Raw genomic sequence first — 72,089 nt, 5'->3', positions numbered from 1 at the left:
TACTCTCACTCGCGCCGAGCCGCGTCACCTTGAAGCATGCACATTTGCTCGACCTATAGCGAAATCAAAACACCTAAACCGCTGCGTTTCACAATTCGAATGAGGCTGTATCGTAACCGTCGGTGACTTTTTTATGCGGATGCGAGGAGACGATTGTGCACACTCTATGTCAACGACGTGTTCTGGAAGCCATACCCGGTAGCCTTGCTGCAAGACCACTATCACAAAAGATGGTCCTTGGACATTGGCCCACGGCTTTGTGCATGCGTAAGGCCACGAAAGCCCTATTGTGCAACTTGAAGCAGACCGGACTTTACGAGCGCCTTTGAACTACAAGCGCGAGTTCGTGTTGTGTGTGTTCGCACTTACTGCTCAGATGTGAAGCATCTTATAGCGGAGTTCAATCCGGTGGTGGTGGTGGTGGTGTGCGGCGTGACCACCCTTACTGCGCATGCGCAAGCCCTCTCCACACGCCTCATCTTTCTCTCCACTCCCCTCTCCACTTCCAATTTCCCCTCACCTTTTCCATTTCCCCTCTCCCCTTTCCCTCTCTCCCCTCTCCACTCCACCTCTGAAACGCGGGCTCTACATGCCGAAACGCTGCTTCCCATCGCCTCATGGTCCCCTTTAGCGGAGATGGTGTGATTTTGCTTACTCCTGTTCTTTGTTCTCTATGTATTATTCCTCCCTTTCCCCCACCCTACACGTGTAGGGTAGCCAACCGAGCCAAAGCTTGGTTAAGCTCCCTGCCGTCCCCCTTCGTTTCTTTCTCTCTCTCTTTCTCTCCCCATGAACTTGGGTGTTTAAGTTCAAGGGACGAATAAACTTCCTATTCTCATCCTGTGCTCTTAAACGTCCGAGGATGCCTGGTGAGATTTGTTTTGCCCACGCAATCCGTGTCTCTGGAAGCAAATGATCACCCGAGAAATGTGTGCGGGCTGCATAATATCGGCCATGGTTCGTGGGGCTCCATGCAGGAGTTGTCAGTAGCGTTCATGCATATTGATGCAAAATGGGAAGAATATAACTTGAGATAGGATGAACACCTGATCGCCGCCTGCCGCCAAGCCCCCCTTCCCCTCCACACACATCTATTTCCCATCATTCACTCGGGAGAAAAATTTAATACTACGTTTTTATCGCTACTTCAGTTTCAAACTTTTTGCATTCAGATAGAAACTCTTAAGAAACATTACGGAACATTATTTTGTTCCGGAAGAGTAACGGAAGAGAATAGTTTTTTTTCGGTGGAACTAAACTGAAACCGAGATGAAAAAAACTTTAGTTCGGACAATAACCTTCCAGCTCGCATTCTTCGAGGGAACAACAGCGTCGGCTGCAAGGAAACCCCTAATAGCTTTCTTAGAATATCCCGCTGTAAAATAGGCATATGTTCACGTCATCCGGTGTGCTGAACGTTGGTATGCGCAGTATATGAGACCAGGCTACGACAACTATAATCTAACATTGTCTGAAGGAACAGGAAAATGACACAAGTGGACGAACAGTCAAGCACAGAAAAGACATAGTTAATTCGTGATGTGGTAACTCTTCGTAGCTAATAATGAGTCTGCAGTTCCGCTCCTTATTCACGTGACGACGTGTTATTACTTTACGATGGGGACTGCGTATTTTGTCATCTCCTTCTTTCCACTTTAGGCTTGTTCTTCCCGCGGGAAGCAGCCATCACGAGGGGAATTAAGACCCAGGGAAAGGTGTACCCTTGGAGACGAAAGTATTCATTACCGATTTTTTTCGCAATAAATTTTCACTCTCACGCTCTCACTGTGCTTCTCATTGCTTCTCCCTCGCTTCGATCTTGTAATACAGGAATCGGCAACCTGCGAGCCACTGATGTCTTGGAATCGGGCACCTGCGACCCACTGATACGTCACTGATGTCTTGGGGGACCCCGGCATAAAACACTTTCGTGTTAAAACAGAAAGAAAAAGAGAAAGAAAGAGAGGGAGAAAGGAGGAGAAAAATAAAGAGAAAAAAGGCAGGGCCCCCAGCCGACCCAGCTGCGCACTTCCTTCAGCCTTGGCACCACTTGTGCGAAGCCGCCTGAAACATTTACTATAGTCGGATACAACTTCAGAAGTCCGGACCGCCCTGACGGCCGAAGCGTGGCAGTCGATCGCCTCCGCGACTAAAAAAATAGTCCCGCTCATGCACTCGGCGATCCTCTCCGAAGGCGGGGTCACCGGCACTCCGGCTCATGACGTCAGTCTGGCGTGCGCGCCCATTGGTGCAGGCTTGTGTGTATCCGTCTTTGAGGAGGAAATGCCGCGGACTTCTAAAGTTTTATCGGACTTTTCTTTTTCACACGACAGTGTTTTATGCCCGGATGCACTAAGACTTTCATGACGCATTTTCGTCACAGAAACACGTCAGTAAAATGAACACCATCAGACGGCAAAGAAAAAAAACGATAAGTTCCGTTGACAGGTGTCGAACCCATGACCTCCCAGTTTGCGACCATGGCTGGCGGGCGTTTAGCCCACTGAGCTACCGCCCAACAGATAATGGCGGCTACATGAACGCGCCTTCTATCTTTCGCTCTTTCCGGTGACAGTGCTCTTGGGTGGATGAATGGGCTCTATGAGCGTCCTTTATATAAAGGGGTGGTGACATGTGTGCCACCAGGCTCGAAAAAAAGAAACGCGCTGTTGCTACGACGCAGCCGTAGCAACGGCGCGTTTCTAGTGAAAGTGTCATTTCGTCAACGCTTTAGCACACCGCGAGGTGGTGACTTTAACCCAAGCCTCGCTCATAGCCTCCATCCATACCGAAAAATAACTTTCCGACGCTCGCCTGGCTGTCGCACCGCGTTTCCCGCTCGCCCTGTGAAAATTAACTGCCAGGCGACGCGCGTAGCGTTTCTCTACGCGTTTCACGACGCTTTGAAGGAGTGCATATCGGGTGTCAGTGTTTATTATGTGCTTGTTGATGCCATCTTTGCGCGGGATTCAGCATATGCAGTAGTGCTGGGCAGTATCGAAGATACATATATCTTAGATACTATCTTAGATACTCTTTGTGTATCTTGTATCTGTATCGCGATACGTCTCGCAAGACGTGTATCAGTATCTCTATCGCCGATACATTGACGAATGTATCGTGTATCTTAAGATACAAGATACTGCGATCGCAGCACCACCGTGCAAAACAATAAGCGCTCACTGAACTCCGCTTCTCAATCTTATACTGTTACCACTAAGCCACCAGAATTAAATTAAAGGCAGTGATATTATTTTATCTTTCCGCCAGAGTTAGCAAGCGAGAGCAGGCGAGGAAATCTGAGCGTCCCTATTGATGGAGCAGAGTCACGTGGTGTTTGCGTCATTTCGACAGACCAGCGCGTGAACGTCTACGCAAAGCCCACATATCGTTTTCTTGTTTGTTTTTGTGTCAGTGCCATGACACTTGGTTCTTAGCCACTGTCCTGTGCGTGCGGCGTCTTTTGCACAAATTCTGATGCCTCTGTAGTGCCGTTATCGAAGTTTCTCTTGCATTGTGCTTCGTTACGAAGTCTGAAGAATGCAGGAATGGGGTTGCTTTGCGTCTCGTGGATTTCACACATCGGCGACTAGAAGGATCTCGTGGATGTAATTTTGACTTACATGCAATGAGATTTAACATCCATAGAGCCACCGGTACCGATGCTGCATCTAACAGAACAAACATTCAGCCAACATAAGTCATCTTGGCGTGGCTCTCTTTTACAGCGAAAGCTGTTATGAGATCATTTCACCGGCCGTTTTTGGCGCCGTAGTTGTCCGCCGCCGCCGCCGCCGGTGTCCGTAACCAGTATCGCTCGAAATAAGAAAAAAAACGAAACAAGAAAAAAATGCCAGGAAGGAACGAGGTTCGAACCTGGGCCCTCTGCGTGGGAGCCCAGTATTCAACCTCCGAGCCATTCCGGTGCTTGGAACTGCTATGCAAAAAGGTCCTATACAGACTTCATGTCGGGAAGGAACCACATTATCATATGCAATATAGCGTGGTAGAGAGTAAAATAAGCACCAAGCGTCGCGCAACGCGTCGCACAACGCGAATTCTGTAACCAGGCGTCACACAATGCTAATTGCGCAGAGTAGGTTGTTGAATGCTTCCAACCCATTACAAAGGACTCTGCCATAATTCTTCATCGTCGTCAGGCACAGCATCAACAAAGTGCGCATAATGCCTTACATGCGTTTGGCAGGTACCACGGCTCTTCGTAGAATGACGAAAAATGGCCCAGTGCCTGTTGCCCTACTTTTCAAACATTGCAATGATTTATAGCGTAGTGGGTTCCTCGCAAGTGCACTTGTAGTGGTTGCCAAGGAAGCCCATGAGCGCATGATCCATATCCTCGGGGTCTCAGATAAATTACAGTGATTTAGAGCGTAGTGGGTTTCTCGCAAGTGCACTTGTATTGGTTGCCAAGGAAGCCCATTAGCGGATGTTCCATTTCCTCGGGGTCTCAGTAAAATTACAATGATTTAGAGCGCAGTGGGTTCCTCGCAAGTGCATTTGTATTGGTTGCCAAAGGATCCCATAAGCGCATGATGCATTTACTTGGGGTCTCAGTAAAGTACTTCACTCCACCCCGTCTCTCTCCCACGGCAACGTATGTTATACAGCATGACGGGAGAGGGAAATAGCAACCGGGCGCCACCCAATGCAAATTACTTAACTGGTGGGCCGTTTAAAGCTTCCAACCCATTACAAAGAGCTGAGCCATAATTCTTCATCATCATCAGTCGTCGCGTCAACAAAGTGCACATAATGCCTTACAGACGTGCGGCTGGTGCCTCGCTTCTCCGCAGAATGACGAATAATGGCTTAGTAGATGCTTCCCAACTTCACAAAAATTGTGATTTATGGCGTAGTGGGTTTCTTTCTAGTGTACTTGTATTGCAGCCCCAAGAGAGCTGACAACGGGCTCTAGAAACGCCGCTCTTCCGGCTTTCGCTGTGACTGTGCTGCGGTTTCAGCGCAGGCCTGGCGTTTTTTCTTTTATGAATGAGTTATTAGGATCACAATTTCATTGTTAACACAAGCTCTTTCTAAGCTGTCGTTTCTTTTCCATCTCATACATTACCTATGTGTCTCTATTGTTTTTTTTTCGTCTGTTTACTGCAATATGTCTTTAACGTGGTGCCAAGGTAAGCTGTCTGCTTTATTCTTACTTTTAACTGTCTGCGTCATTTCTGCTACTGTCTGCGCACATATATACCACTTCAGCATACTGTTATGTCAAGACGATGTTGAGGACAAATATATAATAATCTGCGCGTGCCTGGAGTAACACTAACGAAAATTCTGCTTATTACATAGTAAAATAGCGAAATTGAGTTTGCATTATGCTAATGTAAATTATTAGGAGCGATCTTACAGATGTTGGAAAGGGGACTGGAGAAACATTGTTCGACAGAATGATCCGTTTTTCTCATGAGCGTCCCAACGAATGGTTTTGCGCTATTTTCCATAGGCACTGAATTTGCTGTGGTCTTGCCTTAAATGCTTAATTGCCACAGCCATTAGGGGTTACCTTCCGCGGCAGTCTAGTGGTTATGGTGCTTAACTGCTGACCCGAAGGTCGCGGCGGCCGCATTTCGACGAGGGTAAAATGCTAGAGGCCCGTATGCTTATATTTAGGTTTTAGAACCCCAGGTTGTCGAAACTTTCGGAGCCCTCCACTACGACGTTACTCATAATCATATCGTGGTTTTTGGACGTAAATCGCAACAATCATTATTAGCTCTTGGGTGTGCCGTCTGTAATGGTTTCTGTAATTATTCACTGTGTTTGATACAGAATCGCGTCTGTATTTTACTTAGATATACTTGTTTTCCATTTTTTCGCTTCCTAAATGCTTTTCACCAGGTAATTGTAGTTACAAGTGGCAGCATAGCGGGAATAACGGCGGTGTCCTGTGGCGCTTTGTGCAACTATACAATACGTCTGACACATTTCTGGGCTGGCACATGTTCTCTCGCAGACGAAAAATTGTTAAAATTGCGCATTACTGAGTACGTGACGAACGCATTACGCCAGCAGATAAGAAGAATGGAGAAGTCATTGCAGGTTTACGTTCTCTACGTAAACAGGACGCGTAGCAGAGAATGTCGCTGCCAGCGTTCTTATCGCTGTACACCAGCCTGGTGATCCGGTATTGCGAAAACCGTAATACATTTACGGGCAAGGCAGAGCTAGTAGAACTGTCGAGCGCTATTTGCGCCATCGTGCGGAGGCTTGTTATTGAAGTTCTTGTGATTAGATGATAACTCGCTAGCTCGTCGGCAAGCAAAGCAGCGACTGCCATCAATTACAATTAGTGGCAAGCGAGAATCACAATCAGCCGAGTGTATAAAGAGCTGTCATGTTAAGCAGCTAAGGCCACGCCAATAAGTTGTTTCGGAATGAATGTAATATATCTTGAGCACGAAATACAAAGCTTTTGAGATACTAACAGTCATTTCATTCAAAATGAAACAAAATTGGTCGCAGGTAATAAATTTTCAAGCGAACATATTTGTGCATAGGTGTTTACTGCTACTGCTATTATATAGATATATAATAACAATTTTGCGAATGTATCGAAGTATCTTAAAATACATTTGGAGTGTATCGTATCGGATACAATCAGTTTTGTGGTATCGTGTATCTGTATCTCAAGTACTTCTTGGCTTTGTATCTTGTATCGTATAGCGATACAATTTTAGAGTATCTTTTCCCAGCCCTGATAAGCAGTGTCTACGTATATGTTAAGAACTTCAGCTACCGCAATGGTTAAATCATGATCATGAGCGTGAATCGTCGGTACGGAGATGTGCCACTAAGCGTGAACGTGAGTGCGTCCACATCAAGCGGTGCTATTTCTGCCAAACAATAGTAGACATTGTACAAGCTCTCATATACCAATGCACGCAACAGAGGAATGCGATGAAACTACTATTCAGATATTTAGAGAGCATCGGTCAGCTCGACAAACTTTAGTGGCACCTTGAAAGCACGTAATAAGTCACTATCAGCACACGTCCCCGCCCAAGAGACAAAATAAACTTAGTGTGTGTGTTTACCTCTTTTTTATTCTATTTTTATGTTTTTATATTTTTTTCTGTGTCTCTCTCTCTCTGTGTCTTTCAGTCTCTAATCCTCTTCCCCACGCAGAGTAGCAAGTCAGCGAATTTACACACGACGGTTCAATTATCTGCCTTTCAATAAAGAGCCCTCTCTCTCTCCAATGCACTACAAAAAATCGTCTACTTCTGTGACTTTTTCCCACAGCATCTCACAAGCTCTTGTACCTCCTTGTGGGTCATGCCTCCCCGGTGATTTAACCCGCCGAGAGGACGTTACGTTGCGGAGGCTTCGTGTTGGGGTTGCGCTTACCCATCCGTGACCACCCTTTTGGCGCAAAAGTACCGCGGCACGTATGGTGCATCGTGCCCATTGTGCGACGCCCCAATCCGCGATGTAACTTCCACACACATGTTCTGGACTTGCACGTGTCTACAATTAAGCCGTCGTCGTCACCTCCAAGCAACAGGACTGAAGCCTGGCCGACCACCCGACCTTGATCGCTGGATTCGTGGACCTCACCATCGCTTATTACTTTACTTCATAGAAGAAAGAAATTTGTGGGTATTTTTGAATCAATAATTATTATGCCTAAGGGCAGACGTTCGAAAAAAGAATTGGCTGCGTGTCTGCGTGCTTCGCTGCAAATGTCGTCGAAAAGCGATAGTGTCCTGCCGGCCGTACTATATGAGTCCTCCTCCTCTATCTCGTATCGCCGCATCTGGCTCAATGCGTGGCATTTTTAGCGCAGTCTAAGAAACACTAGGATCTTTATAATTACGCATTAATGTATTTTCTAGTAAAGTAACACACCACCTAACACTTACGTATTGATGTTGCGCCTCAGATATGCGTAGTATTTGCTTTTAGATCGACAATGTTCACAAGTATGAACGCCGCTACCAGTTCAAGATGGCTGGGCGTTTAGCAAGTACTTGAACTTTGGCCGGGTGGCTGTAGACCGAGAGACAGACAGAAATTGCTGCGTTGAAGTATCCCAAGAAAGACTATCGTCTTTAAAATTACACATTATCTCCCCCTACGGGCAGTCATGGTGGAACGCGAAAGCATCGCGGGGGTGCGCATCGAGTTTCCGTTTCTCTTATGTGACTTATGAGACGGTGGTTGTCCAGGCATTTGAATTGCCGCTTGCCGACGCTGACGTTTACGTTCGGCTTCCCGAGCCTTCCTCTGCTACGCGGCGGTGGCGCTACCGCTGCAATCAGCGCCGACGTTGACGTTGTTCATGGCGTTTCGCGCACCGTTGCCCAGAGAGGGAATGACGGAAGCACAGCAAACGCGCGCTTTCGCAGCTTCGAAATTCGCTTGCCGGCGTTGCCGTGTACGTTCAGCTTCGCGAGCATCCATAGCGCCGTTGCGAAGGAGAGTGCAACGCTTGCCGGCGTTGCCGTTTACGTTCAGCTTTGCGAGCGTCTATAGCGCCGTTGCGAACGAGAGTGCAACGGGAGCAAGCGCGCACCGCATTATATAGACCTTTTTTTCGTGGCAGAGGCTTGGAAATTTCTTCCGAGAAGTGCGCTCTCGTGGCGTTTACGCGCAAGCCTATGAATAACTACAGCGTAATAATCAATGGCCAAGCTATACCGTATATTCGATCGCACAAGTTTCTGGGTGTCATAATTGACAGAGACATATCATGGAGCCATCACGTATCGTACCTAAAAAAGCGGTTGATTGGCATTTGTCATCTGTTGAAGTTTTTCGCTGGGAAGACTTGGGGAATGTCCCCAAGTGCCATGCTACAGCTGTACAGGGTACTTTTTCTCGGCATCCTGCGGTACAGCTTGCCTGCATTAACGAACGCAAGCAAAACAAGCCTACGAACGTTACAAAGTGTTCAGGCCCAGGCACTCCGGATTTGCCTAGGCTTGCCTCGTAGTGCATCGACGGCGGCTTCTATAGCGATCGCCGGAGACCATCTCATCAAGACACACATTGACGTTGAAACACTCAGGACACATATAAGGCATCTGGCTCGGACTCCCCGCCACCACCTAGCCTCGTTACCAGCAGACAGACCACGCGCATCTTTTTGCCAAACGGTAACCGCGTATCGCGAGTCTTTACCAACATGCTTCATGCCCGCCGCGAGACCTTCGATTCCTCCGTGGTGCCTGACTCAGCCCAACATCAGCCTAACAATACCTGGCATCCGGAAAAAGCGGAAATGTCGTCACCTGCCCTTAAACAGCTCGCTTTACTCCTGCTATATGAGAAGTACCAAGGCTATGTACACGTATACTCTGACGGATCCGTTTTGCCAAACAGCTCAACTGCAGCAGTTGTGATACCGATTAAAGCCACAACAATCAAATTCAAGACCTCCCACCTTACGACATCGACGGCAGCAGAGCTCGCAGCACTTCGTGTCGCATTACATTTCATAAGTGATGAACGGGCACAAAAATGGACTATGTTCAGTGACTCCAAGGCGGCACTACAGTCTCTTCTGTCACCTTTACGACGCGGCCCGCACGAACAACTTGTATTTGAGATTGCAGAGGAGGCGCACTATTTAACTGAGAAAGGGCATGAAATAACTTTTCAGTGGCTTCCAAGTCACTGTGGGATTATCGGCAATGAACGGGCCGATCAAGCTGCCCGTTCCGCCCATACTGAAAACGATCAACTCTTAATACCGCTCACCAGAACTGACGCTGCACGGAAGCTCCGCGTGCTTGCTCGCCAACTCACCACGTCGCAGTGGAACGAGCCACACTTCCAGCACGCACAACTATATGCCCTAGACCCAACTCTCAGCCTTCGAATTCCCCCAGGACTTCGTCGAGGTGACGCTACCCTTCTGTGCAGGATATGGTTGGGTGTCGCATTTACCTGTGCGTACGCGTTCCGCATAGGAATGGCCGACACCGCAGCTTGTGACCACTGCGGAAGTGATGAAACAATTAAGCATGTTCTGTGCGACTGTCCACAGTACTCTCCGCAGAGACAGTCGCTTTGCAACGCGCTTGATAAACTGGACGACAGTACTCTTTCGGAAGAAACAATCCTGCGCCACCGAAAGGACTTAACGTCACAGAAGAAGGCTGTGCAGGCGCTAATGCGCTTTCTGCGTTCAACCGGGCTATCAGAACGGCTGTGATAGGACGTCCTGCATGTGTGTGCATGTGTGCATGTTTTGTTTTGTTTTTATTTTATCTCCCTCTCTCTCTGCCCTCTTTCCGACCCCTATATCCCCACCCCTGTGCAGGCTAGCAAAGCGGTCGCTCGCACCAGGTTAACCTCCCTGCCTCTTCCTTTTCATCTATTTCTCTCTCTCTCTCTCTCTCTCTTTTTCGTGGGCGCCGCCATATGGCCTAGCAGGCAATACCGTCTCTGGTCTGGCAACCCGCTGGTATGTGCGAAGCTCCGCGTTTGTACGGAAGGCATGCTTGCGGCTGCAGTAGCAGTCGGTGTTTTTTTCGTTCTGGCGCACTTAATTTCGTATCGAGGGATGCGGTCTACGTGGGAAATGAGTCTGTGAGACGTCCTGAAAAGGTTTAATTCGTTGAGAGTCAATTATGTTAATATATGGCGGCGGGAACGTGCGGAACGTGTTGCAAGTGGTGGATGTCATATATTTTCGGCACTGTCTGTTGGAAGACCACGCAAATATTTGGACTCGTTCTAGCCGGGCAAGCAAGTTCCACCACTCTTAGGGTTTACAGTAGGGGTGTGCGAATATTCGAAATTTCGAATATTTTTCGAATAGTGTTTGCTATTCGATTCGATTCGCACTGAAATTTTACTATTCGAACTATTCGAACTTCCCAAAGACAAATGCAGTCAACGTCCGGTTGAAAGTGACCCCTTCAGCTTTTTAATATGCTTCACCTCATTACATTCTAGTATTGCGGCAAAGCGGCCTTTCAAGCTCCGTTACGGTCGAACTGAGGCAAGAGAGAGTCAACGTCTGATTGAAAGTGGTCGCTAGATTTTCAATATGCTTCACCTCATCACACCCAGGTATTGCGGCAAAGCTGCCTTTCAAGCTCCGTTACGGTCGAACTTTACCAAGAGACAGTCAACGTCCGATTGGAAGTGGTCCCTAAATTTTTTAATATGCTTCACCTCATCACATCCCCGTACTGCGGCAAAGCTGCCTTTCATGCTCCGCTACGGTCGCAAATGTATTAATTCAAGAAAACGCTGGTTCCAACATGGAGATGAAAGATGTGGCAGAGGTGGGGGCTCAATTAATGCTGTTTTGGACCTGAAATTTGGGCAGGAAGTCCGAAAAATCAGACGCCGAAGCTTTTTAGCATCCAAAATTTCAGATGTTCTTATATATTTACGTCTACGAGGCAGATTTGGAACACCGGACTTGAAGGGAGCACACCCTTGTCTGCCACATCAGTTGGCCTTCCACAGCAGTTGAAAGAGAAGGAGAGGCTCAGGAAATGGCCTCTCTGCCTATCACGTGTAAAGTGTTGTCGGCAACACTTTGGTTGCACCAAATCATGTGCATAAATAGAATTCGGCCTCTACATTGCCTCATTCTTGATAAGAAAGGCAACTATGAAATATGACCCCACCAGCGCTTCCTCAACCTAGCGAAAAGAAACACTTTCATGTTGCTATCTCACAAGAACATACTTAGGAATTCTCTGCAACTTTTTCTGTAATTTCACTTCGAATTATTCGAAAAATGTTGAGAAATATTCGAAAATTATTCGAAATTATTCGATTCGATTCGCACTCAATTTTTATTATTCGAATTCGCTTCGCACCCAAAATTTTGCTATTCGCACAGCTCTAGTTACAGTGAATTTTTTTTCTTGGACTGTAATCTTTGTTTGTTTTTTTCATTCACAGTGTGTTTATACTGTCGCACCGACTACGGCTCGTACATGCGGTAGTGCGTGCACACGCAGTCTCCATTTCATGGCGCCGCATCTGTTTGTTGCTCACAAATAATTGCCTACCTTCTTTCTAAACTTTTAAGTGACCGTTTATTACTCGCTCGTTTATTGCCCGCCGGTGTGGACGAAGTTAGAGCTGTTTACAGGGAGGTGCTGGCATATTAAAACGATGTTGATGTTGACATGTCGGCGCGCTTTTTTCATTATTCTTTCAGAGTCGTGATATTTGATTGGATTTCGGCGGCAATAAGATGAAGATGGTTGGAGAGTTTCTTCTGCCGGTGAGGCACGAAGCGCGCCCGGGCTCGTGTCTTTGATCAACATCGGATGTCATTCGCGTTTTTTTTGTTTTTTTATAACTTCGTATACCAGATGTACTGTTCGTGCGAAATTCTTGCTGTCGTTCGCGAAGCTAAGCAGCAAAATTGGCAGTTCAATAAACACTAGACAAGCGTAACAACGTGGTTTTCGTATCGCGCTTAGAAGAGAATGAACTATGTTGTATTTTACTGCGCCACTTGTCGGACATGGTAATTGACCACGTAAAAATTTGTCTTCCTGAGGTAGTTGTTCTACACACGGAGCGACAGAATTCTTTTCTTTTTGTTGTTTCTGTGTTTTTACTATTCGGCTTTCAGATCGCTCATCGTATACGATACACCCCGTTGTCTTGCGGAAGCTGCGACCACATGACAAAGATTTCGCTACGTCCTTTTGATGTAGTGTTCATTGAACGTTCGGGTTTCACAAGGCTGGTACGGAGCAATAACTAAATGCATGATGCCGGTTACCCCGCTGCGAAGTGAAAGAATTCTTGTCTGTGCTAATACCGGTATGCATAACCTGCAGCGATTACCGTGTTGAGCCGATCTACGAAGCTAATTGTTAGACCAAACACATCATATTAAAATATAATATAAAACGAAGCGAAAACAACTCAGGTGGCTACTCGAGTGGTACATAGATGTTTTGAACTTTACCGGACAGGACCGTACTGGACCGCTTATGTTTGTTCGCAAATCTAGCCACATTCGATTGACGTTTGACTGCGTGAAACACTGGGAATTCGGGATATATTGCAGCACTTGCCGATTTAGAACCTGTAACGTAACACAAACGACGTACATTGAAGAGTGCGCACCGCGTTTGGTGATGCACGTCGCATACTTGTTCAGACAGCAGTTTTTATTGCGATAACAATTATATGGACAGTCTCGGCTGAATTTTGCCGTCGCCGTCGCCCGTCATGCACCGTATATGTATATGTATATCTCCACATCCCCTCTCCCATTTCCCCCTCTCCACTTCTCTCTCCACTTCCCTCTCCACTTCTCTCTCCCTTTTCCCTCTCCGCTCCCCCTCTCCACTTCTCCTGTCCACTCTTCCTCTGAAACACGGGCTAGACATACCGAAATTCTCTCCTGCGCAACGCCTCGATGAGCACCAGCGCATGCCCGTCCCCTCCCCCTCTCTCTACTCTCCTACGCTGCCCCCCTCTCGCATGCCTGCCGACTGCGTTCCCCGCTCGCCCTGTGAGAATTAACGGCCAGGCTAGAGGAAAGACAAGACGCGCGTAGCATTCCTCTTCGGTTTCCACGACGCCAGGTCGGTAGCATGCCCAAAGAACGCCAACGGAACGCGATCGTTCAAGTGCTCCGGCTTCGCATCGCCTCGTGCTCCCCTTTAGCGGCAAATGGTGTAATTTTCTTGCTATCGCATTCATTGCTTCGCCCTTGCGGCGAAACTGTGACTTTCTTTTTTTAACACGAAGGTGTTTTATGCCGGGGTCCACCACGGCTCCACTGACGTATTTCCGTCATGGATATGACGTTGTAAAATATAAAGACTAACAGTGGGCAAAGAAAAAAAACAGAAAAAACGTTCCGTCACCAGGAATTGAACTAACGACCCCTCGCCCAGCAGCGCGCAGCGCGGCACGATTCGGCCACAAACGGCACGTTCTTCGCAATGCTAACGGCGAGCTATTTATATACACCATTTGCCGGTGGCGATACTCAGAGATACCCCGTGGTGGAACTCAGTGTTTTTGTTATCACTAGCGAGATGGCGCGAAGGGCTCGAAGAGTGCGCTTTAAAGGTCGTCGCCGTTGCGACGAGCGCCCGCGTCTACAGGATGTGGTCGCTTGTGCGTGCGCTTATCTCGTGATCGCGGTGGTTCGTACGTCTTGTGTTGAGAGCACAAAGGTCACTTGGCTCACTGCAGCGGCCGCTTTTGCTAAAGGAGCGCGGTGCTCACGCAGAAATAAGTTACAAATCTGGCAGTTCGCTCTCATCCTGTGTATGTTCGTTCTGTGCGTCCTTTCTGCTTAAGCAGCGCGTTGCAAGTTTCGAGCTACTTGCCGTTCTTCGCGTGGTATTACAGTTTGTTGCTATAGCATTCATTCCTTCGCCCTTGGGGCGAAAGAATGTACAACAAACGCTCAACTACGTCTGTGAAGACACGTTTAACTTTCGTGCTATACGGATTCCTATGACAGAGGGATCAGCCAGGTTTTTTTCTAGTCGTTAGAACAACCAAAAACGTCACGGTCGTTTTCTGTTGACCTTTCGCTGGCTGACATCGCAATAAAAGAGAACAAAATCTGCAGGTCGACCTAAAACACGCAAAAATTGTTCGAAAACGCCACTCATCCAAGCACCAGCCCGCAAACTCCGCGCCGTCGCGCACAAGCCAGAAAGGAGGAAAGCGCTGGTTGCCAGTCCGGTCCTCCTCGCCCAATGCAACGGTCTATACGAGCGCACAGCTGTGGCGAAGAGAGAGAGAGAGAGATGGGAGAGGAGAAACGAAACGGAGGCAGCGCTCACGCCATCTCTTCCCGCCTCCTCGCGCTCACGCGAGGAGAGGGGGGAGTTGGCGCATGCCCAGTATGGGTGCGGACGCCGTGGAGCTGACACTGCCCTGAGCATAAGAAGCTTTCGCATCTAAAAACTACTTGGCCCCGCCACGGTGGTCTAGTGGTTATGGCGCTCGACTGCTGACCCGAAGGTCGCGGGATCGAATCCCGGCCGCGGCGGCTGCATTTTCGATGGAGGCGAAAATGTTTGAGGCCCGTGTACTTAGATTTAGGTGCACGTTAAAGAACTCCAGGTGGTCGAAATTTCCGGAGCCCTCCACTACGGCGTCTCTCATAATCATATCGTGGTTTTGGGACGTTAAACCCCAGATATTATTATTACTAAAAACTACTTGTGTGACGACACGTTTCACTTTCGTGTTATACCGAATACTAAGGCAGAGGTATCAGCCATATTTTTTGTAGCTGCTAGAAAACATTTTGCTGCTCCGATACGCTATTTTTCCTGCTCTATAAAGTGCTCCAATAAGCACCTGAGTGGTCGCACCTCTGACATTAGATGCAAAGTATGTACCTGCAGAAGCTGGAACTCCTCGTGGCTAATCGTCGTTAATTAAAGCAAAAACATTGCATGAAACTGTCGAAAATTCTGAGTGTAGAAACCGCAACCCCTATGGGGGTTTTACGACACCACCATTGCGCTATTTTCTATTTAACTTTTGACTCCGTTGGTAGTGAGGCCAGGCTCTCGTGGTTCTTCACAAACGCTTTTCTAAGCTTGTAGCTCTCCTGTACAGGAGTAGAAAATACTGTGAATAGTGTCTGTTTTTTAATTCGTAGGCATTTTTATGGCGGCGCAACGAGATAACCACAGAACACTCATACAACCATTTATAGAAGGGAAACTGTACCTTTGACAGTGCAACGGAAATAAGAGTATCGCAGACGTTGTGAGCTGAAGTATCCGACCAAGAGATGGAGCTGCGAAAACTATCATCGTCATTGCGCTGGGACAATATGGCTGCCGCATTGCTGGCGGGTGCGGGTGGTCCCGCTGGTTCTGGGCGTTTATTCACTGCTGTCCCGGGGTTGTATTCGCGCGCGCGGCAGCCTAACATTACTACAAATATTTTCGTTATGTTGCCAAGTCACCGAGAGGCTTCAACTGGCAAAAACACGCCAAGCAAGTAAGCTTACATCGTTTATTGGCAATTGTGAATGGAGCAGTGTACATGTAAACAGGCAGCACTGTCAGTTACAGAGTTGAACAATACATACAAGAAACAGAAATAGCCCTCTGCATAATAAAATTACCAGCTGAAATTGAGCGACTCTATGTCTCTTGGCTCGTTCAGCATAGCTCTTATAGTATGCAGAGCCAAATGTCAGACAGCGATGCTATTTACGATGTGTGACGCTTGCACAGTACTTGCGTACAGTGCTGCCCGTTGTCTTTCTCACTACACATGCGCGTTTGACGATTTGAGCGGTAATAAACAAACAGCATCAAAACTGCTTGCGAAAGATGCAGTACCAGTAAGGTTAGCCACAGCTCCAACGTGCTATTTCGACAACACATTGGCGAGAGGCACACGGCGGTGAAAAAAACAATGTGAAACCCCGCTGTTGTGCTAGATATTCCTGTACATTACGTATTCTCGTAATTGTGCTCAATATCCTTGTGTTCGAGCCTGAGCACCGATATTTTTACGATGAATTCCGACAATTTTGCTCAACTTTCAGTTCAGCTGCGCTGGTGTATTCTGGGAAAACGCCATTTACGGCATCACGTTGAAAAGGGAACTTGGTTTATGTTTCAAAAGAGGTTCCAGTGACAAGCACTTCAATTGAGTAACTGTTGGAGAATAAGGAAAGCCGTAGCCTGAATCTCACATTTCAGCAAGTGAACATTCCTGTGAAGGTTGTCACGGAAGACAAGTTTCGAGGGTTGAGCTACTCTTGTTCGCCCACTGTTTATCAGGTGACGCATGTGATAGCGGATGCCTGCGCTTGTTCCCGAAAGCACTCATTTGTAAAAAAATTGGCCGCGTATCTGCGTGCTTTGCTGCAAATGCCGCCGAAAGACGATAGACGAGCGCTGCGTGAGATATAGGCGCCATCTGGCATACGTCGAGAAACATGAGCTTGTGCAGAGGGTTTCCTTCCTCCGTGGCAGAGGGCGTTCGTCGCCGTCATAGCGTGGCATTTTCAGAGCAGCCGCATTTTCATCGTAGCTTAAGAAACTAGGGTCTTTAGAATTACGTATCTATGTATTTTCAAGTAAAGGAACACACCACCTAATACTTACGTAGAGATGTTGCGCCTCAGATATGCGTAATATTTGCTTTTTGATATTTGCTTTTTGCTACACACCAGTTCAAGATGGCTGGCCCTTGGGCAAGTGGCTCAACTTTGGCCGGGTGGCTAAATCGGGTGACAGACAGAAAGACAGATAGGCAGACAGACAGACAGACCAAAATTTCTGCGTTTAAGTTCCCCAAGAAAGACTATCGCCTTTAAAATAATGATGTACCTGTGGACAGCACCGACAATACACTGCACCTGATGTCTGCGCGCACAATACATACATTTGGAACAGAAGTATACAAGACAGCTAGGAAGTGCTGGAAGTCACAGTACCAATGTTGGAAAAATAGGCATTGAGTAAACATTTCTCTCAAATCTGTAAACTTAGCTTCTTGTTTAATTGTTGTGCTTTGCACTGAAAAACAAATCAGTTCATTTTTTGTGGTGCCAATGGTACATAGCCGTGAAAGACACTGCTTAAACGATAGACGATTGGAGAAGCTGACTTTACATTTCATTCTTCACTACCTCATAACTGTCTGTCCCATTCGTAACACCCGTGTTACAAAAAAACGCCAGGCCTGCGCGGAAAGCGCAGCACAGTCACAGCGAAAGCTGGAAGAGCGGCATTTCTAGAGCCCGTTATAAACTCTCTTGTGGCTGCTAATACAAATGCATTAGCAACGTACCCACTACGCCACAAATCATAATTTTTGGGAAGCTGGGAACACCCACCGCGAAATTATTTGTTATTCTGCGGAGAAGCGAGGTACCATCTGTGAGGCATTATGTGCACGTTGTTATTGCGGTGGTTGATGACGATGAAGAATTATGGCTGAGCCCTTTGTAATGGGTTGGAAGCTTTAAACGACCCACTAATTACGTAATTAATATTGTGCGACGCCCGGTCGTTATTTAACTGTCCCACCACGCTTTATAACATACGTTAACCGGAGAAACGGAGAGCGAGAGAGAGAAGGAATTAGCTTTATTGAGAGCCTGAGGAAATGGATCATGGGAGCCTTATGGGCTTCCTTGGCAACCAATAGAAGTGCACTTGCCAGGAACCCACTACGCTATACATCATCATAATTTTTGTGAAGTAGGGAAGCAGCCACTATGCAATTTTTCGTCATTCTTCGGAGAACCGTGGTACTCGCTAAACACCTGTAAGGCATTATGTGCACTTTGTTGATGCTGTGGCTTCTGACGATGAACTATTATCGCAGACACCTTTGTAATGGGTTGGAAGCACTCAACAACCCACTCGTTGCTCAATTTGCATTGTGTGACGCCCGTTTACAGAATTCGCGTTTGTGTGACGCCTGGTTGTTATTTTACTCTTCTACCACACTACATTACATAAGTTAATGTGGTTCCTTCCCGACATGAAGCCTGTATAGGGTATTTTTTCAACGCAGTTTCAAGCACCGGCATGGCCCCGAGGTAGAACACTGGGCTCCCACGCAGAGGGCCCAGGTTCGAACCTCGTTCCATCCTTGAAATTTTTTCTTATTTCCTTTTTTTCGTATTTCGTGCGATAGTGGTTACGGACACCGGCGGCGGCGGCGGCGGCGGACAACTACGGCGCCAAAAACGGCCGTTCAAATGATCTCATAACACCTTTCGCTGTAAAATAGCTCTGCGACGCGCGCCTGCCTCACCTGGCTGTAACACTGCGTTCCCCGCCTACGGGCTCGCCCTAAGAAAAAAGTCACAGCATATCCACGGAGTGAATGATGATGAGTGGGCGAAGCTGCGGAGGTTCATCGGTAAACCGTGAATCTTCCGTGAATTCTGCCCAATACATCATCACCGAAGTGAGATCGGGCGCGTTTATACTAAAGGTTCGATGAGAGTTATGACGACTGCAGGTCACGTTAATTTTACATGTACGCTGTGAATTTTCATTGTTTAATCACGCACAGGAGAAATCGCACACACGCACTACCTTGGAGGTCAAAATCCATTACCTATATATACGGGGTGGTCAGTGAACGCCGGACAACGGAGACGTGACAAGGTTAGACTAAGAGGAGCTACGCCCCTAAAATTGCGGTCGGGCTACCAGGGCGGCACGACGCGCTTTGCGTTTCCCTCTAGTGCGGCCGTGGTGTTCAATCACATTTTAACATGCCGCAGGATGGCGACCAAGTTCTGCGTCCAATATGCGACGCTCTTCTGGCTATCACAACTCGTTCTCTGATTACGCTTTCACCGTTAACTACTACAGCTACATCAAGGGTTTTTTAATCGTTGAACATGGACGTTAGTCGTCGGCATGGAGATGTACCCCCAAGCATCAATGTGGGTGCATCCGTGTTAAACGGTGCTATAGCTGCCAGACATCAATATACATTGTGCAAACTATCTTATATCAATGTACAGTAAATCATTCAGTTTCTTCTATAAACGCACGTTTTACTTTCGTATTATTCCGATTCCTATGACGGAGGGATCAACCATGTTTTTTGGATACATAGCTCACAGCAATATCAAGGAAATAGCAATTATAACACATTAAATCTTTAACATGCAAAAACATTGGCCAACTTTAGTGAACTCTGATTATATCTATTGCGTGCACTCATTCATTGTTCTGTTAAAAATAAACATACTTTTAATAACGCCGCGTCATGTGTCCGGTCTATTATCTAGAAGAATTATTAATTGCCGCTTGTCTGTGGTTCAACTTGACACAGAAAACAAATTGATTGCACAAGTGCAACGGTACTGTACTCTCTTTTCTGGATGCGTCTCTTTACTTGTCATCCCATTAATTTATTTGCAAGGTTCATTCAATCAAGCTAAAAACTTATTTTTCAAATGCTATACAAATTCAATAGCCTGTTTCATAGAACACTGCCCAAAATATCCTTATGCACACGCTTTCATTCTCCTACTCTCATCATCAAACGTTATTTATTACATAGTAGTGATCCGCAAGCTATTATCCAGGTGACCACTACACGAAATGTCTCGTTTAATGAAGGCACGAGTGTTTGCACAGTTTCCTATTTTATTACCTGCACAATGTCACTCCCTACAAGCAAGCGGTACACAAAACTTTTTTTTGTTTCAGCACTACTGTAGCTTTCCCTGCCATTGCTCTGTCAGTCTTGACAATTACAGCATTCTATACTCAGTGTGAAAAAGTTCTGCCTAATATGCACTACTTCTGGCCCACTTGCTACCAAGTTACATGTGATACAATATGCAAAGTTGACGCATAGAATAAAGTAAAGTGAGTGTACCCAATCACATTCACTATCCAAGAAATTTGAAGCCAGCATATTTCCTCTAAACTGAGTTATTCACGAAGCATGAAACAATAATTCGTGCACACAATTTTGTACTGCTTCAACCTACCGTGCAATATCACTGCTTTTCAGTATAATGCTTGCATTTGTCCGCCTGGTAAATTTTGGTGGCGCATAGGGTTGTCACTATTGCGGCTCTTGAGCTTTTGACTTGGTGTGGGTAGCTCGGAAACCAATGATCTCTTTTTTTGTCCAGTTTTCTGAGAAGAAAATTGATTAAGATAGATTTACCAGCGCAAAAAAGACAGGACATTAGGAAAATTGAGTCGTGAGAAAAAGCAAGAAAGAAATGGTGAAAGAAAAATTGGTTGAATAAATAAAGTGTCCACAACCATACCTTGTGAGGATTTTGGACCATGAGTTTACTTTCACTAATGGCACATCATCTGCTGACTTGAGGTAGGTTCACAGATAAAGCATTCAAGCATGGTGGCTGTGGTTGGGTTGGAAGAGGAAAAAAAAAAGATTTATGGTTACTAGATAGAAGCGTGAGTGGATTTGTGATTCATGTCCGAGAAGAATGTATATGAGAACACTGCATGAGAAAAATAGTGTGCACATAACATTGCTTTGTCTGTGAATTTGTTTTAGGGGTGTCCTTCAGGGAACAATGTCTGACCAAGCCTCAATTAGAGGTTAATAAGTTAGTTAAATGCCCAACTCAATAAACTATATGGTACGTGCAAATGTAATATGTTGGATTATAAACTTAGAAGATGTACAAATGCGTATACATACTGTCAGTTCACTTGGCTCTACCATCATTGAATTTATGAGCATTTATCGCAGCACTCATTTGTGCAGATATAGGTAAAACTTATGCTGTGATCTGTGTTACAAAGTTTAGCAGTTATGATATTTCTGCAAAAGTGAGAACGAAGTAAATAATCTTAGAAAATGTAATTGGAATCCACAAGCGATGCATACCGGTGCATACCATAAATGAAATTGCTATTGTTTGTGCTTGACACCATGCCTTCTTTTGCTGAGCTTGCGAAAAGAATTGATCAGCTAGAAGCTTTGTTCAAAGGTCAATCTGACAAGGATATCACTGATCTTGTAAAAAAGTGTTCAATGAGGCTGTCATCAGAACTTAACATTGTTGAAATCAAACGTGAAATGGAAGCCGTTGTAAGAAGCGTCGACATGCTTAACTCGTTGGTTGAAGAAGCTCGAGCTCAGAATCGTAGTCTAACTGCAGACAACAAAGCACTCCAAACGGGAAACGAAGATTTGACCAAACGTCTGTCGGAACTTGAGAAACACTCAAGAATAAAGAATGTGGAAATCAAGGGCGTAGCTTGCAAACAGGGTGAGAGCTGCCTTGCAATCTTAAAGGCTATTGGCGATAAAATATGATATCGAATTTCTGATAATGACATCGATGTTGTCCACCGTGTGCCAACAAGGTCTGGATCAGGTAATAAGAACTATATTGCCCGCTTCCTCTCTAGAACAAGGAAGCAGGACTTCATCGCCAAGGCGCGAAAGGCTCGCCTGAATTCCAAGGATCTCGGCTTGTCGGGCCCTGATCATGTTCCGATTTACATCAATGATCACCTTATCCGTGAAAACAAAGTTCTCTTCGCAAAGGCTCAATCACTGAAAAGTAAAAAAGGCTGGCAGTTTCTTTGGACTGAATATTGCCATATAAAAGCCAGAAAGACATGCGACAGTCGAGTCTTCCGAATCTCATCTGAGGGTGGTTTAGCTATTTTCCGATAAAGATTAAAGGGCCAAGATACTAACTTATTGCAAGACCGCATCCAACAATGTCATCTTATTTTTCGACTGAGCAACTTCAGTCATTTTTTCACAAACCAATGCCTGTCTGCAATTCATTTCAATGCACGAAGTTTGAAGAAACATTATGATGAAATCTCTAACTTTTTGCCTCTTTTGATCACAATTTTTCTCTTATCTACATATCTGAAACTTGGCTTTCACATGCTTACGGTAACTTATACGGATTTCCCTCTTACACATCCGAATACTGCTATTGTCCACAACAAAGCTATGACGGTGTCGCTGTTTTTGTATCTTCAATTATACGTTATAAACGGTGGCATGACATAACATTTTTGGTGCCTTGTGAAGCTGTGTGGTTTGAATTGGATGATGTCAATCAAACAATTGTCGGTTGCCTGTATCGCTCGCCTTCGTCGTGTGTCTCTGCTTTCTGCAATGGATTGAATGTCGAGCTTGGTAACTTATCTTGGTAACTGGCTTGGTAACATCTTAGAATTAAGAATGTTCTGATTCTTGGTGACATTAACATAAATTTTCTAGATGACTGCAGCGCTGCTACTACTGCCTACACTGACTGCCTTCATGGTTTTGGCCTCGAATCATTAGTTTTCCTTCCACCAAGATGTACATCAGAGTGTTTGGCCACATTAATCGATCACATATTTTCCAATCATATGTATTCTCCTCTCTGCAGTGTACTTGAGATTAACATCACGGATAATTGTCCTATCTTCTTTAAACCTTCTTGTCAGTTACAGAAACTTTGTCATAAATTCGATAAAGCTGTGATTAACAAAGATGACTTTATTACACAGGTTTCTGAGCTAATGTGGTCTTCCATAATTTCCCAATCTGACGTAGAGTCAGCATTTATTGAATTTTCAGACAGCATAAACAAGTATAATAAATCCTACCAGAATTGTAAAATGCAGGAGACACATCCCTGCGTTACACAATCCCTGGTTAACAAATGGCCTTCTGACTAGCTTACGCAAGAAAGAACATCTTTACCGCAAAATTAAAAAGCGCCCCTTCAGCATTCGACTCGAAAAACGCTATAAAGTTTACTGCAATCTGCTGAACAAGCTGCTCAGGGAGGCCAAAAGCAGATATTACGAATGTAGAATACCTGAGGCTGGCTCAGTTGCGAATCGACAGTGCAAAATAATAAATTCTTTCCTGAGCCGATCTGGTAGGGATGAACCTATCAGAAAGTTTCAGTCGTCAAACGTGTTCTGTACCGAGCCGTTAGATATTGCCGATGCTTTTAATGACTTCTTCTGTGGTCCCACTCCCGAGGAAAACAACAATAATGAAATATCAGTTGAACGTAGCTTACAATCAATGTACTTATTTCCAACTGACTCAGATGAGATAATCAAAGTAATAAATTATTTAAAGACTACGGGTGCAGGTCCGGACGAAATCAGTTCACCAAATATAAAACTAGTCGCTAATTTCATCACCAAAATTTTATCTTATATCGCCAACTTAATCTTCACGAGTGGAATATTTCCAAGTCAGCTAAAAAATACAAAAATCATTCCAGTGTTAAAAAAGGGGACCGCACTTGGATTTCAAATTATCGTCCTATCTCTATTCTCCCTTTTTTTTAGCAAGGTGATCGAAAAGTGCATTGAAAAGCGCCTTGCTAAATACCTTTCAAAGTTTAATATTATTTCACCTAACCAATTCGCCAATTCGGCTTCAGGGCAGGTCCTTCGACTGACTATGCTATACTTTCTTTCACAGCTAAAATTGAAAGTGCCATAGATGCTGGTTTCTACGCAGGGTCAGTTTTCATAGATCTATCGAAAGCATTTGACTCAATAAATCATGTCATCCCCATTTCTAAACTACAGGCAGTGGGTGCCGATGGGCCCGTACTAAAACTTATAAAAAGTTACTTAACAGACAGACGACAAGCTGTAAGCATTAGTTCCTCGGTTTCTAACTTCAGAATAACTAACAAGGGGGTTCCGCAGGGATCGATACTCGGCCCGCTACTATTTTTACTTTACATAAATGATTTGCCTAACTGCCGATCACAAACTGAAGCTTTCCTTTACGCGGACGACACTACATCGCTTGCTAGCGATCGATCACTAACTGTTCTTTAAGCGAAGTTAAGACTGATCTGCGCAATATTTTGCCATGGTGCCACCTTAATTCGCTTAAAATTAACCCCACCAAGATGTCATTTATGATTTTTCAATACAGTCATAAAACACCAGAATTCATTCCCACTGTACCTTGACTCTCACGTCATTAGTGCAGTAGGTGAATGCTCATTTCTTGGTGTTACTTTAGATTCAACCTTAAAATTTAGGATAGATATCGCCCATCTGAAGAGCAAGACTGCTCCTGGTATTAGAATTTCTATTAAAGCTAGGTACTATTTCAGCAAACCTACACTAATAACCCTCTATTATTCTCTCATTAACAGTCACTTGAATTACTGCATCACGTCGTGGGGTGCCACTTATCCAACACATATAGCACCGCTACAACATTTACAAAATCAGGCCATACGTATAATAACGTTCAGCTCATTCAGCTGCGGTGTTTCTGTTATGCTCCATAATCACACAATCATTTCACTGCATAGCCTTGTTAAATACAATTTATGTATAGTGTTATTTAAATTGATGAACAACCTTCCTCCTGTGAACATATTTCCTGAAGCCAATCTACTTAACACCAATCGAACAAGGTTCGCAGCTAACAATAACTTATTGCTGCCATTAGTATATACTAAATATGGAAAACACTGGTTATTTCGCGTCATTATCAACTTGGAATAGCCTTCCTCCAACATTAAGCAGTCTTCGCTAGCTCTTTAAAAAAAACATTATTCTCATTTCTTCTTATACATTAGAAATATGAAATGTATGTTATATTCACTGCTCATTTGTGTACTTTTCGTGCCGCCACAGCTTTTCATCTTTTTTTCTCATTGATCGTGCCATTATTCATTTGGCCAATGTTTTTTGGATTTTTTTCTTTTTTACTTTGTAAAATGTTTTAAGCAGTGTTCATGTTGTAGTTATATTTGTTTAATTTTAAATACTAGTAGTTTGTATTACATTTCTTTGTATAACTTCTTCCACGTTGTTGACATAGTTGCATTTTACTTGTACATCTCTCACACATTTTTCTGACAGGAGGTACCCCTTCAGCCAAATGCTCTGGGACCTCCTTCTGTATACTTATTTAAGCACTTCTGTTTTTTATGAAAGTAAATAAACTGAAACTGAACTGAAATGAAATGCATGCCTCATAGTGTCGTGAATGGCACACTTGACACGATGCATACGTCAATAAAACGTCGTGGTCGCTTTAACAACACTGCATAAGGCACTATAGGATGTGTATGTGTGCATTACGAGCTTGCGGTTATGAACTGCCTGTCATGACATGAAGGCTCTTGACTTCTTTCGGAGAGCAAGTGCACCTCAAGGTGCACTTGCTCTCCGAAAAGTGCACCTCAAGGTGCACTTTTCTGTTTTTATCCTGTGAGTGCAAGTATACACTCACCACGCCCTGATGCGCGAAAATTTATGTTAGACAGGATTTGCATGAATATGATATTTTTTTTTCTTAGACCCACTACACATCTCGAGAATAACAGCTCTACTGTAAAATGAATTCTTTTCTAAACTTCCTTGACGTCGTTCAATATATTTACTTGTGTGATTCGTGAAAGATAAACAGTCGTGGTTTGCCTTTCTTAGCGGCACTCATGGTAACTTATTTTCAAAAATGGTTTTTTTTTTCTTCTTTTTTTTACGGTGGTAATGCATAGCCTTCAAGGTCGGTTTATAATAATCTGTTGGGGTTTTTGGAGCCATGATGACGAATACAAGTGACATAATATTTATTGCGGAATATATCAGTAAACAAATGAAATCTACGCTGAACGCTACACTGCTCTGTAAGTAGCACATGTGAGAGGTTATTCTGCGCATGCACAACCATTTTTAGTGACATTTAAGAAAGTGGCACTCTGTGCATAAACACTTCACAAGCGAGCATAATGGTACTGTAGAGAAGCATTACAACGTTCCAATGGGCCGTCCTCTCAGCGGCTACAGCGCGCGATGTAGCCTCCTTTCTGCTCCGCCGGTTCATGCTGCGCCACGGTCCACCCCAGGAGCTGCTCAGCGATCGAGGCCGTGTCTTCCTGTCGGAAGTTGTCGAAGCCATCCTCAAAGAGTGCAACGTTGTTCACCGCAAAACTACTGCTTACCACCCGCAGACGAATGGGCTCACGGAACGCTTTAACCGCACGCTCGGAGACATGCTCTCGATGTATGTCGCCGCCGATCACACAAATTGGGATTCCATTCTACCTTTCGTCACCTACGCCTACAATACCGCCCCTCAAAGCACCACTGGTTTCTCACCATTTTTCCTATTGTACGGCAGGCACCCGTCGCACACAATCGACACAATCCTTCCATACAAGCCGGATCGATCTGAGTGTGCGCCTATTTCTGCCACAGCCAGACTTGCTGAGGAGTGTCGCGAGCTTGCGAAGACCTTTACTACGCAGGACCAAGAGCGGCAGAAAAGCATCCGCGGTGAGACCAACACTTCTGCACCCACGTTCCTACCTGGAGCACTCGTGTGGCTCTCGGTCCCTACCACTGCAACTGGCCTCTCTTCGAAACTGCTGCCCAAATACGAAGGCCCCTACCGTGTCGTCGAATGCACATCCCCGGTCAACTACCTGATTGAACCCATCGACCCATCTTCCGACATGCGCCGTCGAGGGCGCGACATTGTCAACGTGGAGCGCCTCAAGCCCTACCATGACCCGCTCATAGTGACCAGCTTTTCGTACCCGGGGTAATTGTAGAGAAGCATTGGAACGTTGTAATGGACCGTCCTCTTCAGCGCCTTCTAGTGGGTCGCCCTCTTCGTCTCTTCTCGGAGACGAAGAGCTCCTCGTGCTCGTGAGAGTCTGCGCTTCGTCGTGACTGTCGTGCATCGTCGCCGTCAATCCAGCCGTCAATAAACGCCTTTACAGTACTAATATGTATATGAATATGTGGGCGCCTTTCGGACCCTTGGTAACGTCGAAATGGGACACTTCACATTTAGAAGAAATGACCACGCAGAGTTTAACCTTGCATACAGCGAGCGCTAGGAGTATTTGGACCAGCATAAGGACTCAAAACTTACTTATTCGGTAGCAGAGCCGTATATGGAGAGAGTCTGGCGAATGGGCAGGGCAGTGACATCGCGGCGCGGCGCTGACGCCGGCCACGTCATCAACACGCCTCCGAGAAACCCCGCTTCGGCGCCGTTCGCCATATTTGCCCACTTGCCCAACGGCTGCCCAGTCTACCTTGCTTACGCGCTGTTCCTGCTTGAACTGTAGCGCCGCTGAACAAATTGTGAAGGCGACATAGGGCAGGAACATTGCGATTCAACTTTAATGAAGAGTATGAACAGGATTAGATGTGCGATGACATTCAAATCATAAAAATAAAATAATAATAAAAAATAAAAATAAAGACTCCCAGGTGACTACGTTCTAATTGGAATGTGGGGCGCATTTTGTGCTATGAATGGAAGCTTGCTCAGTTCTCCTGTATTAACGCGATAGCCATAAACAGCTCGTTTCGCAGAAATTTCGGCGTCGGCATCATCTTTGTCATCGTTGGTTGAGCGCGAAAAATCAGTGTTGTGCGTGAGCGAAAAAACGAGAAAGTTGCAAATAACATAAATATTAAAAATCTTTTTTTTAGAATGAGAATCGAACCCAGGCCATATGCGTGGCAAACAGGGTTTCTACCCCACAGCCATGCCATTGCTTGAATGCGTCGGGGAAAAAAAAAACACTATATGAATGTGTAGTGTAAGGATTGTCATTAACACATGTAATATTGCGTGGCAGAAGCCTAGAATCGCGCCAGGCGTCAAAACATGTAAATTGCGAACCGAGTGGCTGTTTTTTGAAGGCGTGCTTCTTCACAAAGCGCTTTGACATACTTAATGATCATCGTCAGCAAAAGCATCAGCAAAGTGAGCAGATGCGTAGGTTCGTATGTTGCCTTACGGACGCGTAATGGGCCCTGCGCAAATTTGCAAAAGAAATAATTATGGCGTAGTGGACTCTATGCAAGTGTACTTCCAGTAAGCATTCTGAGACAGTCAGAAACGCCCTGTGTTACGCGCACAGACGTTCGTTTCATTGCGCCACGGTTGCGGCATGCACCGAGAACCGAAGCCAGGCTAGAAATTGAGAAGGCGATGCGCACGGGGCCCGATTACTCTGTCGCGACCTACTCTTGAAAGCGAAGCTCAAGCGTCAAGTTTTGTTTGTGTTATCAACTCTTGGCTCTGCCTCCGTCTTTCGACCACAACCGGCGTTCGCAGGCGCGGTAAAAGCACCTACCCTTAAATTGTGCATGCTTTCCGAGTGTGTTTCGGGGGGCCAATACGACAGCCATTGGAATCAGCCCGGCGATTCCCTCCCATTAGCAGGGCTGTGACATCCACCCATTACAGAGAGCTCAAGCATATTTCTTTATCTTCATCAGCTCGTTCAAATCTGAACTGCACCCACGACGAGCTTCGGTAACCCGTTTATCTCGAAAGGAAAAGGGCTTGGAATATTTAAATGGCTAGCTGTTATGACATCGCATCAGGCGATTTTGGTTGCGTAGTTATCCGCCGCTGCCACCGCCGCTGGTTTCCGCAACAGCAATCGCGCACAATGAATGAAAAAAACCACGCATCTCCGCGCAGTGAATCATGACGAGTGGGCGAAGCTCTGGTTATCGTATGGGGGTGTAACCGTACATTACCCAAGCGTTGACCCATATAATGTAAATTGAGTGGCATAAAGTGACATAAGGAGTCGACGACCAAGCAAGGACCTACGGTCCATAACGTCTAGGTTGAAGTCCCCGACTAGTATAAAGGATTTGTGTGTGCAGGTGTTTTATATTCTCTCGTCACAATTATGATTGCTATTAGTGTAGCGTTAAACCTGATGTTTCCATTTTACGCGGTGCTGTGTAAGCACGGACACGGACGCCAAATGGATGGATGGACAAGCCATGGCCTTAAGTTGCTTCACCCCTAAAAGAAAATGGTGGTTTGAGCGGGATTTCAACGTAGGCACTCCGCGTGGCCGTCGATTATTTTACCACAAAGCCATGCCGGTGCTTGCAACTATTTCGCAAATCGTCCCTATGCTGACGACACCTCAGGTATTAAATCACGTTAACAGATGCTATAGAGTAAAGTAACACCAGGCGTCGTCCAATGAGAATTGCTTAATGAGTTGGCGGTTTAAAGGCTCCCACCCATTACAAAGGGGTCAAGCACAATTATTTATTGTCATCAACGACAGCATCCGCAAAGTGCGCATAATAACTTACAGATTCAGTGTGGGTACCTCGATTTTCCTCCGAATGAATAATAATAGTATTTTAGCAAGTTACAGAAATACAGCATGGTATTACCGTACTGGTCCTCTGTTCCTCACTCGTTGTGCTTTTGCTGCTCCTAATTTCAGTGAATGCACCTGAGTATCACAAACGCCTACTCCGAAAAAACTATGGGGTTGTCACGCCTCACTGCTGCCTCGGACTACGCATTGTTAACGCGATACCTGTCGTTCTGGGGAGGCACTGCCACTGAAACCGGGAGCGGCTGAAACCCAACGAGAGAGAAAGGAGGACCAGTACGGAAATACCGTAAGTATAACATAGCCTTGTATATTGTAGTGTAGCAAGGTGGTGGGAAAATGAAGTGTGGGTGAGGAGGACGGAAAATAGAAGGGGAAGGCGAAAAGCTCCGCTGTTGCCTCTGCCTTAGTGCCACTAGTGCGTCGCTTTAGCGTAGCTGCCCCATTTTCAACACGAACGTGTTTTTTGACGAGGTCCGCCAAGACTTCAATGACATATTTCCGTCACGTATGTGACGTTAGTAAAATGCACACTAATGGATGACAAAGGAAAACACTAGAAGAAATGTTCCATTGCAGAGAATGGAACCCACAACATGACGGTCTGCGACTATAGGTGTCCGGCGGTTTACACACTGCGCCACCGGCACAGATGCACTAGGCTCCATAAACGGCTCTTGTATATGTCACATTTTTCTCTCGCACCGTGCTCTTGGTTGGCGGGGTGGGGCGGGGCCACCCTATTGGAGCGGTGGATTGAAGTGCTGCGTAAGGACACTAACGAACGCCGATAAGCAGCGACTGGGCGAAGACGCAGTTAGGGCGTCTCGATGCCAGCGAGGAACGCAGGCCGCGCTTGCATGGAGGAGTTGCCCTCTACGCAGTGACGCTATTTACCTTTTGCTTCGTCTTAGCGTGTGACGGATCGTTGTCCGAGTAGCGCAGCTTTCACATGCGCCAACGGTGCTGCTTCGAGTGGGACTGCTTCGAGTGCGATATCACCGCTTAATAAAACAGCTCCAGTCAGCGCTGCAGAAAAGCAAGGATGACGACGGGCGAATGTCACGCCTTTCTGGAGCGATACAGACGCCAGGGGGAAGCGGAACGCCTTCGCGCGTCCACGCCGTAAGTTACGAACCTCTGCCTCGCGCATTGCTGACGCGCAGTGTGGTAGTGTATGCAACCACAGACGTAGATTGCCTTACTAATCGGCAGCACACACCTTGCCGTTTCTCTCCTCAATTGATGGCGCTTTGAACGAGTGCATATGGAGTACACGAGTTTATCATGTGCTTTTCGACGTCATCTTTCCACGGGCTTCATGATATGCTGTCACGTATATGTTAACAAATTTTGCTACCACGGCGGTTAAATCACTATCCTAGGCGTTAGTCGTCCAGATGGAGCTGTGCCGCTAGGCGTCAACGTGAGTACATGCATGTTGCAGTGAACTAGAAGAGGGTACACACGCCAAACGGTGCTAGAACTTTCAAACCCCAATAGTTAATTTCATTTCCCTACTATCCTCTGCTAGCTTCAACACTAGCTAAGGAGGGAAAGTGTTTCAGGTTCGAATCGGCGCCCCTCGATGACTCGAGTGCACGGCGGCAGAGCGAAGGAAGAGCCGTTGTCCAGTGAAGAGATGCTTTATTGCCACGTTCAGGCGTCTGCCCGGGTGCAAGCCCGAACCTCCGCTCTCTTCTCACCTCCAAAACAGCCTCTTTTCAACCTTCAGTTAGACAAAGAGTCCCTCAACAAACCAATCACACTTGGAGGTTGACATCACCACAACCAATGGCACAAACACTTTCATGACAGACACGGCATTGGTCTAACGTACGACACCATCTACAACACGCGAGGGGATAGGCTCACTGCGCAACACGTGTCATCTCACTCTCCCCTACGTTATAGCCTGAGCATGCCCCTGACGTCCGCCAGCGCCGAAAGCTCGGCTCGGGCTCAACCGGCCCGCGTACCAACGTCTCTTTCAAGAAGCCGCCACACAAGCAGCCAGAAATTTCGCAGGCCCTGGCCACTGGCGAAATGTGTGCGCGATAGTGCGTTGCTCGCCAGTCTAATGACACTCGGTCATTACGTGCAGTTGGGGGACGGTTCACCTGAACGCTCCGAGTGCCGTAATTACGACCAGACGGCGATTGCACATAAAACATCCCTCTGCCGCATCCGTCCGAGCGGTCACAAAACCAATACCTCGCGTTTCCCTTTTGCGGCGCCGACACGTGTTCCTTGTTAGCGGCAGGTTCTCCGAACGGCAGCGCGGGTAAACGCTCAAAGGGGCGCATGCGGATGCCAAACAATAACTGAAACCAGGCGGTCGTGTGTCACGTCGTCCCATCGGCGCGACGCTCTTCCCGTTCAGCTCTTATCTCCTCCCTTTTGTTACAAGCAAGGAGGCGGCTTTGGCGGCCCTGCGCTTTGACGGCGTCACTAGCGTCACCACAGAGTCGCCTTTATTTCCCAGAGTGGGGCCTTCCGCGTCTACTCTTTGCGGCGCCGACACGTGTTCCGACAGCAGCGCGGCAACGTGGGAATCTCTCTGCGCTTCGCAGAGTTCGTACACTGAGCCACACAACAACACGCCGACTCTGCATGCCTCAGACTGACTGACATTGTCCAAGCTCTCATATATCAATGCACAATAAGCAATCAACTACACCTGTGGGGACATGTTTCACCTTCTTGCTATACCGATACCTATGACGAAGGGATCAGACATGTTTTAGGGGCGAAGCTCCTTAAGGCGGCACCCGTTCGTCCCTCGTAGTCGTAGTCGTAGTGCGTAACAAGTCTTATGCTTTGACCTCCAAGGTTGTGCCGGTGGGAGATTTTTCCTGTGCGTTGTTGAACAATAAAAAAATTCGCAGCGTTAGCTAAAAGCCGACTTCTTCTGTCTCTCATTCCCATTAGCATCCATTCTTTACCTCCAAGGTAGTGCCTGGTGAGATTTCTCCTGTGCGTGATTAAACAATAAAAATTTTGTTCAAAACACCGTTGATTGATGAAATAAACGAACGAAAGACGCCAGATGTTTTGTAAAAGAAAAACGAAAGAATGCCAGATGTTTCTAAAGCAAAACGAAAATACGCCAGCTGTTTAACGAAAGACGCCAGATGTTTTCTAAAGCACTGGTTTTCTAAACAATGAAAATTCACAGCGTACATGTAAAATTAAAGTGAGCTGCGAGTCGTCATAACTCATCGAACCTTTAGTATAAACGCGCCCGATCTCACGTCAGTGATGATGTACTGGGCAGAATTCACGGAAGATTCACGGTTTACCGATGAACCTCCGCAGCTTCGCCCACTCATCATCATTCACTCCGTGGATATGCTGTGATTTTTTTTAATAGCGAAGCTGTTTAATCTAGCCGTAATTTGTGCGGCCTGCGTGTATGAGTCGTGCGGCCTACGCATCATCATGATAAAAGGGTATGTGCCACAGAAATTGGATGGACCCCACAACTCACCAGTGTTCCACTAAAAATGAAGAAGAAAACTATCACCATCAAACGTTTATGTGTCACGGTGTGACCTATCATAAAACTACCATTATCGTAAACGGGTGTGTGCCACAGAGGTCAATCGAACTACTCACCACTGGTCCACTCAAAATGAAGAAGGTATTAGTTAGCCCAATGAATAGCTGCGAAGCGTTTGCGATGGCGGCTAGCGAATGACACCCAGTATGTACAAGGAGAGAATACTATGGAACGGAAAAAGCAACGGCGGCTGCGAGAAGACCCCGAAGCGGTGGAAGGCCTGCGCCAGCGACGACGTGCCCGTAGATCTATGAGGTGCGAATGCATGGTTAGAGGGTGAGGTTCTGTCTCTGCAGTTTGGACATCCGTGCCGTGTCTGTGATTGTCTATGATTTACCTAGAATCTCTCTGCGCTGAGAATCAACGTAGAAACAACCTAGCATTGCATAGCTAAAGCCTAGCAACGACCTAGAAGGAGCCTAGAAATAACCTGCATCACCTAGCTAAGGCCTAGGAGCAATGCAGAAACAACCAGATTAGTCTTCAGAATCGTCCAGTTTCGCTGTTTCAAGCCTTGCGCGGCTGAGTGCAAGCTTCGCCAATAATGTTTTTACTAGCTACTCCAAAACACAGTTCTCGTGCTTCGAAATGCTATTTTGCCGCCTCCATAAAGTCTTCCACAATCTATCTGAGCGTCCCACTCCTGATATAAGATAAAAAGAGCGGGCTGTAGAAGCTTGAACTCTCGGAGCCTGATCGTCGTTCATCACAGCAAAAACACTGCATAAATCTGGGGATATATGTGAGTGTGGAACCTAGAACGGCGACGGTCGTTTTGCAACACCACGTTTGCGCGGGTGCCTGCACAGCATTCGGGTCTGTTTATTGAGAAGTTTACTGTTGCGAAGTCTGATGTGGACATTCTAGAAAACCGGGTTGTAGATACAAGGGCAGCCCTGCTGCTCCCTCTGGTTCCTCCGGCCCGTCTAACACGTTCGAGTCGTGTCTTGTGGAGCGCGATAACGGCATCCTTTCTACCTGGTCATCTCCGTGACTTTATGTGGCGTCTGGGACGGAGAGTACTCCCAACACGAGACAAGCTGAAGAGGTGGGGCATGGTTCCATCTTCCACTTGTCCCAACTGTCCGCTACAAGAGTCCAACCACCGTGTGCTGCAGCAGTGTGTAATTGCAAGGGTATTTTGGCGAGCCGTTAACACTGCTTTCCGTGGCCTAGGAGTTAATCGTTTCGTCACATCTGGCTGCTGCTCGCGTAGTCGCTTTGCACGCCTTCTAATTGCTGCGGGGGCATTTTGTTTGTGGCGTAACAGGTGTGAGGCTGTCGCAGCGGGTCACCGTCGCCGATCTCTGTTTCCAATTATGGAATGGTTGTACTGGGAACTTATGTCCTTTTTGTCGGAGGAATTGTTCTACCTTGGGGAAAAGGAATTCCTACGGCAGTGGTCATGCCGTTTCCTGTCGGTGGTTGATGGGCGTGTGCGGCTGGTTTTCCATCTAGCCTGGTTCTTGTAGTCAGGTCATCAGACAGAGCATGATGAATGTATATAATATGTATGTATATATTATTTCTGTGTGTGCATGTTCCCATATCCGCATGGGTTCTTGTATATATACACTTCATGTTAACATTATTCAATTCTGTACATTGCCTGCGTCATAACATCTGTTGTTCATATGTGCTCGTATGTTGACTAAGTCATGTATATTATGTTAGCCATGTATATATATGTTAGTCATGTACATTATGTTATTAAGTGTATGTTATCCCACAGTAGCATGTGTTGAAGACGTCCTGTGGACTTGGACTTCTGTGTAAAAATGTTTCATGTATATAGTGCTTAGACATTTTTATATGTTACTGTCCTTGATTACGACACTGTACCCAACTGTTAGTAGCGTCCTGTGATGAAATAAACTTTTTCTAAACACATTCCAGGGATGCAGCATACAGCTCTCCCGTATGAGGCAATAAAGTACTCTTTAGAGGGCCCCTCACCAGGTTTTGACAATTTTGAGCTAACAAGCGCAATGCATACATGGGCGTTCACGATCACGTCTGCCAAAATTTGCAACGCTACGCGCCGCGTAAGTGGGTCAAATGTCAACCTGAACGCTGCTTGCCCTTCTCGCGGCCGCGCGCCCAGAGAATGAGGGGATGACACACATGGTGGAATGGCCCTACGTACACGGTAGTGCTCTGACGTCGCTCCTCAATAGGGATGGCAAAATCGATGAACGATTAATCGATCAATCGATTAAAGGTCCACAATTAATCGATTAATCATCATCGATTTCCGGCTTTCGATTAATCGAATTAATCCATTCAAACTATTCGATTAATCGATTACGGCTCCCCCCACTCCCCCCCCCCCCAACCTCGCCCCTTGGCCGGAGCGCATGACTGCGAGGCGCGTTATCCTGAGGCGCAGATGCCGTGTTACATCGCCTCTCTTTGACTGCTTTCACTACAGCGCATATTTCTGCGCTAGCAGAACGAACCCGGAGCTGGCGGCGGCCATATCCCATAGATAAAGATATGAACTCACCCTGATCTTCGTCGCGTACGGCGTCCAACTCCAGTACTACCCAATGCTTCAAGCCCGAGCAGGAGGCGCCTCCACCCCATCGCGGCAGAAATGAACTTGCCCGCTTCTCTCCGGCTCACAGTCTACTGCTGCTACTGCCTCATACGGGCCAGCGCATCGTCTTGTTGCTTATTTTGTTCGTGTTCGTTTTTTGCCGCGCTGTTTCATCGTGTTGCCGCATAAACGCATCTCTCCTTATATTTGATAAACGAGTAGTTTTCGTCGCCTGTAGTGTGAATCGCAACTTTCTTTGTATTTTATTTAACCCTCAGATATTACTCGTTTCTTGTGTAAGTGCGGCATAGTAATATGCTCTGCTTATTTCCTGACTGGTTCTTAGTGCCGTTCTGTTTTAATCTTTAGCAAATAAAATAGTCTATACCAATGAAAGAGAGAGAGAGAAAATATATTATAAGGTAGAGAGGGTGACCTGAGCTAGTACGCCCCTGCCTGCTGCTCTGCACCGGGGAAAACGCAATGGGGGAAAAAAGAATGATGAAGTACGATGATGGGGAGAGGATTAGGTAATCCGTATATACATAATAAAACACGTTTGCTAGCGTAAAGAGGACAAGGACGCTAGCAACCATCTTTTATTATGCTGTATACCAACTACCCCAACTGTCCGTCTTATTGGGTATATACCATTTTCATAATTGTTCAGCTAGCTTTCCTGCGATGCAGTTAGCCCAATTAATGACAGCTAGTCACTTCTTCAAACAGAGTGTTCAAGTGCGGTTTGCTTGCGCTGGGGCGCGGAAAACATAGACTCGGCTCTCTTGACACAAACACGCATAACAGACAGTACGTGCAACTACGACCTCGTCTTGAAGCACAAAAGTTGCTGCCATTAGTTGAGAGAAAATGTAGCGCAGGAATGCGCACTCGCGAATTGTGAAAAGGGTTTTATAGACCCTTTATGTAATCCGCAACTTTACGTGTCGGCTTACCGAACGTCTAGTATCCAGTGCATTACTATTGAAGAAGTGACCTTGTAGCATTTAGTAATACTGTGTGGTCGCATATTTAGGGTAAAATACAGCTCTCAGCTAGAGGCCCCCGTCTTCTGCTGTGACAAGAAAGAAGGACAGTCGCGAAATTTATGTTGTAATGTCTGATACAATAGATAGCGCTCACAGTTCAGGCTGTACGCACAAGTGAAAAAGGTGCGAGTGGCGCCGTGTTAAGGCAACGATCAGATGAAACCTGCGGAGTATACTGGCGCTGCTGCTGTTTGGTCTAGCCGGGAGGCAGAAACTCATGTCACTCTATTTCCCGCAGTTGCCTGTACCGATGGTCTGTTTGAGGCCAGTATGTTTCTGTGTAATCTCTGCATGGGTGACCTCAAGGAAAAGATCGCGTCAGTCCGCAATTATAGTATAATGTAGGGCTTCCACAATATTTAACCGGCAAACCGAGAAAAGATGCCGTGCTTCCGAGAGCGAGCGTCTTATTTAATTCCTCATCCTCCTCGTCTATCTTTTACCTTTCTCGGAATTTCCTCACCCTCCGCCACACTGCATGTTTCAGCTGCGACTTTCCAACCAGATGTGGTCTTCCAACGCGCCTCCGGTTTCGATGAGCTCGAGTAGGCAGGCTTCGAGAAAATACGACCTGCTGCCGAATAGTCTGGGGATGATGGCCACAGATGCTTGAATCCACGACATCAACCAACGACGACGAGCTTCTTGTATCCAGTGTGCAAAAGTGGGATTTTTCGCACACTGGAGACAAGGGGCCCGTCGTCGACACTTTCGAAAGTGGGAATTTTCGATCGTCAGCGCCTCTGATACAAAGATTTGGGTCCATATCAAACACGAACGATGCCTCTCAAACAAAGAGATATAGCAGAAGGGTTTCTTGAAGGGCCAGTTGGTACATGATACTGAGGGGAACAGCGCAAAAAACGGGACGGAGAAAGATTGAACACACGACACAAGCGCTGACGAACAACTGTGTATAAATTTATTACACCTGGAAATATATAGCTGAAAACAGAAAACAAGAACCATCACGTGCACATAAGAGTGAAAGGCAAAACCGAATCTGCCACGAGTCAAAATGTACAAGTTAACTACTCAAAAACATTATCTCTTTTTCCAGGAAGGCGAGTGAAGGCTCACTGACGCACATGTCCCCTTTCGTCTTGATATGAAAAGCCTCGGTAATTTCGCGCTCTGTCTTGTTACGATATCTCGAGAGTATCTTGCATTGATGAAAGAGCGGGGCGCAGCCGCACAAGGAGCAATGGGCTGCCAAGGTGCTGCTCGTTGAAGTCCTGAGATTATTTGCGTGCTCTCTCAGGCGGTCGTTCAAACAGCGACCGGTGTGTCCAGTATAGGACAGACCACAGGACAATGGAATGTCGTACACTACGTTGCTCACACACTCAAAGTACTGCGTCCTGTGTTTCTTGACGCACGCATGCTCCTTGGTATTGTCATCGTTCACTTTCTTGCAAAGACAGATTCGGTTTTGCCTTTCACTCTTATGTGCATGTGATGGTTCTTGTTTTCTGTTTTCAGCTATATATTTCCAGGTGTAATAAATTTAAATTTACACACAGTTGTTCGTCAGCGCTTGTGTCGTGTGTTCAATCTTTCTCCGTCCCGTTTTTTGCGCTGTTCCCCTCAGTAAAGAGATATAGGTTTTAAAGCACCCACAAAAAATGTCGATTAATCAATTAATCGATTAAAACATTCCACCGAAAGCAATTAATCGATTAAAGGCTAAATCGATTAACGGTTAACGATTAATCGATTAAAATTTTAATCGACCATCCCTACTCCTCAACGTAGACGACTGTGCTCTGACGTCGCCAACCGTAGCACATGACACTGCGATAATTATTTGACACGACGTGTAGTTTGTGTAATTGGTTGCTTGAATACAATAATAAAACTTAAGAGCAATAATAAAACATCTAAACAGAATGTGTGTCTTTTTTTAAAATTTTTACTGCGTATCGCAGCGAAATGTGAGACTAATCTACCTCCGTTTTGCATGCGTTGGTGTTCTCGCGCTTTGCGCATCGTGCAGGCGCCAACCCTTACAAAGAAACTAATTTTCTACCGTGTTCCAGCACTCATTAGGCTCATTTATCCACCCGCGTCTAACTAGATGTTTATGCGGCACACCGCTAGTCCCGCGTCCCTACAAATGTCGCAGCTTTCGTGCTCAGTAATAGGTTGAAAGCCAAGTGATCGGCGAGGGCGCATTCGGCATAACTCGCACAGATGAAGAGCAAAGAACGCCGCCACAACACCGCTCGCATCTTGGGGCTCGGGCTGGTTCGGGCACGTCATGCGCTCGTCACATTGTGCGCGCATGACGTGTTCATGCGTATGCGCCATGTGATCATCCCGCTCGCGTGCCGAAGAAGGCAGGGAAGTGATTTGGCTTGCGAAGGCTGCACGGGGTGAGCGGCAAGGGTTTCAAGCTCGCCTCCTCGCATCATGGTTTCGCGCCGCCTCAACACATTGGTTTTCTCAGCTTCTAACGGACCGATAAGAAACATCTTGTAGCATAATTCTGTTTATCGGGCGCGCAAAAACTTCCAGTGTCTATTTAAAATTCGTCATGTCACCTGGTGAGGGGCCCTTTAAAGTTTATACATTCAAATGCGTAAGCATTTCTATGCCTACGCAATGAGAAAACCATGTGGCCGTGCCTGCGTCACGTGAGGCGATCGTCGCTGAAGGTAATAACTGTATAAATTAAACACGTTTTCACGCCGGATCTGGTCTTGAACCAAGACCCCTACGATCTCAAGGCTAGTGTCTTAACCACTGGGCAACACAACAACGCTTGCAGGGGCGCCTGCATTGCTCCGGCAGACTCCAATCTTTCCAGGACCTAGCAACGATTAGGCCCGGTCGCGCGCCCCTACCTTTACGAAGATCAGCACACGGCTCTTTGTAGGTGCTTTTTTTTCAGCGCTCGATTTGCTATATGTGATAGACCGCATGCATGTGGCTTCGCTTTGCTGTAGCAGCTGATTTTCTCACACCGGCGTTTTGTTGACGAACACAAAGTTGGATGATAACGGAGTTAGCTGCTGGCGTACGTTACGATTTGCTGCTATCGCATTCATTTCTTTTGCGCTTTCAGGGTAACCATGGTTTTTTTTTGGGGGGGGGGGGGGGCGGGCGCAATGTCAGATAGTTTCTCTTGTTATAGGCATTACTTGTGATTGATATATTAAGTTCTTAATAAGGTTTTTTGAAGAAGTACACCCTGTAGAAGCGGACCACCGAGCAATGCCCGTGCGTCAAGCTGCTTTGGAAAAAGATCCTATTCGCAATGCCCACGAACTATAGGTGGCGTGCTGTACGATTCAAGATGGCGCCCCGAGGAGGGTGAGCCCGTTTGTTAGCATAGGAAGAGATAGGACGTGCGCACGTGTGGCCCGTGCCACTTTCACCGGATTAGGTCATGAGCTCCACTGAAATGGATATGAGACCAAGGTACTTTCCCAAACGATGAAAAGCGTTAAATGCTCGCCCCATAATTATTTGCCGCGGTGTGAAATGTTATATTTCGGCTCGGTTACCGTGCATCTACGATGCTTTGCGAAATCACGTCCGTGCTACAGAAAACTGCATAAACTGGAATTGACGTATGAACTGAACGGCACTCCGAGGTAGCGCGTATCGAGCCTGCCTGGCGGACACTACTAAGCCGCTAGCGAGTAAAGCCGTTTGTGCTGCACATGGCCGCATGTTTAACGTGTTGATGGTTTCCAAACATATTACGCCGTCGTCATTACTTGCGCAGTCAGGAACGCGGTGTTACTTCTTCAACGGACCACAAGCATTCAACGTTCCATTCAGTAGCGCTTGTGTCTGAGCCATGCTCAGACTCTAGCCGTGCGCAATCCAGGTCTCTCGGACGTTGCAGGTTTGATCAACACGATCGAAGCATAAATATCAAAAAGAATGCACACGTATGCTTTTCGCAACATCGAAGAATTCGACGTTGCGAAAATTTTTCGAACAACAATGTCGTTCAAAAGGCACTGGTGAAGTACAGGTGAAGTTAACAGAGAGGCGTGGATCGTGGCCGTAACTGCACGTTTCATCAGTCTAACCATTTCGCTTCGGCTGGTCGAGCTCGAGCGTGTTGGCAGCATGCGGTGCTCTATAATACCAACTACAAGTTGCGCGACATGCAATGCACAAGAAAAACTATGCTTTTATTATAATCTCGCTCAAAGATATTATACATTAAATACAATTAAAGTGACTTACGAGCGTGAAAAAAACATTAACACACAAGGGAACGTGAAGTGGAACTCGCTCCTCGTGAGTTAGCAGCTGATCGTTCATCGTCGCTGCCACTGTCGAGGATTTCACAGCCTTACAGCCTTCTACATCCAGTAAAAAATCCTCGTCGCGAAGATGATTTCTTTCAACATCACTGCTGAAAGCTGTCTGAAGAATTTCCCCCGTCTAAAGACTTCGACCACTCCGCGTCACCATGTTTGCAATTAGAGAAACCTCTGGGCGTGGAGAGCATCGTTTTCTCAAAACATTCAACATGAAAAGTGCCTGCAGTGTGCTGTCCCTTATCAACAAAGGTACAGGACGAAGCGGTGCAGCGCTGGCTATGAAAGCAACGCACAAGTGAAGTACGGCGTTGGGAGCGTTCGCTCAACGATAACCGTAGAGCGGATGCGTCCTCAAATGACTGAAACGTTGCTCGCACGATTCATAACATTGCTTTTCTGGCAAAGGACTCCCGGGTACAATGTTTTGGGATTCATGCACTAGAAAAACACTGACGAATGCTATATACAAGTAAAACAGGGTGAGTTTCAACTGATAAGGTCAGACGATCACATTTAACTAACCTACGTGGCTACAGAACACATAGCGAAGCTGATATGTGTACACTGTGGGCTATCATTGAAAGCGCGACTTGCCACGTATTTTCACGAAAACTTCGCGTCTCACAAGAACGAAACAGATTTCTCGTGTCACGGAGGGCCCGGTTTCTTCACTGATGCAGGAAACATGAAAAGCCGAAGTGTTCCTTTCCTGCCAACGCATTAGCTATCGGACTAGTACAAACGATCAAGGGAACGGCTGCCAGAGCTGCCAGTTTGTCGTCTGCTGACCCTCCTCGTGGGGGTACTCTTGACATCCGCTTGGCGGCGTGTTAGTGTGGGGACATTGCGAATACAAGCCAACCACAATTCGCGTAGTCCTATGTCAGGACTAGGCAAATTATGGTTGCCGTGCTCACTATCCGCTTTTATATCAATGTCATAAACATTACATGCGTATACCTTGACACCGCCAGCCATATATTGTTACGCTCGAAGGAGACCGAGACTTAAGGCGTGTTCACACCGAACACGGAGCACGCAAGCGGGCAAGCGGATTTTCGAAGCGGAGAGGCGGCGAGGACGCGCGGCTGTTCAGACCCGCTCCGCCGCGGGGGCGGACGAATCCACGGTGCACGTGCCGCCACCTTGCGGCACTAGGTGATACTGCCAATACGGCGCGCGCGATTTTCTGTTGTTATGGCACATTGTCAACGTTGTCGCGCTGCCGTCCACTACGCGCTGGTGCAAAATGATCAGCTCAGATGAAGAAGACGAGTTGGTTGCCATTGTACTTGCCACTTCTCTAGCTGCTATTCAAGAGAAGCGGAAGACGCAGAGGAAGACACCCCGCCAACGGCGGTGGTGAGTTCGGCCGGCCTTACAAGAGCGCGATAAAATGGCTCAGGAAAATGCTTTGTTGCCTCACCTTCGTTCGCGCGATTTGGAGTACTACAGAGGGTGAGTCTCCGTTCTGTTTCTCGTACAGCACGGGGTGCTGCTTGATTGTATCCAGGAGTAGCTTGACGGAGAACAACACAGCCGGTTCGCTTACGATGGAGGCCATTTGCACGGACTCGTCTCCGTCGTCTCGGACCCCGATTGACTGCGGCCAAAGCGGCCAACTTTTCCGCGCGGACAAAATCGGTCCGGACGCGATCCCGAGAAGCGGCCGCGGATTTTCCGCTTTTGCGGATAATCCACGTCAGCTTTCCGGATCCGCGCTCGGTGTGAACGTGCCTTTATACGACTAAAGGGGCCGTTTATTTGGTCGCGAAGGTGAGCGCAGGAGCGGCCAACAGGCGGAATATCCCAGCGTCGTCGTGTTCTCTCTAGCTGCCTCGGAGCGGCAAGCACGTTCACCGGCCTTCGTTTTCTTTGTCCATATGCGCAACATTCCTCGCCTCGCAGTCGAAGGCCGCCGGGCGAGTCAGTCGTGTTGTCGCGGCGTGCCAAATTTTAAGTGGACCACTTGGATCTTGGCAGCTCATCCACCACTCGCCGTAAGGCGAGCGATGGTTTAGGTGACCTATGTGAGTCTGGTGATAATAACAAATGGTCCATCGAATGTGGCTAAAAACATTTGACATAAGCCGCGTTTCCGTGTAGGAGTCCACAGCCACTCTAAATCACCGAGTAGATAGGTTACAGGTAGTGATGAATGTCGTACCGTGCTTTCGCTCTGTCTTGAGATGCCAAGGTGCGTAATCGAGCTATACGACGCGCCTCTTCAGCAAGGCAGACATTGTCAGACATTGCCCTGGTGGCGATGCACCAGCGCCCTCATCGGAGCCCTGGCGCTAACTGGGCAGTGTGAAGACAGCCATCCGCAAGCGAATCTGCACAGACCACATTAGACCCCCTCTTTCTTTTCTGTGAAGGCACGGCTTCCTGAAAATCAAAAACCTGGACAACTTCTAGCAGCAAACCAAGCTTCAAAAAAATATGAAGCACATCAAGGCGAACTGTGGGTACACTGCGAACGAAGTTCCAGTTATGTCGGCACGCTGTAACTCACAAGTACAAGCGAGCATCGCACGACATGGAGTTCGAGGCAAGCCCTCCGACGTCCCTCCTTCAGCGCCTAAGTGCGTTAAATTTGGCTGTTTACATATTGTCAATGCGATGAAGTACATGCGCAACCAATTTAGTGAGCTATTTACCTTGACAATCAGTGGTACAAAACTCGTTTTGTCAGGGACGAATTGATCCGGCAATTTTCGTGCTTTCAGTTGCATTCAACATTCAGCTCTCGCATCCTGTGCGTTGGACTATTTTATTACGCATCCTCGAATGTTCGTTTGACGGTGATCTTCCGTTCGGTGTGGGTTTAGGTGCATGTTTCATTTCACGGGGTACAACCGAAAACTGTACAAACCTGAAAGTGTTGAAGACCAACATTTTGCGATTTACTTGTATGACACGCGTGTTAGCATTTGCTAACACGCGTGTTAGCATGTTAGCATGTTGGAAGATTGTTAGCATGTTAGCATGTTGGAAGATTGAGCCTTCAAAACATACGTGCGCGATGCTGCGTGGTCAGCGTCAATTGAGATTATGGGAGGTCGCGGTGTGCGTGATGCTTATCGCGCGTGTCTTGAGTCTGCCTCTAGCTGCACACCCCGTGTTACACGGCGCGCACCGCGGTCAGGAACTTTGCTGTGCTTCATAGTCAAAGTTGCCAGGGTTTCCGTCAGGGCTGCGCAAAACATTAACAGCAGAGCCACATTATCACACTTTGTCATGCGACCGGCTGTGGAGAATGAGAGTTTTTCGCTTATCCACCACGTTCAACGGGCCGTATCCAGCACTCGCCTTTCCGCTTCATTCGACAGCTATAGAAATCGGTAAAACTTAATATTGTCATTCAGTCTTTTACGTCCGTGGCAATTCACAACGCAGGAGTAGCGTCGATTCGGCGTTTCTTCTTAGCGCGCAGAGCTGACGCTTTTGCTTTTGTTTTTGCCATCGTCCTGGCGTGTGATCCAGCAAGCACTTCAAGGCGGTTCGCTGGCGCGTCCGACTAGCGGAGGGAAATTAATAGCTCTCTTAGTGTTGAAAGCGCGAAACACACAACATATTAAGCTAAATTGTTGTTTAACACTTGCTAGTTGCATCTGGTTCCACAGCAAACATTGCAAGGGTGTGGGACTTTGCACTACTTCCTCGCGATAAACACGACATCTCTGCTCTCACGTGAGTGCCGACGTTACTTGAGAGCATGTATTACATTTTACATGGTTCTGTAGTCGGCGTGCCTGGCAAGCCCTCGATGTGGGCACAACTGCTCAATTTACACAAAGATGTCGATCCGCCTTGTAACGCCTGCCTCAAAGCGGAAAATCCTGCGTAAGCTTCTACTCTTTCGCATGAATTTGATTGCCTGAATGCGTGCGGTCTGCCGGATTTTTTTGTTATTTGTCTATTTCTGTAGTATCGTGAGGATTTCTGCTGTCGTATTTAAAGTTTAAAGGTAGCCAGCAAATATCGGAATTTATAGTCGGTGACAAGCTAAGAATAAAAAGTAAACTGTACCGCTGTCCATTTGTATTATGCGCGTCCAACTACGGCCGCTCTTTACCCTGACGTAATGGTTAAGACGAACCAATTAAAAATGCAACATGGCGCCGTTCGCGAGGAGAGGCGAGGTACAGCTGTACCGCTTCATCGGGACCGAGATCCGTCAGTTCGAATTTCCTGCGGTGTTTGTTTCTTCCAGAAGATGCTATTTCCTACTGTTATTCGCACGTACCCAGCATCGTCCTCGCCGGTCGTCATCCGATGCAGTAGAAGCTTGTGACTGTGCCGCATCTGAAGTGCACCGAAGTGGCAGCAGCTCGGAGTGTTTTACAACGCTTTAGCGCGTTCCGTCGTTTCGGCAGCGTCAATTGCAACACGGCGCGTGTTCCCTCCTTTGCTCGGATACATCAAGCATATCGCCTGAAGGTCACTACATCGGCGATTGTCGTCGCGTTCATTCGTGTGCAGTGAGGTGAAAGTGAAGTCGGGATGTGCGCGTCTGTGTATGCTTTACCGCCCGCAAAAGCCATGGCATTAGCGTTGCCACATGTGCGCGTGTGTGTGTTGCTTGGAGCTCGCGACATGGGAATCTTGGTGATCTTTTGTGATATGTGCCGTGCTGTGCGCCTATATAAGCGACGTATGTGCGGACGAAGCGTCAGAGAAAGAAAGCGACCAACATAACCCGTTAGCGCAACACGGTGCGAAAGTAAGCAATCCAGGTGTGGAGAATATGCAGTTTTTGTGTGATTTATAAGAAGATAATTGTGGTCATTTGTTGCGTTCGTGATTATGTGACGTGTGCCTATTGGCGCAGTTGCGTCGTATCAACGGAATTTAGTTCCACCAGCCCAGAATGATGTGCTAGGTTGAAGTGCCCGTCGCGTAAGTATCGCGCTCGATGCACGAACGCCTTGCAATGAGAAACGCCGTGCGAGGTAATCGTTGCCTACAAACCGTGAAATGATGCGCTCGCTGTGACACGTCGATTGCATGGATCGTGGTCGTAACTGAAGTGACGTCGCTAAAACTATTATTGAGTGAAATAAAAAGCTTTTGTTTTTAATGGCGTTGCATCATACTTCACGACATCATATTTGGAATCCTTGTTTATGTCTAACGTGCTTTTTTAGCATCTCGCGTGTATTGTGTGCATGTATTACGCAGTGATAATTTGTTTATATTAAACACGTGAAGCCTATAGTGCATAGACCCTTTTTTTAAGCGCTTATCCCTTCTTGCGAAGCCTCTACCCCTCACTATGCTTCACGAACAAATGGGGAGGGGGAAGCTGGAGAGCTGGGGCTTGACAATGTATACGAAAGGAACGTACTTACTGATTGTGTCCACCGAGATTATCTATATAGACATCTCTATGTTTTCCTTTTTTTCTTCTTCGAGTATGCACGTGCTTTTTCTATGTCCGAGTGTATATTTGTCATCTTATGGCTCCTGATTTTTCCATTTCTACATTTTTTCTTATTTATTTTGTTTGTCGCTCTACTTGCACGGAGGACGATGCTATAAAAGCGCATCGAAGCCTCGTCAATTTTCCTTTGATAAAGATAGGTCTCCGATAGAAACGTTGACAAATAAACTGTCTGTTTAGAAGCGTGTATCCTTTTCCTATTTGTCTTACCGCAACCGATGACAGCCTCTTCAAAATCTACGTATGATATATATACCTTCGCACAGATACGCACATATATAGAAGGTAGGGGCCCCTCTTCTAGCAAAAGTGGGCCCCCCTGCTGTAATTCCTACTGGGGTGACGCAGTTATGTAATAAATAAATAATAAATTAACTAAAAACTCGAACGTTCAAGGGCTTAAGGGGTAATGGCAGTGCCAATGCAAGTTGTCGAAGCGAGAAACAATCCCACGTAAAGCTTTTAGTCAATGCCAATTTATCCGCGTGCACCTCCTTGGCATGAACGGCAACGCACGCAATGGCCCCCACAGTTAAACGCCATGTGTACACGCTCTTATTTCGATGAAACAAGACGTGAAATGAAGCCTTGGCGTCTTCCTCAAACGCGATTACAAGCACGGCGACTAGAGACGCAAATGCGGTATTTACGGCAACAGAAGAGTCGAAATTCACAAAGGCGATCTCAGACCACTTCGGCATACTTCGCTTTGAGTCACAGTTGCCATAGTTACAGCAGACAGTGAAGAAAACTGGCGGCGAAAGTTTTGCAATAAAATTACAAACGACCTTATAAACGTGATTAATGTCCCTGTTTTGTTCTGTGAAACCGTAAAATAACGAATCCTTTATTTTAAGTTTTATGTTAAATCTGGCATGCTTTGTTTTAATACCATATTAGGTACTGCTCAGAAACATCGCCTTTGAGATGTACATTACTTTTTCGTATAGACTACGAGATGAACGCGGAGGGGGGTGCGATTTAAACAACACATATTGTTACGCTGACGGTGAACTCCGTGCCTTCACAATTTATTTTATCTAGCTTTGCTTTCTTTATTTCAATATCAGTGCAGTATTGCAAAATAAGGTTTATATGAGTGAAAATTATTGCCGTTGTTAAGGAACTACTTCGTTTGTTGCGCGGAGGCATGCAAAATATGAGCAATGCGGCGTCGTGGGCGGAGCTTATATTTATTCTTAGGTTGTCACCGACTATAGTTAAATGTGAGTACTTCTGCGCGAATTTCCAGCGATCACGCGTTCGGCGAGTAGAGCGAGCGCACGGCAGCAACCAACGCTTTTAGCGTTGGGCAGCAACGACAGCGCCGAAAGAGAAGAAGTATCGTGGCACCCGTCGAAGCTGGTTCCTTGTGTCTCGAAATTATGAACTCGCCGTCGTGAGATGTGGCCCGTAAATTCCAAGCCGACGCTTGGGTTTGCGTTATGCGTCCTGACGCTTCGACTGCAATGTGTTCGTGTCAATTTTGCCCTGTTTCCAATATTCATATTCAAATTCTCGGGACAAATTATAGCAGGGGGTCGCTGAACAAATTGCTGATCACAATAATAAGGACAAAGCGCACCTGACACTTTGTCGTCCGTGTAAGAAGAGATGAAGTGATAGCCGAAAACACCGTTTAATAATTGCTGTCAGGAGAGCGGAAAGTAGCAAGCGCGACTTCGGTTAGAAGCGGGTGATCGCATCTACATGGGCACTGCCTTGTTGGTTCACCGTCACAATTATAAGCAGTTACCGATACAATAATTAAATGCATATGACGCATACCGCGAATCATGATTAGCGTATCACGTATTTCTGTGATATAGCACGTGCTAAACAAATGCAGTTAGTATGACATTCTCCATTTATAATATAATTACAAATACAACTAAGTTTTGCTGCGGAAGCACGTTGTTTGCTTACCCTTCGTAGCTTGCACCCTGTGGCAACCAGCTTGTGAGGCAATGTATCACTGCGGGTTCTGAAGGGTCGCTTCATGGAGGAAGCGGTCTCATAGATTCTAACCACGTGCATTCATCAATCAAGAAAGATACGATTATTGAAATTATCATAGAGGCTAAAGTAAGCATGATATAAAAAGCATAAGCCTCAAACGAACCAACTCTCCCTGGCTGAACTTCATTCGTAACAGCCAAAGTACTGCGAATGCTTCTGAAAAATTTCCGCTTAGAAATCCAGAGTGCCGAAGGTCGTTCTGCGGCATCACGCGTGTGTAATTTTCCTATGCGACTTCGACTACAGCAGCACATCCGTACAAGTACTTCATCAGTCGTCTCCCTCCCTCGTGGTAGATAGTAAAATACGCACTAGAACAGCATATTGCTCTCTCCCATACATCCTACTCAAAGAATCGTGGAACATTGGGTCTTAAAGGGCCCCTCACCAGGCCACATAGCAAATTTTAGTTAGACGCTGGAAGTTGTGGTGTGCCGAATTAAGAGCAGTATACCGCAAGAATTTTTCAAATCGGTTCATTACGAGGTGAGAAAAAATAATTTGTAGTTTCAAACCCTTGCCACTCGCCCCGTGTAGCCCTCGCAAGCCAAGTCCCTTCGCTGCCCTCTTCACTTGACACATACGCATGAACACGTCATGCGCATGCATGGTCACGTGCGCATGACGTGCCCGAGCCAGCCCGAGCACGCGAGCGGCGTTGCACGGCCGCCACCTTTTTTAAAAAGATAGTCTTTCTTGGGATACTTAAACGGAGAAATTTTGGTCTGTCTTTCTGTCTTTCTGTTTGTCGGCACGTCCGTCGATTCAGCAACTCGGCCAAAGTTGAACCACTTGCCCAAGGGCCAGCCATCTTGAACTGGTACGGCTGTTCATACTTGTGAACGTTGTCGATCAAAAAGTAAATATCACGCATATCTGAGGCGCAACATCACTAGGTAAGTATTAGGAGGTGTGTTTCTTTAATAGAAAATGCATACATACGTAATTCCAAAGACCCTACTTTCTAAAGCTGCGCTGAAAATGCGACTGCGATGAAACTTGCGTTCCTCTGTGCCCTCTGCACGACCTCATTATTGTGTTTCGGTTTCGGTTCTGTATTGCACTGTACAAACGCTATGGGGCGCCGCTCTTGCATTCCTGTTTTACGCAGGCGACGTGTAAATAAAAGAGTGTGTGGAGAGTACTCGTTGAGTGCGGACGTTTCTTCTGCTTCAGCGCATCGCGCCAAACCGCGTGTTCGGGCTGGTTGGCGTCCCCACAAGGTTGCGTTGGTTACCGCCGGTCTTCGCCTGCTGCTGCGCCGCGACTACCAGCCCGCAACACAGCACTCATGTTTCCCGACGTATTGCCAGATGGCGTCCATATCTTACGCAGCGCCTCTTCTATCGTCTTTAGACGACATTTGCAGCGAAACACGCAGATACGCGGCCAAATTTTTTGATGTAGCGGCCGTGGGCGTTGTGTCGGCGTTCTTTGTGGTGTACTGCCTGTTTCTGCGGGACGGGCATGAAAGTTGCGACATTTGTACGGGCACGAGAGTGGCGGTATCATGAGCCAGTGCCGCCTTAACGTTTACTTGGACGCGGTAGAATAAATGAGCATAATGAGTGCTCGAACGCGCCAGAACATTACTTTCGTTTACAGGGCTGGCGTCTGCTCGATGCTCTAACCGCGGGGACACGAACGCATGGGAAACGGAGGCACATTAGCCCCGCATCTCGCTGTAATTCACGAAATAAAAATGAAAAAGACGCACACATTCTCTTTGTGTGTCTCATTATTTCTCTCAAGTTTTATTAATCTATTCAAGCAACAAATTACACAAACTACACATGTCGTGTCAAATAATTATCACAGTGTCACGTGCTAGTGTTGGCGACCTCAGAGCACAGTCGTCTACGTAGAGGAGCGACGTCACAGCACTACCATCTACGTAGGGCCATTTTCTCATGTACGTCATCCCCTCATTCTCTGGGCGCGCGCCCGCGAGAGGAAGGGCAAGCAGCGTTCACCTTGAAATTTGACCCAATGCCGCGGCGCGTAGCGTTGTAAATTTTGGCAGACGTGATCGTCAACGCCCAGTGTATGCATTGCGCTCGTTAGCTCAAAGTTGTCAAACCTGGTGAGGGGCCCTTTAAAGGGACCCCGGCGTAAAACACTTTCGTGTTAAAATTTCACCATCTCCCACTGAAGGGAACCATGTGCAGATGCGAAGGAGTGCATGGGTCGACTTAAAGTTCCGTTCATCACGGGCACCTTGCCCAATGTTAACGCGTCCTTGCATGTGGAGCACTCCATGAATTCACTGTAGTTGCTGTTGCTGTCACTCATCCCGAACTCTTGTTGGAGCACGCCACGCGGGTTCATCGCGCGTCTGTAGAATCTCGTTCCCCGACGCCATCACGTGATTGCTGAGATAGTGTAAGGGGGCCTGGTGTTACCCAGCTCGTTACACATGCTCGAACGCGCTAGCGCGTGCCAGCACACGTGGTCTTGTCTGCGTTACGCCAAGCTAGGACAGCATACGGCATCCCGGGCCCCTAAAGTGCTCTGCACGTATCGTCATCAAGGCGATCGAAGAACAAGACGAAGAAGGCTTCTGCTTGGCGCGAGCGCGCGCTCTGCACGTATCATCATCAAGGCGGTCGAAGAACAATACGAAGAAGACTTCTCCTTGGTCCAAGCACGCGCTCCGTATGTTACAGATGGATGTGGTAGGTTTTAGAAAGCGGACGTTCGCCAATGGAACTACGGACAAAGCCCAGCGCAAAAGTTGCTTCGCATCTAAAATTGCGGCCGGGCGGCATGACGCGCTCTGCGTTTCCCTCTAGTCCGGGCATGGTGTTCAATCACGTTTTAACATGTCGCGGGATGGCGACCAAGTTCTGCGTCGCCATCCCGCTATTCTGGCTATCGCCCCTCGTTCTCTGATCACGCTTTCACCGATAACTACTACAGCTACCACAGCTGTTTGTTTAATCATTGAACATGGACGTTTGTCGTCGAGATGGAGATGTACCACCAATCATCAAAGTTGGTGCATCCACGTTAAACGGTGCTATAATATTAATAATAACTGGGGTTTAACGTCCCAAAACCACGATGTGATTATGAGAGACGCCGTTGTGCACGACTCCAGAAATTTTGGACCACCTGGGGTTCTTTAACGTGCCCCTAAAGCTAAGTACACGGTAAACGGTGCTATAGCTGCCAGACATTAATATACATTGTGCAAACTCTCTTACATCAATTCAGTTACTTCTGTAAACATTCAATTGCTTCTGTAAGGGCAAGCTTTACTTTCGTGTTATTCCGATTCCTATGACGGAGGGATCAACCATCTTTTAAATGCGAATGCATTTCTTAGTCGGGCTATGTTAGGCGTCGGTGTCCGCGCGCCTCTCCGCTCTCACTCCCTCTCCCATAGCAACAGCTGCGGGCGCGCGCGCTTATCCTCGCCCCTAGCAACCAGAGCAGGTGGTGCGGGCGGAGTAGCGGAGAGTGAGTGGGAGAGGAGGAGCGCGCTCTGGCGTGTGAGGGCGCTCGCATCGCGGCAGCTCGGCGGAGCTCCCGCGCAACGTTTTTCGCACCAATACAGTTTCGCAAGTCCGCTCGCGTGCCGGCACACGTGGCTGACGCGTGAACTTACGGCGCGGCCGTTCCATTTTGCTTCACTTACCGTGGCCCCCGGGATCGTATACAGCAACGCACCGTTGGCTCTCAATGGCGCGTTGTTGAAGCTAATCGCGGAGGCGACGCACCTGCCGCCGCGATCTCAGACGCGCGAGGAGTAGCCGCTTGCGACGCGTTGCGCGTTTCTCTGTGCTCGCTTTCTCTGTTCTCCGCGCGGCGTGATTGTTTGCGAACCGTGATCGCTTCGGAAGCAGTTCTTTCGATTTAGCGTGTGTGGAAAGGACAAAGCTGAAGAATGGCATCTTGATGCGCGTATTGCACGAGCGGCTACACCGGTCATCACTTCTCCGAATGAGGGCAGGGACTTGCAAGAAATATTTTCTGAACGCCAATCCCACCAGAATAGTGAAGGCTAACATCGCTACAAGTCGCCTAACTGATCTCAGGGAATAAAATCAGGTACCTTGATCAACCATAGTTCACGTTGTACGCCTTTTTTTTCAAGAAATCAGAATTATTTCGGCCCAAAATCAACAACTGTCCTCTGTTTTACGACTTGCTTAGGATGACAAATCTAAGTACATGAGCCAGTGTCATTTTTGCCTCCGTAGAAGTAATGCGACTGTCGTGGTCGTGATCGATCCCGCAACCTTCGGGTCAGCAGCCGAGCGCTGTAACAACTGTTCCACCGTGGCTGCTAAACACAGGTTGAGGGCAATTGAATATTCGTGCGAGAGGACAGCTAGACGTGTGAGATTCTAACATTTATATAGGTCACGTTTGATTATCTTTTTGAGGTTTATGGAGTATAGCTTGTGAAATGATCGCTTTTTGAAACAGTCAAGGTTATTGCAAAAGTTCAAATCACGGAATATCGCCTGTCACGGCCGTCGAAAGCTGCAGCGACGATAGGTAACATGGGTGTGTTGTAGCAGACGACGCGTGAGGCATGATGCAAGATGGAACTGCAGCGCCGCTAGTTCTTGCGTCGGCCGCCGCGTCCATTTCGGAGAGCAAGCGTCTATGGGGAGCTGCGAAACTGACCTGGTTCTAGAAACGTTGCTCCCGCGTGTGTGGAGAGAGTGTAGGAGAGGGTAGGTGCAGTGCTTCGCCACTCCTTCTCTCGCCGATCGCTCTCTCTCCTCTCTGCACCACCGCCTCAATGCAGTGTGTTTGAAACGCGTTTGTAGCGTTTGTGCTGCCTTGGCACAGCATGAAAACAGCGCGTTCTAAACGCGTTTGTGCTGCATTGAAGACGGTGGCAACATCCCCGAGGTAATTACGAACGCACGTAGGAAGCGTTCGTTGAAAGAGGTGCCCAAAAGGGAGACACTTGAGCGCGTCGATATGTCCAGCTTTACGCCAATAAAATTACTGCGCCGCGTACTCTCGGCGCAAGAAATGCATTCGCATTTCCTCACTATTCACTTCGGGGAGGTGGGAGCATTTTGTTTGTGTGCTTGTTCGTTTGATCGTCTTTCTGCATGCCTGTCTGTTCTCCGCCTGTTTGGTTATTTGTTGGTCTGCTTGTGTGATTTGTTTTTCGTCTGTTCGTTTGTTTGTCTGTGTTTGCTTTTTGTTTGTTCTCGCGTCGCGTTTTGCCGCTCATACGGTCCACTTCCTCTGATCCTCGAGTTTCAAAGCGATTCCGGTTCGGGCATTGCACTCTGACGTATTCTTTTTTTCGTATTTTTCTTTTTTGTTGGCACTGCATAGAGTGTAGAAAACAGCGGGTGGGAAAGGGTGAAGGGAGTCACAATTCAGAGACGCGATAGAGAATCGCCGAGCCACTTCCTGAAAAATGCGCTGAATAAGTATCCACGTCGAAGATTCAGCTTCGTATACAATCCTCAGCTTGAGGAAACTGCCGCACTCAAATATGAAACGCTGAGTTAGCAGACACATGAAAGGAAACTCGAAGAAATGATCTCAGTATGCCTTATACTGTAGCGTTACGTACCAACGAGATGTCGTAGTGTCGCGTACCAAACCATCTACTTTTCTTTTATGATTTGCAAGGAGATGGAAGTCGGACATTCAAGCGTTATGCACGAATCAGCAAGTGAGTTAGCTTGGTGCCCAGTGTGTAGATGAAGCCTGGTAGAACTTCTACTTTGCATGCGAGAATTAGACAATTTGTCGCATGTATGGACACATCCGTCGTGACAGAGGTCTTGAGACTCCGATGCTGTTCTGAGAATTTTACGCTGAACTTTTATTTCACTACGTCACTTTTTTATGTTGTCAAGCATCTCTTGCGTACGTCTGCCCTTACTCCTTTTTTTAGTCAAAATTCGCCTGTGGGAGTGTGCTGTTGTCCTTATTACAATACAGTCAATGTGAGTGCATCATATCTTAAAGCAAATAGGCGCACTATGGGAACAAGGACAAAAGGGAGGAACCGACGACACAAAGCGCACACTCGCAACTGAAGGTTTATTGAAAGAGTACACATAAATGCGTTACAAAAAAATCACAGCATATCCACGGAGTGAATGATGATGAGTGGGCGAAGCTGCGGAGGTTCATCGGTAAACCGTGAATCTTCCGTGAATTCTGCCCAGTACATCATCACCGACGTGAGATCGGGCGCGTTTATACTAAAGGTTCGATGAGTTATGGCGACTTGCAGCTCACTTTAATTTTACATTTACGCTGTGAATTTTCATTGCTTAGAAAACCATTGCTTTAGAAAACATCTGGCGTCTTTCGTTAAGCAGCTGGCGTCTTTTCGTTTTGCTTTGGAAACATCTGGCGTTCTTTCGTGTTGCTTTTAGAAAACACCTGGCGTCTTTCATTGGTTTATTTCATCAATCAACGGCGTTTTGAACAAAATTTTTATTGTTTAATCACGCACAGGAGAAATCTCACCAGGCACTACCTTGGAGGTAAACAATGGCTGCTAATGGGAATGAGAGACAGAAGAAGTCGGCTTTTAGCTAACGCTGCGAATTTTTTATTGTTCAACAACGCACAGGAAAAATCTCCCACCGGCACCACCTTGGAGGTCAAAGCGTAAGACTGTTTACGCACTACGACTACTACGACTACGACTACGAGGGACGAACGGGTGCCGCCTTAAGGAGCTTCGCCCCTAAAATCTCCCACCGGCACCACCTTGGAGGTCAAGATCTGGTACTAGCGTTACGACTGGTTACGCACTACGACTACGACAACTACGAGGGACGAACGGGTGCCGCTTTAAAGAGCTTCGACCCTAAAAAAGGGCACGTGGTGCAATTTTCCTCGCCGAAACAAAACAAAACGAGATTGGTATCCCCTTAACAGATCATGAAGGCACATGCGTCTATGCACAAAGGAAGTTCGAAGAAAACCGGACTAAAGAAAAATCAAACTGCGTGGGGGGGGAGGAGAGGAGAGAGAGGAGGGCAGACAAGTTTAATGCAGTGTGTCGATCAAATATGAATATTCTATCTCTGTTATGGCGATAAAAGGGTGGCTGACGCATCTATCCCCGCATCTCTTCATGTGAAAAGCTTCAATTAGTTCGCGCGTGGTTTTATCTCGATGCCTAGATAGAACCATCGCGTCAACGAGAAAAGGTGAGCACCCGCATGTGGTGCAGTGCTGGGACAAGTGGGCACCCTCCCTTGACGCCACGGTTCTGTTGTGCTCCTGGAGGCGAATATTTAAGCAACGGCCAGTTTGGCCAACGTATACACGGCCACATCACAGTGGTATGAGGTACACGACACATGTTGCGCATTGAACAAAAGGCGAGGTGTGTTTAACCTGGCACTTCTTATTTTCTATGCACTTCGCTTTTGCTGCTATCCTTCTGTCTATTTTACCGCATACTTTATTGAGTTTATTTGGAGCCGAAAAAACAACTTGTACATCGAAACGATTAGCCACGTTTTTTAAACCATGGAACATTTTATGAATGTACGGGATCACTGCGGGTTTCGAGGAGCGCAGCTTTCCTATTGCTTTTTCTCGTGCCTCCCAACCTGATTTCGTCTTGTCCCATGTTTTAAAAAACGTGGCTAATCGTTTCGATGTACAAGTTCTTCTTTCGGCTCCAAATAAACTCAATAAAGTATGCGGTAAAATAGACAGAAGGATAGCAGCAAAAGCGAAGTGCATAGAAAATAAGAAGTGCCAGGTTAAACACCCGTCGCCTTTTGTTCAATGCGCAACATGTGTCGTGTACCTCATACCACTGTCATGTGGCCGTGTATACGTTGGCCAAACTGGCCGTTGCTTAAATATTCGCCTCCAGGAGCACAACAGAACCGTGGCGTCAAGGGAGGGTGCCCACTTGTCCCAGCACTGCACCACATGCGGGTGCTCACCTTTTCTCTTTGGCGCGATGGTTCTATCTAGGCATCGATATAAAACCACGCGCGAACTAATTGAAGCTTTTCACATAAAGAGATGCGGGGATAGATGCGTCAGCGACCCTTCTATCGCCATAACAGAGATAGAATATTCATATTTGATCAACACACTCCATTAAACTTGTCTGCCCTCCTCTCTCCCCTCTCCTCCCGCCCCCGCAGTTTCATTGTTCTTTAGTCCGGTTTTCTTCGAACTTCCTTTTTGTATAGACGCATGCGCCTTCATGATCTGTTAAGGGGATATCCATCTCGTTTTGTTTTGTTTCGGCGAGGAAAATTGGACCACGCGCCCCTTTTTTAACGCATTTATGTGTACTCTTTCAATAAACCTTCAGTTGCGAGTGTGCGCTTTGTGTCGTCGGTTCCTCCCTTTTGTCCTTGTTCCCATAGTGCGCCTATTTGCTTTAAGATATGAACCGCTACCAACTAGCCCAAATGGCTGTTTTGTTACATTATGAGTGCATCATGGTGTTTAGGGAAAAATACCTGCACCTCCCCGAAGGGAATCGTGAGGAAATGCGAATGCATTTCTTGCGCCGAGAGTACACGGCGTAGTATTTTTAATGGCGTAAAGCTGGACACATCGACGTGCTCAAGTGTCTCCCTTTTGGGCGCCTCTTTCAACGAACGCTTCCTACGTGCGTTCGTAATCACCTCAGGGATGTTGCCAACGCCTTCAATGCAGCACAAACGCGATTAGAACGCACTGTTTTCAGGCTGTGCGAAGGCAGCACAAACGCTCCAAACGCGTTTCAAACGCACTGTATTGAGGCGGTGGCGCAGGGAGGAGAGATAGCGAACGGCGAGAGAAGGAGTGGCGAAGCACTGCACCTTACCCTCTCCTACACTCTCTCCACACACGCGGGAGCTCCGCCGAGCTCTCGCCATGCGAGCGCCCTCACACGCCAGAGCGCGCTCCTCCTCTCCACTCACTCTCCGCTACTCCGCCCGCACCACCTGCTCCGGTTGCTGGGGGCGAGGATAAGCGCTCGCGCCCGCAGCTGTTGCTATGGGAGAGGGAGTGAGAGCGGAGAGGCGCGCGGACACCGACGCCTGACATAGCCCATCTAAGAAATGCATTTGCATTTAAAACATTTAGCGTAGCTTGCGCTAAAACACGCAAGGCGGGGTCACAGCAGAGCTGGTGGGCACCTAGCTGGTCTGGCTTGGCTAGGCTTTCACCCTCTCACCTCTCTTTCCCATCCCTTGCTGTACTATACTGTACATGGCTATGCATGATCTCGCCAAATTTTTTTCTCTAATAATTTCTCTCTATCTGTATCATTCTTTACCTTTTTCTCTCTCTCTCTTTCACTCTTTATTTCTCTCTCTCTCTCTGTACTCCTTATCTCGCACACAAGAGTTATTGCATCCCACGCCGGAGAAATGGGCACATGTGTTCTGGGAGCGAAGCAAATGCCGACAATCAAGAAGAAGCGCGTACCAGTTCATGATGATGACAACTTTCGATCTACGACACACGGCCAACCTTGAGCATAACAGCTGTGCTATAACAGTGGAAACGATTTGGAATTGTCGCAGTCGAATTTTAATTTTTATCTGTTTTTGTGTTTAGGAAAAAAACTCACAGCGTCCTTTATACATTCTCCTAAGACGACTCAAAGGAGAAAGCCTGCTTCTTTTTAGATGCGAAGTATCTCAAGGCGGAGCTCAATCCGGTGGTGGTGGTGTGCGGCGTGACCGCCCTTACTGCGCATGCGCATACCCTCTCCACACACCTCCTCTCCCCTTCCCCTATACACATACCCCCTCTCCCCTCCCCTCTCCCCATACCCTCTCCCCTCCTCGCTCCACATACCCCTCTAAACTTCCCCTCCCCATTTCCACTCTTCCCCTGAAACGCGGGCTAGACATGCCGAAATTCTCTCCTGCGCAACGCCTCGATGAGCTCGAGCGCATGCGCGTCCCCTCCGCTCCTCTCTCCTCTTCTACGCTGCCCCCCTCCCGCCAGCCTGTCGACCGCGTTCCCCGCTCGCCCTGTGAGAATTAACGGCCAGGCTAGATGGAAGATACGACGCGCGTAGCGTCCCTCTTCGCGTTCCACGACGCGAGGTCGGTAGCATGCCCAATGAACGCCAACGGAACGCGATCGTGCTCCGGCTTCGCATCGCCTCATGGTGCCCTTTAGCGGGAGATGGTGTAATTTTTTTTCTTTTTAGCCCATGTACTGATCATTCCCCGCCCACCTCCGAAAGATTTCTGCAGCGATCGTGTTTTCGCACTGCATGCATGATCGGAGGCATTTCACGCTTTATTCACCTCACCTGAGTTCGCATTGCCTCCGCGATCGAGCCACCTTTGCTCAAGCGACGATGTTATGCGTATGTCATCATGGGACGTCACTGAATTTGGTGACCTGTTTCGTCATGATGGCGCCATGTGATGACGTCATCACGTGATCATTTTTTGCATCGCTCGTGGTGACTGACTGCCGCGGGATGACGGTCTACGCCGACAGTCAGTATTCGTGTTTGATGAGGCATCTAAGGCTTTCACCTTAAATAAGATGGAGGGTTTGAAAGGCTATCTACTCTGCTACGCGAGAGAGGCAAGCTGTGCATATTATAGGTCACATGGACCCGTATTTAATGAGTTTTTAGAAGAGTTTTCCATGATTTAGAGTGCTAAGTACTCTACAATAGGGGAGCGGTAAGCTGTCCCTAACAAAGATGTGGGATGGAGACGAGTGGAACGTTTGTCAAGAAATTTATTTCAACACAAGACACTACGAATATTGAGGCACAGTAACGCTACAGTAGATGTGTTTAGAAGTGAGGACGATTTAGAGTACCAAATACTCTAATATGGGAGTACATTAGTGAAATGGCCAGGCGACAGCAGCAGAGTTCCCACGAAGGATTTCATTTTTGACAGTACCTCTGCCGCAACAACTAATTATATTACTAAACAGTTCGTGAAAAGAGAGAGCTGCACAGTCCAAATGATTATCCCATGTGCGATATCTGAATTACGTGTGAACGGCGACGGGTGTTGCTTTCCTACCGTGCTTTCCCGCATACTACTACCGGCGATCAAGACTCGTTAATGTCTGCATATAGGCAGTGACGGGCAGTGTTGGTTAGTGGCGGTAATACCAGGTAGTGCTGGTTAATGGCGACAGAAGGGTGGTTTATGATGGCAGGAAAAAAAGGCCATTTCCCCCATAGGCATAAGGTCTCTTCCGTTTCTCCTTGAAATAGTAAAAGAATAGAGCCACAGTAATGAAATAGGTTGCACTGGCGATGCTACAAGACCACTGTAAGTTCTCTGCTTTCCTCGCAAAAGTTTCCTGCGATTGTGCCAAAGCATTTACTGCGGGATATGTCAAATAGCGTAGTTGTTTCACAAAGGGTTCGCTGCGTACATCCTTTACAAAGATTTAGCACTTTATAAAGGCTCAACTTTAATTTGCTACTTTTAGGCTGCATGAAAGCAGGTGCGCACAGGCAACGAAAAAACATGTCCTAAGGGGAAGTGATACTCCGTGGCTGACTGTTAGTGATGACAAACAGGCCAGCGACTGGCGCCGCCTTCAAACCAACGTGCACGCTCATCTATCCGGCTTACACGGCATTTTAAATGCGAAGCATTTCTTAGCGTACCTTTGGCACTTTGAGCGTTTCTATCTACGTATCTATCTATCTACCTATCTATCTAGCCGCCTACGTCTGGGTGCTCTCATGGTCGCCTCCTTCACCCAGTGTAGACCAAAATTGGTATGGGAGGGTAAGAGGATTTGACGAATATGATTGTCGGGTCATGACATGAATAATGTGAAAACCCTGTCGCGTACGTCGTCAAACCCTTTCCACTAGACACGTGTGGCACATACCCGTTTGTCACGGGCCGCGGTGTACGGGTATGCGCCACAGGTGATTGACAGTTTATATCTACCCAGGAACGGCGAGAACATACATTGGTAACTTAAATGCGAGAGCGTTAAGAAAAACCAACAACGGCAGCGTTGACTTGCCGAATGGAAAGAATGAAAATTAGGATCCCAGCAGGAATCGAACCCAAGCGTTCTGCGTGGCAATCAGGTATTCTACCACTGAGCCTCGCCACGTCTATAAACTGGTTTGAAAAAACAGCCTACGCAGGCGTAATATCGGTGCAACGTCAATTGTGGTTATGGTGCTTGCTATCTTATTTTACAAGAAAGCAATGAGCACTACATGATACTCCTACGATGTGTACTCCTACGATAGAGGCGTCATAGATTAACGTATGTGGTTCCAGTGTTGGCTCCGCTTTTATGGCAGTCTAATGAACATTACATTTGTATTTCTATGATTCAGCAAGCTATATTGAAGCTTTGCTCGACCCCGGAGGAATACAATAACGAAAGTTACATATGATATCCACATCACCGCACCGTAAAGTGCACTTCATCCGCCAGAATGACGCAGTGTCCTCTTCATTTCTTACGAGGCTGGGCGATGGCCTCATGCTGACCGAGGATCATGCCAGGTTGGTTGGCAGCCGCTTTGTAGACTAGGCAACGTAGGCCACATACGCCCAGCTAGTCTACGAATACAACAAGCGCCATCCACTGATGTTGGTCTACGTAGCTCTATCCAGACCTACCAGCCTCGACGGCCTATACCTCACCAACGCGAAGGGTGGCTTCAGTTTCCGACATGTCGCCGGCTCTATCGAATCACAATTTGTCGACGAAATGACCGAGACATCCATGAATTTCAACAGCTCTACTATACCACATACTTCACTACACATGGACCCCTCGTCACCGCGATCACGACCGGATCCTATAACAAGTCATGACCAGCTGCTGGTGCTCACTGATCACGGTGATGATGACCTTGTTCAAGAACTGTCAGGAACTTCTTCCACACATGCACACAGGTTCGTGAAACGTGCGTACGTTCTTCATCATAAGGGACAAGTATAAGCACTACATGTCAACTTACCGCTTGTGGTGTTGGTAATACCCACGTTGCCGTTGGCAGCGTTACCCAACCGTAAACAACTGGTATATATAACACATATGTGCCTCTTCAACGTATATGTGTGGGTATCAAATTTATACAAATCTCCCCATCCCTACCCCCAGTGCAGGGTAGCATACCGGTCCTTCTAGACTGGTTAACATCCCTGCCTTTCCTTTCTCTCCTTCTCCTTCCTTCTATACAAATCTTTAGCGTCATTTTGTGACGTGTCGCTCAGTAAAAAAATTACGCCGCAGTCGCCTTCTCGCCATATGCTTCGCATAACATCGACTCCCACGGCACGTGGGATCTGCCGAATTTTTTTAAAGACGATAGTCTTTCTTGGGGAACTTAAACGCAGAAATTTTGGTCTGTCTTTCTGTTTAGAAAAAATTTATTTCATCACAGAACGCTACTAACAGTTCAGTACAGTGTCGTAATCAAAGACAGTAACATATACAAGTGTCTGCGCACTATATACATGAAACATTTTTACACAGAATTGCAAGTCCACAGGACGTCTTCAACACATGCTACTGTGGGCTAACATACACTTACAACAATCTTATTTTCACATGATATACATGACTTCATGAACATGCAAGCACATATGTACAGCAGATGTTATGGTGTTCGCAATGTACAGATTGAATAATGGTAGCATGAAATGTATATATACAAGAACCCACTCGAATACGGGAACATGCACACACAGAAATAATAAATACATAAATATTATATACATTCATCAAGCTCTGTCTGATGACCCGGCTACAAAAACCAGGCTAGATGGAAATCCAGCCGCACACGCCCATCAACCACCGACAAGAAACGGCATGACCATTGCCGTAGGAATTCCTCTTCCCCAAGGAAGAACAATTCCTCCGACAAAAAGGACATAAGTTCGGAGTACAACCGTTCCAGAATCGGAAACAGAGTTCGGCGACGGTGACCTGCTGCAACAGCCTCACACCTGTTACGCCACAAACAAAAAGCCCCCGCAGCAATTAGAAGGCGTGCAAAGCGACGACGCGAGCAGCGGCCAGATGTGACGAAACGATTAACTCCTAGTCCACGGAAACCAGTGTTAACGGCTCGCCAAAATACCCTTGCAATTACACACTGCTGCAGCACATGCTGGTTGGACTCTTGTAGTGGACAGTTAGGACAAATGGAAGATGGGACCATGCCCCACCTCTCCAGCCTGTCTCGTGTTGGGAGTACTCTCCATCCCAGACACCACATGAAGTCACGGAGATGACCAGGTAGAAAGGATGCCGTTATCGCGCTCCACGAGACACGACTCGAACGTGCTAGACGGGCTGGAGGAACCAGAGGGAGCAGCAGGGCTGCCGTTGTATCTACAACCCGGTTTTCTAGAATGTCCACATCAGGGCAAACCTGCTGTGCATGCCGATAAAATGCTACTGCCGTGGAGTAAAATGCCGGCACGTTAAGTGCTTGCGGCGCGGAGTTAAGCCTTGCTCCCGGTAACAAATAGCGTAACTTTGTGCCTAAGAAATAGCAGGCAAGATCACGCGCTGGACACTGGTCACCGTTTAGCAACCGAAGCAAGAATCGCAGAGCAAGCAGCCGGCAGCGAACAGACACAGACGGGAACGCGAATCCACCTCTGTTGCGTGGTTGCCCAAGCGCAGCGCGGCAAACCAGCTCTGTTCCACCTGACCAGAAAAACGAGCCAAGAAGGGATTGCAACGACCTAGTTATTCGCAAGGGGGGCTGCACAACATGAGAAATGTACCATGCACGGCCGCAAAATACTGTCTGTGCTAAGTACCGTCTTCCCAACAGCGGTAAATCGTACTCTTGCGCTTCCCGGACGCGTCGTTTTACTTCTTCGAGTACTGAAACCCACACGGAGGATGATATGCCGTGGTAGGTATAATCAAGCCCCAAAATACGTAGACAGCCGCTTTTTGAAGGCGGAAGAAGGGACTTAGGCAGATGTCTGGGGAACCAATAAACAAATATCGACATTTTGAAAAATTTAACGCAGCACCGGAGATATTCCCATATTCATCGAAAAGCCGTAGGCTACGGGATAGGATGTCCTCGTTCTTTAGATACAATGTGATGTCATCGGCGAAAGCTGTCACCTTCACAGTATCACTTCCAGGTAGTGGGAGGCCTCGAATGTATGGATCGTTAAGTAGTGAACGCAGGAACGGTTCGAGACTAAGCACAAAAAGTACTGGAGATAGAGGACACCCTTGGCGAACTCCGCGGGTAACAGGAAATGGCGCACTTTCATAACCAGCAAGAAACAACGTGCTGTGTATGTTTCTGTATGCGTTTCTGAGAAGCTCAACAAAGTTTTGCGAGAAGCCAAACGCCTCCATAACGCTAAATATGTAGCTATGTTGAAGGCGATCGAATGCCTTTTCTTGATCAAGTGAAACCAAGAGCCCACGTGCTGATCTCGCTACCGTATACGCGATGATGTCACGCGTAACAAAGGAGAGACTATGAATTTCTCGTCCAGGGATCGAGCACGTCTGATGATGTCCTATTAAGGAAGGCATCAGGCTTCTCAAGCGCCGAGTGACAACTGCTGCAAAAGTTTTGTAATCAACGTTGAGAAGCGTAATTGGTCTCCAATCCTCCGGGCGAACTGAAGATGGGTCATGTTTAGGTATCAACACAATGCGGCCATCGTGAAAGCTATCTGGGAAATCAAAGTGCTCAAAGCAACGGCAAATAACAGAGGTGAAAGTGGAACCAATGTCATCCCAAAAGGTTAAATAAAACTCAACGGGCAACCCGTCCGGGCCAGGAGCCGAACCACGCTTCATAGAAGACAATGCTTCTTTGACCTCATCAGCTGATGGACTTGCACAAAGTTGTGCAGCTACATCTGGTGGAACCTGAGGCAGACCACTAAGCATTGTGAATGTCTCAGCGGTACCATGATGCGTTGACATAGCCGTTCGAGCCATGTTCTCGAAATGAGTTAAGAAATGTGATCGATCACGCGCAGGTGGCAACGCAACGGGAACGGCTCTGGCGGCTTGGGCAATCAGCGGATTTGACTGTCTGGGGAGCGAGCTTCTCGCAAAGCGCAGTACTTCGGGGTGAGCACATAATTACGTCTGCAACGCCAGGCAGCCGCTGACAACGACGATGCTGCAATAAGGCGTTGGAAACGGCCCCTTAGCTCTCGCTGCCATGCGCGCATCAAAGGAGTAAGTCGGTCGACCCGAAGAGCAATGCGTAGCTTTGTGGCAGTGTCTGCTAGTTCCTCCGACATACGCCGTCTCAAAGCACGCCCTTCAACTGAGCAGTGTAGACGCCACTGTACCTTGAGCGCGTCCCACGAGTCCGGACCGGATCCAAAAAGGGAGGCGCGCAAGACTCTAGATAAACTGGAGCGCGAACGCGTGTCATGCAAAACGCGAATGTCAAGGCGCCATGGTCTCACTGACGAAGTAAAAGGAAAGGAAGCCTCGAGCGCTACTGGTCGATGATCGGAGACATAAACAGGGGATGACGGTACTGGTATCACACCGGATCGCGTCACGTAAGAAGCTAGCGCACTTGACACGTAGAAGCGATCCAACCTACTTGACGATGAGCCACGCCGCCAAGTCCAGGCATATTGGGATCCGTGTACTAGTCTGTACGTATCTATCAAAGAGAAGTGCTGGACAAGGCGACACAGCTCTCGCACGTTCCAGTCAGGTCGACCCCATCCCGGGCCCTGGACATCAGCTCGCGTATCTAAGACACAGTTAAAATCTCCGGTGAGTATTACATGCCGACCGTCAAGAAAATACACGTCCAGGTCACGGAAAAAATCATTAGATCTGGCTGCTTGGGCTGGCCCATAAATACACAGAATGCGTAGCCTGAATGACGATAGGTTGCAGTCAAAAGCCAGTACGCGACCTAGCCCATCATAGAAAACGTGGTGATCTCGCAAAAGAGTTCGGTTAAAAATAATGATTCCAACTCCACTGAAGCGAGATGTCGCGAAAGAAAAGTAACAGTCCAGGTTGAATGCGCGCTTGAACGCACGAACGTGGCCAATGGTACAAAAATTTGTTTCTTGTAAACACAGAACATCACAATGTTCTGCGCGAGCTACGCTGATAACCTCGGCTTGTTTTACAGGATTACGGAACCCTTGAACGTTTAAAGAAATTATTTTTAGGGTATCAGCCATATTGAAATACTAATGAGTGACCTTACTGACCTGGTCGTGTTCTTTAATTCGGCACCCCGGGGTCCGGGGGACATGCAGTGCTCACGCTACACAACACACTTCGGCCCTCTAGAAGAGGGTCGAGGTTTCTTCGGCTGCTGAGACTCGGAGCGGCTATCCTGGGTGCCGTCCGAGCTGGTGCCACTCGTATGCGCACGCTTAACTTCTCGCGGGGCAAGCATCTCCACATCACATTCGTCTAGGCTAGGCGAGAGCTCAATACTACTGTCCACTCCGAGGCTGAAGCTGCTTTCAGACGACTCAGGTAACGGTAGGGCTGCAGAGTCAATGTTGTCTCCACCAACGACCTTGACCGCTAGCTGCTTGTCGAGGCGAGTCAGTAAAGAGTTCCCATGGCGTCTTGCAACTTGTTCAAGGAAGTCGCGAGCCTGGCTTTCTGAAGGATCCAATGTGTTTGGTTCATTCGGTTCAAACGCTGCGCTGGACGAAACGCTCGCGTCCGTACACTTCAAAGCGTCGGAGACTACGGCACATTCAGCTAAGGATGCGGCCGGCGTCTCGGTCTCTCCATGCGCTTGCTTCTCGGCAGGAGACGCAACCAAACATGAAACGTCTTGCTTGTCTGGAATGGACGCCACATCAACCATGGTGTCTTTTCTTGCCGGCGAGGCTGGCGGACATGGCGCCTCGTGATTGGCCAAGCTTCTTCGTTTCCTTTTATCGTAGCTTCCGAAGGTGCATTCTTGATTTCTTCTGGAGCTCCGGTTTCTCGCTCAGGCATTACCGCAGGTGACACGGTCGGTAGAGGCGGAAAGGTCCCCGCAGCAGCATCCGAATACGAACGCCGCACTGGACAGACGGTAGTGGGGTGACCATCTCCACAACGTCGGCAGGGGCGGTCGCACCCTTCGCTTTCGTGCCCATGGACACCACAGCGACCACAGAACGGTGTTGTGCACTGTGCACGATAATGGCCACTGGAGCCACACCGACGGCAAACACGCTGCAGACCACGGTAGTCGAACGTGACTCGATGGCCAGAAACTCTAAGGTAGTTGGGGACGGGATGTGTGGTGCTCATTTCCATCCGAACAAAACGCCTGCCTGTGAGGACTCCGCGTCGTGCGCTCATGAAGCCAGCGTTTACAGATAACACCTTGCCGTATGGGGACAAAGCCTGGACGAGGACTTCGTTGGGGACGAAGGACGGTAGGAATAAGCAGGCGACGTTAGTTACCTGCGGGCCAACAGGAACGACAGGAATGCGCTCGCCACCGATGGTCAGGTAGCCAGCATCGACGATTAGAGTCATGGAAGCCATGCTCTTGACGGTGACTTGGAAGTTCATGCCTCCCATATGCTGAACACAATGTACTTCTGACAGACCAACTATTGAGGCCGTCGCGTCGACGACGGTCTCCGGACTAGTTCCCGCAGGAACAACAACGTCGAAAGCTTGGGCCTTCGAAGGTGTCCATGACGTTGAAGGCGTCATGGCTTGATGGTGAAGACGTCCCTGACGTGGAACACGCAGGGACGTCAACAAGAGCGCACTGTCTTCCTCTTCCTCTTTGTCGGCACGTCCCTCCTTTCTGTTTGTCGGCACGACCCTGCGCTTCACACACACTGCGCTTCAGCAACACGGGAGGTCTGTCCTTCTGTCTGTCTTTCTGTTTGTCGGCACGTCCCTCGATTCAGCCACTCGGCCAAAGTTGAACCACTAACCAAGGGCCAGCCATCGTGAACGGCTGAATAGGTTCATACTTGTGTACATTGTTGATCAAAAAGCAAACATTACGCATATCTGAGGCGCAACATCACTAGGTAAGTATTAGGCAGTGTGTTCCTTTAACAGAAAATACATAGATACGCAATTTTAAAGACCTTGATGGTATGCGTTTAACGTTGAGACAGTAAGGCGTTTATTAAAAGATTGCCACAGCTGAAGCGATCAGCGGTCCAAGCTGAGCAAGCGCGAGCGCCAACAACAACCGTCTTCGTCGTCTTCTTTCGCAGGCGTTCTTGTCTGCGCCCTAGCCATGTTACAAATCACCTAAGGAACGGGTACAAATGGTGGGTCATAATGCGGCTTCAGTCGATCGACGTGAACAGTCTCGCGGCCTAGACGACAGCGGTCCGTAGATGATTGAACAGGCTCAATCATATAGTTAACTGGGGATGCTTGACGTAGGGCGCGGTAGGGGCCTTCGTACTTAGGCAGTAGCCTTGTGGAAAGGCCAGGAGCGGAGGAGGGAACGCGAAGCCACACCAACGTTACAGGCGAATACGACTGAGGAGGCAGGTTTTCGTCGTGACGGTCCTTCTGGCCCTACTCGCCCTACAATGTTACAACCCTAGTTTCTTAAGGTGCGCTGAAAATGCGACTGCGCTGAAACTTGTCTTCCTCCGTGCCCTCTGCAGAAGCTCATGTTGTGTTTCGGTTTCGGTTCAGTATTGCGTTGTACGAATGACAGGGGGCGCCGCTCTGGCATTCCTGTTTTACCCAGGCGACGTGTAAGTAAGAGAGTTTGTGGAGAGTACTCGTTGAGTGCGGACGTTTCTTCTCCTTCGGCGCATCGCGCCAAACAGCGTGTTCGGGCTGGCCGGCGTCCCCACCGGTCGCGTTGGTCACCGCCGGTCTTCGCCTGCCGCTGCGCCGGGACTACCAGCCCGCAACACAGCACTCGTGTTTCCCGACGTATTGCCAGATGGCGTCCATATCTCACGCAGCGCCTCTTCTATCGTCTTTAGACGACATTTGCAGCGAAGCACGCAGATACGCGGCCAATTTTTTGCAGACAGATACGTGACCAGCATTTGTACCTGGCGTAACGAACACACAGCGACACTTGCTCACATAACAAATCAATGCACCAACCGCCCACACAGAGCGGTCTCAGAAGGATTCACAAAGCAAACACTCGCAGCGTGGTCCTGGGAGGCAAGAATCTCTGAACTCCCGAAACCAACTGGCAAACCTAGACGAGGCTCGGCGAACTGCGGCAGCCAGTGGGACACTGCCAGAGGGCGCCCCATGATTCAACCACGCAGTTCTTAACTGCGTGGTTTTTAAATGCGCCGCGTGCGAACCCCGCCCGATCTTGAAGAGAGCTACGAGAGGTGAGGGTTCTTCTGAGCTATACCGTGTTTACTCGCGTACGGCCAGCACCTTACTTACACCGTGTTTACCGGCGCGCAACTATGCAGCTTCTGGAGTACCGAATATGATCGCACAATACCGGGAGTTGGTAGCACTGCACTTAATGTCGGTCATTGTTTGCTTAACGATGGCTAACATCGTTTAGTTTTGGATAATGATGGCTAATATCGACCGGTGTTCACGTGTCACAAACGAGCGCCTTATAAAGCGCGCGCGGTCGCTTCCAAACGGCAGCGTGAGACAGAACGGCGCGAGCCACGCGCCCAAGAAGCGCGAAAGACAAAATAACAAGTATCAAAAGACGCCGGCGCGCACGCATCCTCCTCACCCACTGGAGCCAGACGCAGACAACGCGATCAAACGACCTGGATGGTTATAGAAGGAAGGGGGGACGCATTACGGAGTGACGCCGCCGCGAGTAGAACCGGCGAGAGAATTCTCGAACTATCCTTAGCCTTGGCTGTACTGCACGCCGAAGAACCCGCCCGACGCTTCTAGAAACCGGGGGAGAAGAGATAAAAGCGTGCAAACGACGTCGAGTCGAGACAGGAGTGAGTCAGTCTGCCCGGATATGGTGAAGTAAGCGGAGTGTGGCTCCGTTAGCCAAAGAAGACGTGTTTATGATGGTGTGCGGTCCGTCGATCGTCGATCTTGAAGCATTGGAGCACGACGCCGTGTGAGCCGTGACAAGTTACGACGACGGTTGAGCTACGACGATCAACACTGGAGCTGGCGTGAGTGTTTCCTTGAAGAGAAGCAGTCGATTACCGTCCAAGTATTGTGGACTGGATACACCATTGCATATTCAGGACTTTAACTGTCATTGAATAGTTGTAATGCATGCGATTGCATTTGTAGCGTGTGATCTGTTTGTTTAGCTCCCGTTGTGTAAACACCATCTGAATTATACTGTGAAGTTGTAACTAGTACCAGCCGAGTGTGCACGTGTTTGTGATATTTGTATTGCCTGAACTGAGAATATATTTCGTTTCCGTTTGTGTTATCGACTCTCGGCTCTGACTCGGTCTTTGAACCACAACCGGCGTTCGCTGGCGCACCAAAGGACCAACACTAAATTGCCCGCGCTTTCGTGGTGCGTGTTCGGAGGGCCGTGACGCCAGCCCTTAGAATCTGCCCGGCGATTACCAACCCGATTAACGGGATTAGTGACATCACCAATAGGACGGCTTCTGTATGGAAGTATTGGCTGCATAATTGTACGTTGTATTGCCATATACGTTGGTTAACTGATGCACTGCGAATTAATGAGGCACTCTCGGACACTTACCAGTAGGAAGCTTGTGCCAACTTTTCTTAGAAATCGATGGAGCTGCTTAACTTCGCGCTGTGTGGGATACGTAACCCAGATGTCTTATCCCGTGATATAGGTCACGTGTGCTTCCAGTGCCACAGACTGCCGCGATATCGAGTAACATGGTACTCTTGCTACTCTTGCGCTCCTTCGTTGTTTCTTGTCCTCGCGGCATAAACACCGCATATCAGCAACTTAACAGAGCCTGGACAACCCGCTTACATCAGCATGAACCGTCGCTGCTCGTTATCAGTAGCGATAATGTAAAGTGTAGCATACTTTATGTATTATTTCGTCTCTGAACTCATTTGCTGCGAAAACAGCATATTGAGTCTGCCAGCCGAAGAGCAGCCACAACTGGACCCCGGATTGAGTGCTCGACTCTCGGAGTCTGAAGAACCAGGAGTGACGAATGAAGTAATAAAGTTGTTTACTACTACTACTACTACTACTACTACTACTACTACTACTACTACTACAACTACTACTGCTACTATTACTACATTGTGCAGTAGTAGTAGTAGTAGTAGTAGTAGTAGTAGTAGTAGTAGTGCACTCACTATGTGAGATTGGTCGACCTGGTCTAAATAGCGATTTACTCTAATGTGCAGTGCCAACACATGATATAGTTTGGCCTTTGACTGGCAATCCGGTGTCGATAAATGCACTCGCAAGTTAGAGCGTCGCAATGTTCTTCCGGCTATATCGTTAGCCCTGACGCCATCTACTGTGTGGGCGCTATTTTCCGCCAAATGTGCCACCTTTGATGTGTCCTTATGTACACTCGGCTGGGCGCCACCGCACTCTGGCTGAAATGGCAACGACGCGGAGCCCGCTATTGATAAGAGCCAGCGAAAGCGCGTCCGATCCGAACGTGCAGCCGCTCGCCAGAGCGATCGCAGGCCGGAAGAGGCTACACGCTACCAGAGGCTCACCATCTAATCTATGTTTACATTGTCGAGAGTTTAAATGCACGCCGAAATTCGGTGAATGCGCATTTTTATAAAGGCAGAGGAATCAAGAAACGCGTCTGATGGTTGAGGCCTAGGATATCAAATAATAGTGATAGCGGATGCATGAACCAACCATCGATTAACTTGCATAAAAAAGAAATCAACTTCCTTAACGGGTATTTCTTCCATAGACCAGCACGCGTGCCGGATTGATAGGCATCTCCTCTTGCCTGGGCATGAGCGGATGAGTTTTTATGTCTACTTTCTTTTCCGCCGCTGTGCGTCTTTTTCAGTCGGTCGGCGTTTGTGGTTTCTTGACTTCTCTCTTGGGTCCGTGTTTGCACGGCCAATTTCTTTACCAAGAATACCCATATCCCTGTTACCCTAAACTCTACCGCGTCGTCTGGTGCAAACAGACGAGGCACGGGAGTCACGTGATCATATAGCGGTTGCGCTCCGAGGTCAAGGTCAGAGCGCCTCGGAGCGCTCTGAGTTGGAACGTGGTGCTCCGAAAGAACCAGCCGAACGTATTTTAAAGCACACGATTTCTGCCAGCCGAACGTGACGCGCGTCGCCAGAGCGCTCTGGAGCGCCCAAAAACGACCAGTAGAATGTACCAATAAATAGGGGTACGCGCTGTGTTTACGGTGCGTCGTCGTTGTTATTCGCCCACGGACGCAACATAGGCGTGAGACAGGCTTGAATCGTTTGAAGCTTGAGCATTCTTATCATCATTGCAATGTATACTTCAGCTGAGCCACAGGCGCTGTTTTCACGAGCGTTTCGACGAGAAATCGCGCCCAAATGAGCCGCCATCTTGTGAAAAAAAAGAATTTTCGAGCCATGGGCACGGCGTAATCATAGATTAGTACTGCTCCTTCGGGGCCTCCGAAATACACGTTCATGCGGCATTGACATCAGAGTCTGGGTGCCTGCAAACCGGCCTGTAGTAATTATCCTAAAGTATATATATCTATGTCTTAGTGCCCTCTCTGAAAGGTGGAAGAAAACATAAAGCGGGACATCATATTCGTTAAAAAAAGATGGCGGTGACGTCGTGTTTGTCGTCGATTCCGAGAAATT

Source organism: Rhipicephalus sanguineus, chromosome 9 (genome assembly GCF_013339695.2).
Source record: "Rhipicephalus sanguineus isolate Rsan-2018 chromosome 9, BIME_Rsan_1.4, whole genome shotgun sequence".
In the NCBI taxonomy this organism is placed as follows: domain Eukaryota; kingdom Metazoa; phylum Arthropoda; class Arachnida; order Ixodida; family Ixodidae; genus Rhipicephalus; species Rhipicephalus sanguineus.
The sequence above is the reverse complement of the archived record's forward strand: the minus strand, read 5'-3'. Positions refer to the sequence as shown.